This window comes from Scomber japonicus, chromosome 22 (genome assembly GCF_027409825.1).
Source record: "Scomber japonicus isolate fScoJap1 chromosome 22, fScoJap1.pri, whole genome shotgun sequence".
Taxonomy (NCBI): domain Eukaryota; kingdom Metazoa; phylum Chordata; class Actinopteri; order Scombriformes; family Scombridae; genus Scomber; species Scomber japonicus.
This window is the reverse complement of record NC_070599.1, coordinates 15,253,053-15,325,141: the sequence shown is the minus strand read 5'-3', so window position 1 is coordinate 15,325,141 and position 72,089 is coordinate 15,253,053. Positions and strand designations below refer to the sequence as shown.

General features: G+C 38.8%; 5 non-coding genes across 5 annotated transcripts; all 5 read left to right on the top strand.

Annotated features, from left to right (window-relative positions):
- The first annotated feature begins 52,757 nt into the window (after positions 1-52,757).
- On the top strand, positions 52,758-52,831 carry trnan-guu (transfer RNA asparagine (anticodon GUU)). Its single transcript has one exon. It is a non-coding gene; the product is annotated as a tRNA-Asn (tRNA).
- A 654-nt stretch (positions 52,832-53,485) lies between these two features.
- On the top strand, positions 53,486-53,559 carry trnan-guu (transfer RNA asparagine (anticodon GUU)). Its single transcript has one exon. It is a non-coding gene; the product is annotated as a tRNA-Asn (tRNA).
- A 290-nt stretch (positions 53,560-53,849) lies between these two features.
- On the top strand, positions 53,850-53,923 carry trnan-guu (transfer RNA asparagine (anticodon GUU)). The gene has a single exon. It is a non-coding gene; the product is annotated as a tRNA-Asn (tRNA).
- A 1,004-nt stretch (positions 53,924-54,927) lies between these two features.
- On the top strand, positions 54,928-55,001 carry trnan-guu (transfer RNA asparagine (anticodon GUU)). The gene has a single exon. It is a non-coding gene; the product is annotated as a tRNA-Asn (tRNA).
- Positions 55,002-55,291: 290 nt separating this feature from the next.
- On the top strand, positions 55,292-55,365 carry trnan-guu (transfer RNA asparagine (anticodon GUU)). Its single transcript has one exon. It is a non-coding gene; the product is annotated as a tRNA-Asn (tRNA).
- Positions 55,366-72,089: the final 16,724 nt, after the last annotated feature.

The following is a 72,089-nucleotide window of genomic DNA, read 5'->3' as shown; positions in this document are numbered from 1 at the left end:
CCTTTCTGATTGGCTTTAAACTTGAAAACTTTCATCTAAATAGCTGCTTGGATGACCACTGTTAAGACTGGCCACATTAGACAGAAGGATGAGGACATTTGCCTCCACTTTTGCCTCCACTCCCCCCCCACCCCCCCACCCCAACCAACCAATCCCTCCCATGCTGGTGCAAACCTACAGCTCGCATTTGCACATAGATAGCATACATATTACCCTCATCACCAGGCATTTATATTCAGTTTTTCTGCTTTACTTTGGGAATACACAGCCTCCCTCAACTCATTTGGAGTGACACCGAATCAGCAAGCATTCACAGCCATATATTTACAGTAGAACAACTCAAAATGGACCTATTACACACTTTTTCCTTTTCTGCCTTTTCAGAATAGATCACACGTTGCAGTTTTGTGTGGCTTTTTTTAAACGATGCATGGGTGTCGTGAATGCTTCAGAACAATCTGCTTGTTTGAGGAAAGTGGACAAAAGGACAAAAGGACAAAATTAACAGAGCATAAACAAGTATTAAATGCTGTAGAGCATAAATAAGTACTAAATGTTGTAAATGGCCAATTAAACGGTTATTCCAAAAGTTATTATTAAAGGTGTATTAAACAGTTTATTTGCATGTGACTTTGCTAAAATACTGTAGGCTACAGCCAGCTACTGCTACTTGATTGCTTTCCCATCACCTTTCTTTGTGTTTTACCTGTTATTAGAACTATAATGATTTTGGGTTTGGTATACAATATTCACAGTATGCTTTACACCGTGCACTGACTGACTGATCTTACATGTTGTTGCAATTGAACCATGTGAGTTAAAGGTCATACAATCCCGGGTGTGCAGGTGGTCGAGTGGTTAGCGCGCATGCCATATACAGTCTGAGCCGACCCCGGTTCGAATCCTGATCGGAGGTCCTTTGCTGCATGTCACCCCCCCCTCTCTCTCTCCCTTGTTTCCTGTCGGTCTACTGATGAATAAAGGTGTCTATGCCAACAAAATCTTAAAAAAAAGAAGAAAAAAAAGTCATATAATCCCTGTGATATAAACCACACCTACCTTAATTCAACTGTGCTATTTTTGTTTTGTATATTTAGATTTCCTTAAGTTGCACAGGAGAGTTTGAAAAGCTTTTGCATGTAAGTGACTGTAAGTGCAACTGTGTCTGTGATTAAGTTACAGCATGGTGGCACACTCAGACAATAAACTAAAAGTGTGTGTGTGTGTGTGTGTGTGTGTGTGTGTGTGTGTGTGTGTGTGTGTGTGTGTGTGTGTGCGTGTGTGTGTGTCTGTGCGTGTGTGTGTTACAACAGCAATAACATTCAAATTGCAGATTGGAGGCAATAAAGAAAAAACATAATCTTGATATCCTGGGGTTTCATGCATTTAAAGCACATGCTTACACCACCCCTGACCTCTCATCAAGCCTGCGCTGCACCATCATTACAATCCGTCTAATCCAGTGTCTCATTTGACTGCAGGCCACGAACCAAAGATAATTAATTTCAGTTAGCATAAAGTATGTTTCATGACATATGCGTCTGAATAAAAAGCACATGCAGGAATGCGGGGAAATTTGCACTGGATTTTGTTCATTAACTGCTTGCCTCTGTACAGTTATATTACACCAGCATATGAGCTGCTTTTCATTTGCATTTTTTGATTGTATCCTCAGGAGGGAGAAAGCCTTTGATATGGTTTTGATTATAATTTGCTGAGTGTACACTAAACAATTCATGATTTACAGAAGCTGCTCCTCTTTCAGCCATCTCTATGCATCCAAAAACCGCTGTGGTTGTTTGTTTGATATACATTTATTTATTTGATCAAATGCTTTCTTTTTTATTACAGAGCAATTTCATTTACAGTAAATCCTGCCATTTCAACATATTATTCAAAGAGTAATGTTTCCTTCCTGCTCGCTCACCAGGCAGTGATGAATTTCACTGATTGTTACTGCCATTGTCATTTGTTTTGTTTTGTTTGTTTTTTTTGTTTTTTTCCAATTCTAATAAAGACTTAATATAAGCTTTGAGGGCATGATCCAGAACCTGTATTTGCTGACTTATAGTATGCAGTGTCTAATATGTCTTAAATGACAGGTACCCTCAGGATGGAGCTGACAAAAGAGTTTGAGACCCAACTAGAATCTAGACAAACTATAAAAAATGTGTTTAATATGTTCTGCATGTTGATTATCTTGATTAATTGATACGGTTTTGCTTGAGTATTTCTCATCCTTTAAAGTCAATTTTGTACTGTCAGGAAAGCTGCTTAATGACACAGATTCCAGGTTCAAACAGTTTAGCTGCAGTTTATACAGCCCAGTATACAACAAGGTTAAGGAGGTTACTTAAACACTTAACTTAGTGTTTTAGTTGCCTAGCCATAATCTTAACTATACTTTAACTGTAGTTTGTTACCATGATATTTTTTTCTAACTTCAACTGTACCACAGTCACCATGCAAAAGATGACACAACTTAACCCTTAGTTTTAATTGCCTAATACTGACCTTAACCAAAGTTTAACCACCATTTGTTAACCATAACCTTAATATCACTCTAATTGTAACAAAGTACAACTGTAACATAAAAACAGTAAAAATATTGTCATTGGACATAAACATGTAAGATAATTTGTGATTTTACAGCAACATAATGCAACAATTAAAGGCCACATGCTGAAATAACTTATGCAGAAGCCAGAAATAAAACTCAATTATTGTCTGAAAACTATTACAAACATTTTTAAAAACTTTACAGTGATATTAGGTGACATATGCCTTTATTGCTAACATGTCATGTAATTGTTGCGGCTACATTTTCAATCTATGGACAGTAGTTCCACACTGAGCAATAGTTTGACAAACTAAGTAGATTATGCTATGATTTTCATTACCTGTCAACGTCACCTCAGCCTATCTCCACCTGGTGGCTATTAGGAGGCATGGCAGCAGTTACATTTAACCTGCTGCAACCCCTCTGAACCACTGCTGAAATGTTCCTATAGCTTTGTGACTTGGTCCATGTTATCACAAAAGCCACACTTTGTGAATTCACCTCCCATCATCCTGGAAAAAAAACATAAACTCACAGGATTGGAAGTACTGTATTGAAAACTGAATGAATAATCAATAACCACAGCACGTTTGTTGCTCCAAGTTCACTTTGAGACGAAAAACAAAATGAATGAAGAACAAATCTACTTCACACAGGGAGAAATAATGAAAACACTCTAGGCTCCCCGTGACACAAGTAACTAAGTTAAAACTCGAAGTGGGTAAACCTAGAGATGCTATTATCTCCTGGGTGTTCAGGTGAGATTGCTTTATCTCCATTTGTCAGGTCAGAATTCCAAGAATTCCTAAATTAAATTTGGTGTCTGTGCAGTGCGATATACTGACTTTATTTTTTGTGAGCACACTTTTATCATGATGGATTTAGCTGCAGGCTGAGTAGCGGTGGGGGAACTGGAATCATGTAAAAGGAATGGGGATTTACTAGCATGATTTGTGCGTTTGTTTAGTTCCTCCCTGGAAAGTAATTAAAGCCTGACATGAGCGCACAGAAAATCTCAACCAATCACTACTGCCTTTGTGATGTGATGTGTGTCACCCGTGCTTACATTCCTAATTACACTTTAGCTGTGTCTCTTTTGGAATATAATAAAAGCAGAACACTTTTGGTGCCACTCAGCCACCGTCTGCAGCAGCCGACGTGCTGGCAGGAACAACCTCGCTGATGGACGTCTTTAATTAGCAAGCCCTGACGCTGGGAGAGTCTTCCTACCATTTCATTCATTCTGAACTGCTGCTGATTGGGTCAACTCTATTTCAGCACTGTCCCAAATCTGCTAAAGGCTCATTTAATGTTCTTGGATTAAAGTCACGCAAAGTATCAGTCTCCACGAGCGTGACAGTGAAAAATGTATGATGAGCTTTACAACATGGAAGAGGGGGAGCTTTTGTTCATCGGGTTCAACATTTCGACTTCATTCTGATTTCATCTGACTTCAAGGATTTCTTCGTCAGAACAATTATTGCTTTTTAACATTCATTTCTTACTCTGAATGGCTTTCAGTTCAAAGAGAATATGTCTTTCCACTTCAGTGCTGCTTCACTTCATTATGTTAGTGTACATACAGACAGCAGGACAGTCCATCCGAAATTTAACTATGAGCAGCAACTCTTTGCACTGCTCACATCCTGCCAGCATTGACAACTCATTAGATTGAGGGATTTTCATAGTAACAGCGCTTAAATTCCTGGGTTTTTCCTGGTCCCCCCTTATCCCCCTCATGCCTGTGAATTTGGCACGGGTAAGGGGGAAGGAAATGGCAAGTTTAGGGGGAAAAAATCTTATTAAACAAATTCTCTAAAGCATTGAGACCAACTGTTGTGGAGTGCGCTGATAACAGCTGGCCATTTTGGAGTGTCACCTCGCTTGGCAGCTGCACCAGCAGGGAGAGGGAGAGAGGGAGAGGGAGAAAATGTTTTAATGGCTCTGGCCCACAGATTTGAACACTGTTATTTTGGCAACTTTTTAATTATCTCCAAATGAATGGATTGATAGGAGCGGTTGTAACGAGACGGAGATAGGGGAACATTCTGTCGTGGCAGTGTTTTCCCCATTTTGGTCCGCTCATATGCAAAGATATTTTAGTAAGATGGCCTCTAGACTAAATTGTTTGAAAGTTTCGAGGGCAACTTTGCTAATGAGAATTTTAATCACACAGTTTTGGGGAATTTTAGTTTCATACGATGGACAAAACTTGAAACTTAAGACGGACATGGAGTTTCATCAGTCAGAAATACTGAGGATGTACCTTAACTTCTCTTGAGAAATAGCAATTAGTTGATGTGATTCAGAAGGTGTATTGCATTTTGAAATACATCTGGATTTTCAATGAAATACAATAATTTCCAATTAAATTCAAAAATACTGACATTCAATTTGTCCAAACTAGAATCAGGGCAGAATGATGTCCTGCAAACGCCACAACAGATTTCATAAGATATCAGGATTGTTATTTCCTCGTGTAGAATAACGGCTAAAAATAATAACTTACAGTCTCTTTCAAGCTGGAAAGCACAAATAATATGTTGTAGACAAAAAGTTTGAAAGCTAAGATTAGGCGTTTTTTCCCTAAGGTCTATTGTACTAGGAAATCCAAGAGTATGTACTTTTGCTACAATTCAAAGAAACATCCAAAACCAAAAAGAAAACATCCAAAGGCTTTTATTACAAGATGTCCAGCAGATATTTCGGTCAGAAAATTGAAACAGAATTCCACTCCAACTTCTAGAAACTGAAGAAATGGAACCAGATACCATCGTAGATAAAAGCAGGGCTAATCAAAGGAAGTCGACTGGCACCAGCAAGGAGTGTGAACGTCTCGCCAGACCCATCTGTTGTATCAGTGATGTTCATTGTATGATCATTACTGAAACAGACATGAAACCGCGTGGGCAACCGGGGTGAGCTTGTTTTCATTGCAAAACATTTGGACTGCAATAAAGCAACTTAACGAAGCCCACTGGGTTTGAACCAAGTGCTATCCAAGACATAGCATTGACATTTTGAGAGATAGCGCTGTTAGCCAGGTCTGTGTGAAGATTCTGTTTTCCGTCATTACCAGTCCACATCTTGCAGGGCTTCTTGTGCTGCTTTTAAACAATGTAACATGGCTGGTTGTTGATTTTGAGCCTCGATCATGTGTGTGTGAATTGGGTAATGGCTGTTTTATATCATAGTACGTACGTATAACTAAACAACAACTTCAGGCATGACTCAAAGAACTGGGCACAATTCCAGTATGATTGGTAAAAGGCAGTTTGAGAGCTAAGTTGGAGAGGAAGTTACAATTGGAGACTAACTGGCTCTGTGATCTTGAAGTCACAGGAAAACAAGTTCATTTTGTTGTTCTGTACTGGCCAGAATGATGAGTCATGTCAACACTGCAAATAGCTGCACTGCTTGAATGCACAAGTTAAATAGGGAACATATCACTTGATATGCCAGACATGCTATCAAATTAACACATACACATATAGGATTGTGCTTCGTATACAAAATATTTTTATATTTTTCTTACTTTTCTCCACAGCACTGTGTTATGTAATATGGGGATGTTTATAACTTTTCTTTCCTTCCCTCCACTCAGGGCCCTGCAGTCTAGTCATGCTCAGTCTTAATATAAAAACTTCTAGTTTTGAGTCTTTTTAGGCCCATTTTTTAAATTATTTTCCCTCATTTTTCTTTTGCTGTTTGCCTTCCTTTTTCTCTATGCATGTAACATTCATATATATTTTCGCTGATGTAGTGAGTGTAGTGTGCTTATTAGAAATATTGGAGTATAAAATGATTTCTTTATTTTTTAACTCTTGCATTTCATTTCTGATATGTGATTTACTCATATGTATATTAAAAAATAGGTTGTTTGAGCCTGACAAAACAATCAGACCATTAGACAACTGTTTTTTTTCAGTTTTCTGCTCTGCCACCTTTATGGTTAAGATTTAGTTACATTTAGAGAATCTAAACTACTTTTAAGGTACTTTTATGGAATTAAAGGAAGAACTATTTGATGAAAGAGAAAGAAAACTGATTCCAACATGAGTCAGTATGCGAGCCGTCTCCGATGCCAAAGTCACATCATGCAACCCAACCTCCTCCCTAAGGCAATTTGCGGCACTATAACAACATTCTGCCTCTGCTTCTGAGATAATTATTGGCATGACCGCAAAAGGTCGCTTGTCAGAAAAATGTAAACAAATGACAGACGCTGTCATATTCCAGGTGAGGACAATCGCCATCCTAGTCAACCCTGCTTGAAGTTTATGAAGACTATTATTAAATGGAAAAAAGACAGTGTGGGTCCTTAATTCACTACATACTGAGCATACACTACTACAGGATCCAACAAAAAGGATAAAATCCGTTTTGCTTATTCCTCCCTTAAGCATTTGCTTGTTTCTATTTATCATGTAACAAAGCTAAAATGTTGCCCTCTTGTTTATCTGTAATCTATGGCCTTTGCTGTTCCAAAAAGCACTTTGTGATGAACCCATTTGTTAAAGCACTCCATGAATACATTTGTCTGGATTTATGAAGCAGAAATGTCACAACTGCAACCAAAATTAATGAGCCAATTCTCTGTCAGCTCAAGTGTCACAGCAAAAACTTTTTCTCACCATAAGTCAAGTGTCTCATGACGTGAAGTAACAGGCCAAAAATGAAAATGTCATTGTGGTATCTCTTCACAGCTGACAGGTCCATCCGTACACCTGAGCGCAGGGCTTTTCAAAGCTCAATATATTCTTGAAAATCTTCTATGTATTGAGATAGCCTGTCTTCTTTGCTAAAGTTTAGAATATGCTGACAACATACTGTCATGGTGAAGTTATAAAACAGACAGAATATATAATTCATTAAAAATACTCAGCAATTATATGTCAAAAGTATGTCTAAGGATTCCATTAACATCTAAAAAAGCCATACAATATTTGAATGTCTTCACCTTTTCAATTTAAATGTATTTTTGATTTTCAAATGCTCGGGTCCTTGGGTTTGACTTCGAAGAAACTCATGAATTTCAAGGTACCAAATCTTTTGTATTTGAATGCATACAAAAGAGACATTCATACAGCCAGGCCATTTGATATTTTAGACCATGTTTGAGTGATGCACTGTTAAACTCTATGGTCATGAATCACCTTATTAGAATGATGCGCCTCGTAGACATGCACAAGTAATTGAGTTTACATAAAATTCAACGTTAATACTCTTTCACTATAAGCCAAAAATGATAAATATTCTACAGTATAATCACAGTGAAAGTGGGCAAAATTAAGATTGTTGCATGAAAAGAGAACTCAAGGTCACAGTAATTTTATATTCATCATATTCATATTCGTCATATTTTCACAGTATATTATCTCAACAGGAATAATGGTTTAGTGGAGAAAAATGTTCAGAATACGCCATCATTCAAAAAAGTTGGGCAGAACAAAGGATATGCAGCACTAAGTTGAAATCTTAAATTTGTATCATATTCTTTTTACTCTTTCTATCCTTCTCATAGACTTTGACAAAATGAGGTGGGGGGAAAGCTGATGAAGTCAATCAAAAGGGTATGTCCCCTGGGGAGCATTCATTTGCTCAGTAAAATGCATGACAATTTGCCTAAGATTATGATAATGTCTTGTGTGCAAAGGTGGCATTTTATTGTAATTGTTGGCACTGCAGGAAGCTCAGGGTGTATCTAATCCATGCCAACCCATTTTCTAAAAAGGCAGGGACACACATGACAACTGTTGAACAGATGATAAATATGATTTGGGGCATAACAACCGATCCTATCAAGTTGGACCGGGTCTGTTCCGGTTTGAGTCAGTTGGTGCTGACAGTCACTGCCACTCATTCTATTTAAACAAGTTTGACATTCGCGACTGACCTACTGGTAAGTTAAAGAAGTAGAAAATGGTGAGTAAGACAGGTTTTGATATGGTGTTTGAGTGCACTTCAAATTAGAAATGGAGCAAAAGCTGATTGAACTGTGGCAAAAGGATTAATGTCTCTACACTATCCAATCGAAACCTTACCACAGCCTAGCATTACCTGAAGTTACCTTCATTTGCAAAAGCCACTCACCTCCAGTTCCCTCAGTCCATATTATCATGCTTCTCTGTCTAGGAGCTCACTTAACTCTTTGCTTTTTTTTATTTAAAATTCCATCTTTTTTTCTGCAAATATTGCTGCATATAAAAATTGCAAGCAGCTGGTTGATTTCCAAGTTTGTTTTGGTATAAGAACACGTAATAACTGTATAATTCTTGCTGTATATGTGGGGTTATCAACCACCAGAACTCCAGAAGTTACTGAACACTCTCTCAGTGTGTTGCCACACTCAAACATAAGGTCAATGCTTCTTCCTACCTGTAAAAGACTAAAAATCTGTGCAAGTTGGTGAAAACAATAATTATGTGTGGTTTAGTCTGCTAGTCTTCAATTTTGTCATAAGTACTTTCATATTGGAGATTCTCCAGTACAGAAATGTCATATGTAAACATGATGTTGATCAAAACTGTGCCTAGTGAAGTTGTCTTGGCATGCCTTAACCATACTGTACATAACCTTAACCCAAATCAAAAGGTGGACGTTGTAGAACAAATCAATCCCAAAACATTGGATATTCAAAAATATTGTCACTAAAAAGTAGTCTATGGTAGAACTGTCACATTTTAACCATGCAAGCAGCATGATTGTATGGATATGTCCTGATGGTGGTGCCAAAATGTATGTCAGAAGAACACTAAAAAAGTAGTATTCATCCAATGGGGGCAATGAATATCCACAACCAACTCCATGGCACAATGTCCAATAGTCTTGTCAATAACTTTCTCTAACAAGTTGGTCGATAACATACGAATCGAGCGACCACCATTACCATCCTTATGCACTGCTCCTGGTGAAGTTAAAACTGCTGCAAACACACTTGGCCATGAAATATTGAATGTGAAAAACAGCTTAATTATGTTTGCTTTTTCACAAATAGTCAAATGGTAATGTGTTCTCCAACCATCCCAAGATGGAAATTATCAATAAAACATAAATAAATCAGTCTTAAGAGAACACTTTCTTTCAGACTGTAAAGCGCATAAAATGTACTGTAATGTCCATGCTGTTAACAGTCAATATGACAATAAATAGTCATTTTCATTTTAACAGTGTGGTTACAACTGATCGACAACAACAGGTTTTTTGAAGCTTACACTTGCTATCCCACGCCCTTTATCCACCCTGCTTACAAATCCATTTCTGCCTGGGACCCACTTCAATCCTGTAGCCTCATGTCCATCACGCTCTCCCCATTCATCCCCTCTTCTAAGACCTTGGCTAAGAACACTTGAGCATCATGTGTCCAGGCTACAAAGGCACTCTCAACTACAAAGTGGAGAAGAGAGTGTAAAAAGTCCAGAGATAAACCACCACACCTTTCATCCCATTTATTCCGACCACATATACACGCTGGGGGGAACACATACAGTGATGCATGCAAGCAGACAGACAAAAGTACAAATCTTTCTTTTGTCTCTTCCTGACAGAGTAATCAGCTAAAAGTCTTTAATCGTTAAAACAACAGAGCCATGGATTCCCTCAGTTACTTCTCTAAGATTAGTCCAATCACTGTACTTTCTGATATTCCACTGGAGGACTAAAATCATTTCATAGTTAAATCACAAAAGCAATTGCACTGTCAGATTACTTCAACTTTACAATGACATTGCTGTGGGTTGTGAAAGGAGACTTTTGATGAATTTCTCAAAGAGCTAATGGTTTGTTTTCCCCAGTGAGACACGCTGCCTTTTTCGTCATCGCAAGGCTCAGTTTGATGTGGTTTCACTCCTACGGTGAGCCACCACAAGTCACACAGAGATTTTCAGAGATTATCACAATACTGTATGTCCAAAGGCACATAATATGTTTGAAACCGAGACACACAGGAGGACTGTATCATTGAAAGGCCCCAGAGTAGAAAATGATAGAAGTCTTTCTTAAAAGGAAAATCCACCCTAAGATAGATTTTACACTGAACCAATCTAGTGATCTTGAATAGTAGGATCAGTATCTACAAACACAGACAGCTGTCTCCATAAGCTGGAGTTCAGAGTATTGAGATTTGACTAGATGATGCCATCAGGTGACACTTTTTTGGAGTTGGATCATTCACTCTGAATTAGGAACTGAATCCACGGACTCACAGAACATGAGTTATATTTTAATGTGAGCTCAGAAAATACATCAGTATCAAAAGTGGGCTACAACTTTCCCCATTATTCTCTGTCTGTGAGGCACCTCCAGGATTTGTCTGTATATCCTTGCTTTATTCTGCCTTTCAGCTGTTCAACATAAAGCCACCCTGTGGGGTTTTCATTTCAATCAAACACAGTTTTGTTTAGTTTATCATCAAATTTTGTTTACCACCATACCCTTAAGAGACTAAAAAACATATTGAATGCCTTTCATACCGTATAATACATTTGCAAAGTCTTTGTTTGGAACACTGTAAGAATATGACCCCTTTCCATTGTTAACATTGCCTTGTTGTTTTCTCCCTGTTCATCAAAACATTTCTCAAAGGCACCACCAGTGTTTTAAGTGTTCACAAATTAAAATAGAGTTTATTTCTAAAAACTTATTTAAACTTCTGACTACCCAGTCCAACAATCTTAGTTTTTTGACAACCAGTTTGTGCTGGCCACTTATGCAGCTGGAATTGATATGGACTAGGCAGTAAGGGATTTGCACACATGCAGTGGCTGTCTCTGAGTCATCTTCTAAGAGGACACAGCTACAAAACAGAAAGATGTGTAAAGGAAGACCACACAAAATGTTACAATAGTCAATAACAAACTTTTCAAACTGAAAGTTTTAAGACTTTATACCTAACCATGGTTCCAGACCTCTGAAGTGCCACCCACATTTCCAATTTGTTCTGCCAAAAGTATGTCTTGTGTCCATTGATGGTGGTTTCTCACACTTGAAGAATTGCATAGGAAAAATGACAACATCGGAATGTACAGTATCAGTGCAGGTTGTTAAAGTCAGCTTGCAGAAATAAGAACCACTAAATGTGTGCATTTGTGGTGACTCTTCTTTGGATTTCTGAATTAGTATTCAAGTTAACCCATAGTTTGATCCATTTCAACTTTCATCAGAAAGAGTAGTAATTGGGGGCATCAAGTCCACAATCCATATGTTAATGTTCACACCAAACAAGTTGTTACCAGTAATGATCTGCTTTTGGTTTATGTTTATGATAAAACTGCCCCTATCTCTAACAATCTCACATATTATTGAATGACAATTTTAACATTATATTGCATTTAATAGCAATATTGAACAATGTTCATGAAAATGCTTTAAACTTAGGGGAAGTGTTAGCTGGTTAGCAAGCCAGCAGTGTTGGTTGTTTAACATTAAGTGAAGAAAGCTCACCAACATGTGAGTTGTTTTTAGACTACTTAGCTCTTGACTTATGTCCATCTCTTGTATTTAAGACACATAGGTTATAGTTAAAACCACTGCTGCCACAGTCACTTTATATAAGGAAATTATGAAGCTGTAAGTAATATACAAATTCATTCAAGTCATACTGTTTATGGTGTGAGCTCAAAATTTAGTTTTTCATGCCACACAGTGCAGTTAAAGTTAGAGTCAGTCATTCTACTGATTACCTGGTTACCTGATACCATTAATACTTGAACAAAGCATCCAAACAAATACACCACTCTCCTAGTTTTCCTTTAGAAGCTCTGCACCCCAAATTCATGGACCTGAATTTCTAAGGCAACGACCAAAAAGAAATGGCAGAATCAACAGCAGTGCATCAGCTGAGTCCTCTCACACTTTATCACAAGTGGACATTTCTTCTCAGTTCATCTTTGTGGCCTCCTCACTTCTCACTCAACCTGCATTCAGCGACCCTAACCACAGAAGCAATCATCTGTCAGCTGCAGCTACTGGGGAGTTAAAAGGACGATGGCCAGCCCAACTCTTGTCACCAGGATGACTGACAGCAAACATGTACTGAAACAAAATAGTTTGCATATTGGTTTTGCAGGGAGAAATTGACAGTGTTTGTATTTACTGATTAATTGATATGGCTCATAAGTTGAAAACACATATACAGCGGAGTATCAGTATGATAAAAACACTGGGGTCTCCATGTGACTGTCTCAGATTCAACGTGGATTGATACAATTAATATAATAAAGGTGTATCTGTTCCTTGAGAGAATATTTTCTATGTTTTTCTCTCTCTCCAGTTGCCCAGCCCTAACCCAACATTCCACAGGTGCTGGAGATGGAAGATTGTCATGTCCTCACACAGACATCTGCTCTAATGACTTCCCCCTGTCCTGCACACAAGGTCAAACCCCCCTGCTGCTGATTGGTCATATTAGTGTTGTGTGGCTTGCTCTAAATCACTGTGTTTAGATGTCCATTTACAGAGCTGGTGTTTATTGTGTGCATGTAGAATGGACTGCATGTGGACCATGAAGAAATAGTTGCTGCATTGGACAAAAGATGTATTGGATTAGAATCACTGACTCTACCTTTAACACCACTGCAATTTGCAACAGTTCTTCACACCTTTCACAGTTGATCATCACTACTAGCTCCTATGTTACTATTTTGAGCTTTCTAGCTGGAAGGAGCTAAGCAGCCTAAAAAGGAAAGGAGGGGACTGTGTGTAGCAGTATACAGAAAAGTGACTCTTTTGTTCATGCACTGTATTATTAAGATTAATTCAAAACACACTGTGAAAATATAACTCAACAATTTCTAAAGCTACACAATTTCAAATATTTAAGGGGGGGCATACCCTCAAAGGTTCTTGCACCAGCCAATTATAATTTACTTTTCTTTTGTGACTATGGTAAAATCACTATCCATATTAACAAATAACCAAATAAATGTACCCTTTTACTTGTATTCTCTGATCAGGGTGACAGAATAATGCATCCGTATGCAATCATGCAACCACGACGAAAAACATACACAGACATAAATGAAAAAAATGAGAAAAATAATTAAATATGAATTCACCTCCTCAGGCATTCCAGTTAAGTCTTTCAGAACACCAGCCGAAAGGATGTACAATATACAGGAATGGAAAAATGCACAGCAGCTATTAAGGAGGGAGTTCTGTAAAATTGCCTTCTAATGATGATCTAAGTGCTCAGCTTTTTTGGGCCCGACCTGAAAAATAGCATGTCGTTCTGTCAGACACTGAAAAATTGATGCACTTTAGGTCCTTTTGTATTTCCTTTGCTCTGTCTCATGTCGGGAGGGCAATGCACCCCCATGCCCGACACCCTCCACTGCCAATGGCTTCCTGTCCCCTCTATTACACATCAACCTCCTCTCCCTCACTTTTCAAAAATGGCTGTGTATAATTTCCTGCCTCTTCGCTGAAAAGTTTGACTAAATGGCAGGTTATTCAGTCACAAGCTATTAACATTGGCACACATTAAAGTTGTTTTGCAATTACCGAGTGAATTAGAAGTGTTCTCTCGCTGCATTATTCCTTCACAAAGTGCAAAGATATAAAAAAAAAAGAAAGAGGGAGGCTGACAGGAAGAAAAGGCAGACAAACACAAAAGGTCCCTGGAAGTCAGTGAATGCAGAAATACAGTAAATCTCACTTGACATGATTCATGGCGTAGTATTTATATATAAAGTACATCAAAAGAAGCATTTGGGGTGGATTTAGCTTACTTAAAGTACTAACAGTTTTCAAAAATACAACAGTGCAGTCCCAAGGGAAATTTACTATACCAGGGCAGAAAAAGAGAACGTGTCTAACAGTGGACCACATGCAAAAAATTTGTCATATATGATATGCTGCAAAGATACAAACATAGCTCCAAAAGTTTACAGAGGCTGAAATGAAAACGGATCAGAGGACCAGAAACACCAACCTACAGTACCTGGAGGTTTGTTCCACACATGTGACTTGGCCCCATTACATATTTGTCTTGTACAGTGCACCTAGAAAATATGTGCATGAGTCAAACAATTTTCTAAGAGACACACACACACACACACACGACTCTCAGTATATAAAACTAAAGGGTTGGAGGATGTCTGCTGTTCGTTAGAGCTGGCAAAGTACAGCCAGCAGAGGCACAGGGAAAAAAGTTTTTGGGCAGGCGTAGTTATACATGATTCATGGCACTGCTTGGAGAGTGGCTTACTGTTGTGTGAAATTTGACATTAAGCATCTTTTATGTTATTCCTGTTTTTTAGTCTGGGGAAACCCAAGGGCAAAGAATATGCAATGTGTAATTTTGTTCTGAGACGGTGGGGTGAATGGAAAAGGGTTCACAACATTGTTTGAACTTATTTGAATGAGTGACAATGTGATGGTGGAATACAAATCAGCTGCTGGTTGAGACTTGCAGAGCTGAAGCTAAAAGGTCGGGTTTTTTGTTGTTTTTTCCCCCCACCATCAGTTTATACAATCTCCAGCAATTCATTCCATTAGTATTGTCTCTTTTCGTACAAATATGTTATATTTACAGATAAGCTTTATCACCTGTGACCAGAGAAGCATTTTAATTTACAATGAATGCATGTGTTTTGACCTCTCTGTAGTGTGCATGTGAGTGACCTGTGGCTTACAGACTGCAATCTTACTGTGCTGACATTTATTGTGCATGTTAGTTTATGTTTGTGTAAGACTTTATAACCTTGGAGATATGCCTTGCACATACTTTATATTATTCTTGTTTTATAAGCATTGAAGGTTAAATCTGAGACTAATGACTTGTGAAGATGGATTTTTCTCGAGACTGACAGATGCCAAAATATTTATTTTCTTGTCCAAGTCTTAAATATTGTCTTTGCAAATGTTTTAGAATTTCATCACTGCATTAATGCCTTTTTCTATGCCTGCATCAGTACTTTTTTTTTCTTTGTGTGATGATGCTGATTTTAAGACAAATCCCTCTGCTGAACTGGACCTTTTAATCTCTCCTCCACTCGCAGAATGTATCTAGAAGGCAGTGAGTCACTGATTAGCTTTTGCTTGAGCAAATCACACATTAAATTCATGGGAATTGCGAGCACAAACACAAACGTAATACGCATATTTGCAAAAAAAAAGTAATACTCTGAAAAATGTTTTATTTTTTAATGTATCTTGCTCATCCCTATCTGCAAAACTGATATTTTAAAGATGCTAACATTTAACCCTTGTGTCGTCCTCCCGGGTCAAATTGACCCCATCTTATTCTTCTTTCCTACCTTCCTTCCTTCCGTCTGTACTCCATCCCCCTTTCTTCCATGCTTCCTCCCTCCTTTCCTTCCTTCTTCCTTCTTTCCTTTCCTCCCTCATTTCCTTCCTTATTCCTTCCTCCCTTCCTCCCTCCCTCCTTCTTTCTTTCTTTCCTCTGTCCTTCTTTCCTACATTTCTTCCTTCCTTCTTCCTTCCTTCCTTCCTCCCTCCTTTCCTTCCTTCTTCCTTCCTCCCTCCTTTCCTTCCTTCTTCCTTCCTCCCTCCTTTCCTTCCTTCTTCCTTCCTCCCTCCTTTCCTTCCTTCTTCCTTCCTCCCTCCTTTCCTTCCTTCTTCCTTCCTCCCTCCTTTCCTTCCTTCTTCCTTCCTCCCTCCTTCTCTTCCTTCTTTCCTTTCCTTTCCTCTCCTCCCTTCCTCCCTCCTTTCCTTCCTTCCTCCCTTCCTTCCTTCCTTGACTCGAAGACAACAGGAGGGTTAAATACTGTGAGCAAGTGGTATCTCATGACCAGAATTAGATGCAGTGATATGAAGTGAATTTTCACTGTAACATGTAGTCAGGTGCATGTCATCAGTGTCACCTATCCTCCTGAGGAGAAGCACATGGTGTGACACTGTCATCACCTCTGATTGCAATGTGCTCAACCTCTTACAAGAGTCTGCTTCGGTCCCCTCTCATTAATGCAATTTAACATGTTGTCTTTTGCATCAGCTTCTCAATTGCCGTTACCATGGTGACATGCATACAAAACATTCCGGTCTAGCTTGTTATTGCTTCATTACAACCACGTTTGAAGTTTCTCTTTCTTTCTTTTTTTTTTTTTTTTTTTTCTTTTTTGCAGGAACCTTGGGTTGGAGATAAGCAGACCACAACTCCATCAAAGGATGTCCTCCCCTGCAAGCAATTACCCCTCCAGGATAAGCCCCTCTTATTCCCTTTACAAGGACAGCCAATTCCAGTTCAACCAAACCAATGGGGCAAGCATACACTTATGACTTCAGTGGGCATTATGATGAGTGAATCGCAGCTTTGTGAGGCACAAAAGTCGGTGAATGTCTATTTTTTTTTTCCAAATGAAATAATCAACAATCATGATGAATTTTTATGGCAGATTTTCATCCAGCCTTATGAGGAAAATAATTGTATATTTCTATGGTTAATAAGTACTTCCAAGTAATGTTAAATGACAATGTTGGTAATATTGTGTGGAAATTACATATTTGTTATTGTTGAGGCTTCAGTGATTACTTTATGCCCATCATATTTCCCTAGAGACCAAGGTTTCCTCTTAAAATAGCCCATTTCATTAAATAAAAAATACAAAAAGTCTAATATAATTATTGACAAACAAATTTCTCATTTGAGATCACCGAACAAACATGTTTGGGGTATTTCTACTGCATCTCTAATGGTTTTGAACAATTAATTGATTATATAAATTGTTGGTCAGTAATGACTTCAGTGTGTTTTTTCAGACTGATCCTTTATGGTTTAGGCAAGTATTATTTTAATCTATATCCTTGTTTGAAAAAAAGGCATTACCACATGGAGGGCTTTGTTCCAGAATCTGGAATGTGACGCTTTTAAAGAAACAATAATATTCAAGAATTGATAGCTGGCTGCCAAAAAGCATGGCACTGACGGCTATAAAACAAGTTTGAGGGATAACTAGAGGCAACAACTTGCTCACTTTGATGGATTACTCATCTCAGGCAAGTGTCAAGTCTCTGTAAACTCATAGTGTCATGAAGTGAATGGACATGCCAGGCGGCCACAAAGGTATCAGTCAATAGTTCAGAAAACAGTCAGTGCTTTTGGCAATTATTTTTGATGGGTTAAAATGTATACGACCACCTATATGACCTTTGACCTTGTTACTTACAGTTAAAAAGAATGTTGTTCTACTGTCGTGGGAAGTTTTGGCTTGCACACATGCTGAAAAGAGCACTGGCAGGTTTGAAGTAGTGTAATCAAAATACAATACATTATATAGTGATGAGAGAGACGTACCCACGCCACTGGGCAATCACTGTCTCTCTGAGCATTAACAGATTAAAGCAAAATAATCACATGTACAGCTTATTGTATATCTGGAGAGAAAAGCCATCCTGATCACTGACTGTGTCCATACTCACAAGAGAGAGAGTGCCTTACAGCTTTACACCTTTCCACAAAAGCCAGATTATAAACAGTTGGTTCCCTAAAGGGACATTTCACAAGCTGTCAAGTCTTTTTTGTTCAAAACAGATATGGTCATACGGATGATCTAACAGTGAAACAAAGAAATAGTTTTAGCTCATATAGGTAGGTGTTTGTTTGTTTGGCTTCAGGACTAGAAAACAAAATACCTCATGTCCACCCAGTCCCTGAAGCCATTTTCACATATGAACTCTGGACATTTGTCCAGAGCAATAAACAAAAAACAAATGTCCGAAGTAAAAAACAAAATACCTCATGTCCACACAGTCTCTAAAGGTATTTTTCATATGTGAAAATGATACAATGCTTTATAGTGGAGCGCTCAGGCTTCCAGTTAAAACAATGCACTTTAGCTGGTTGCATTTATCCAACACCAGCTCAATGTGTAAATGTCTCATTTAAGTTTATGTCCTCATGTTCCACAGTTGTTTGATAAATTGCATGTACCATCTTCCATACTGCCTGCTTTGTTTGCACTTATGGCAATGACCAGTGGTAGGTCACTCACTCTCTAATAATTGTGGGCAAAGAGAAATGTCAGATTAACACATAGAAATTAGGGATTAGTAACAAAAGTCACTGTTCGGTATGATTTCGGTACAGCAGAAAAAAAGAAAAGTAGACAATAATAGGAATGAGAACCACTCCAGACAGCAGTTGTATGCTGATTTATGGTCCCACTGTATATAAAATAGCTGAAACTCTCTCCATCTCCAGCAGCTACAACAGTAATATGCAGCTCACACATTGATGCTTCAGTAGTAATGATCTTATGATGTCGTATATAATAATATGAATAATATATGGAAAAATAGTTTATGTTAAAAGTCCATGTAATTGAGAATTGCAACTGCCTTATTTGAACTGGAATCAGATTCTTCTTTGTGTGTTTGATGTACGTATCATCATTCTCTACCCCTGACTTGGCCATGTCTCCCTTTTGAAAAAAAGATTTCAAGGTTCAGTTAAAAAAAAAGAAAATTATGAAGCAATTTTCATAGTAATTGTTTGGGTCACTGAGCGTATTCTTCATACAACTGAAGGCATCCAACCATGATGTTCATACTGTGATGGTTCAGGATGATTACACAAACTGTTACACCGTTACATTAAGCTGTGTAACTGTGAACTGTCACACAATAACTGACTCCAAAGGTCAGTCACCAAGCCTCAGATAGGAGCAAGGGTCACAGCTCAACTATTTTAAGAAAAGAAAGACAACACAATGGACCAAATTAGTGCACCAAAGGACAAAGTGACATTGGTTGAAAATAAACAACACTGATGACTTCATCCCAAGATAGAAAGATACCAAATGATAACCATTATTAAATTCCCTTCATGCCGCTAAAATCTTATTGAAGTGACCACAGTTTGATAATTGTTATTATCCCATAATAATTGTTCTGAGACATTGTTAACCAGACGTCTTGCCCTGAATAGATAGAATAGCTATAATTGAATGTATTTATTTTCTTGTATTCAGCCACAAATTATGACTCAGGAGACTGTGGAACATTTTCCAATTGTTCAATGTACAAAAAAAGAACAAGTTGCCCCACTTAACATGTCAAAAGGTTGTTGGAGAGACAGACATATGTTTTCTATGAATTTGAAAAAAATAAGTAGAAGTAAAAAGCTGAAGTGACTGTTTGAATAAAAGGCTATTTTTTTTGGACTGTTTGAATTCATCTGGGAGGTATGATGCTAAAACTTCACCAAACACACAGACACTTCTGACATACCATTGGTGTAAGAGAGGAAGGGAGAGTGGAGGACAGCACTTAGAGAAAATAGCACTTTGGTACTTAACATAACTTGACTTTGTAAGCCTTCAGTAGTTATATTGTGATGATAAACCTGCATATTGACAAAGCGTAAACATGCAATTTTACAAAACACAACATAGTTTACTGCTGCTAAACCAAGATGACACCAGGGGGTTATATCTAAACTGACTGCTTTGGGGAACTTAATGATCATGACATTTAATGGAAAAGTCAAAGGTAGAGGTAAACATACACTGGTTTGATTGGCACTTATACATACAAAATTATATGAGTCTAATTCACCCAATCAAGCAGATCCACAGAGTTCAAGCTGGAGTGAGGAACTGTTGTCCCAAACGACAGGCATACCAAGATGGCCAGTAAAAAGGATATGTTGTGATGGTCCACCGACCCAATGAGATTCATCCCAGTATGGCCGATGGCAAGTACACTCCTACCGTAACCTACTGCTGCGGCTGTAAAATGATGGATAAATTGATAGGCTTAATCAGCATTGTATGAAATCATTTGGCAAGGGCTTGAACGTCACTTACAGTTCCTTCATATGTAGAAGTTCTGCACTGCAGGTTTAATGTGATTGGAAACAAACTGATGCAGTATTTCAAGATGACTGCAAAACAATTAAGGCAGTAACAAACAACTAATGACTAAATAGTGGCTAAATATGGCTCATCATGGATGTTCTCATCAGGTTTACCATGTTCACCATCTTACTTTAGCATGTTAGCATATTAATATTGGCTAAGTGTTACAAAACATAGGCTGAGGATCCACTAACTCATTAGTTAATTGTTAGGGTTAGATAGTACAAAACCACTGAGTCAAATTTAAATTATTTTATAGGATACAGTAAATTAAAATTCTGACATGCTTCATTACATAAAGCTAAAGCATGCTCTTTTAAATAATCAAACAAGACACCAGAGTTCATCAAGACACTGTCCTGTGACTGAAATATCAAACTGACTGAAATTCTCTAAAGCAGTATTTATGGATTGAAATATGTGTATTACAGTAATATTTCCTTCCTCTCCTTTTGGCTTAGACATAGTTATACTGTAAATCAGGACTCTGAGGGGAGTCATCCTTTCAAGCCCTGGACTTCTACCTTCACCTACTTAATTATATACCTCATTACTTTTAAACCTTTTAGCTTTATTTTATAGGCAATTCTCCCACTTGATCCCAAGTCTAAAAATAGCCTGAGCAGCTGGGAAACAGTAATTTAGTACCACCTTTGCCATCATCATGACGGTGAAAATATTGTTTTTGATTAAGCTGATTGTTTTAATTCTTGTATAGCACAAGCCTCTGAAAAAAAAAAATTTTTTAAAACACCACGCAAGTAATTTTCTAAACCATCTGAGTCCTTCAGTTTGACATCTTTTTGAAACTCTGGTGTTTTAGTTTTTTGGTGCACAGAACACTCAGTGTAGCTTAGGCCAGTGATGCATTCCCCAAGTATTTCTAACAGCAGGTTGAGTTATTCCAGCAGCACTGAATCGGCCCATTATGTCACAAAATTCCTGTCATTTTGACACCACAAGTAGAGTCTTCTAGATGTATTAAACTGCCACACTGGGTGGGAAAACTGTGCTCTGAAGCCAACTTTTTCAGCTGGTAAAAATGTTCTAAATACTTGAGGGAAATAGAGCAGATTTTTTCTCGATGAACATGGAAGAGTCTCTATCCTGGGCCTCATGCTACATGATGTAGTCGTGCTGTAGAAATACAAAAATTTGGGTATCACAATAGATGCACAGTAGACCCCACATATACTCACTTGGATATTTTGCCTTCCCTTCCATCATACTACAGTGCATGTATTAAAAATGGCAGTTAATCATTTCACCCAATGGTATTATGACACGAGAGACTGCCTGAGACAGATCGGAAAGTCGTAGACTTATGTGCATCTTGATGCATGACAGATGAGACAGAGACACATGCCATGAGAGCCATGTAGAGTAAAAGACCTCTGTAAGACATGCAAATAAATCACTGTTGTCAATTCCCTCTGGAAATGCACTTTCTATGTTTCAGAGTAGACAATTATTGCATTTCACTGTGACACGTGTTTCAAGGACACACTGTATACCTCACTATACAGTAACCATCTGTCAACTCATCATCTCGCTGCCGCCTGTCTTTCTGTGTGATGCTTTCATCGCAGCACTCAAACACAGCCATCTATACATTTGACAGTTACTCTCAATTTATCTGTGTTTTCTCAATCCACACTCCATACTGCAACCATTGCAGTTTATTATTACATTCTCAAATGAAGTGGCACAATGGGTCCTTCACTATTTTGTTCAGCAAAGAGGAGATTCGTATATGCTGTAAGTGAGGATGGATTGCTTGGATAGTGAGTTCATTCCCTTCAAAACAAGCCCCTGAGGTAAACAGCAGTTATCGCTACCTTTAACCTGACCTAAGCAGTTCTGGATTCTACAAGACCCTCTACAGATGGTGGGACATCTGTATACATGGAAGTACTGGACCACTGAGAGGAGGTTGGGTTGTTTGATTTCAGATGGAAACAGGAAGTCCCTTTCCCCCGCCCGTGTTGAAATTCCCTCTCCATCTCGCTGAAATATTTACTGAGTATACACCCATTCATCTGCGGTGATAACAGGGCTGATGGTTTCTTTGTTGGGTGTGCTTGGCGGTTTTCCGGGGGGCGCACAATCAAAGTGAAAATCAAAGCAAGAAACAATTACAGTTGCTTGTGTGTAGGTGAATGGCAGCAATGAAAAGCTCATTGTCAGCTTTGTGTGCCATCTGTGGCATGGGCAAAAGATGTAAAGGCTGGAGAGGATAAAGAGGTGGATAAAGAGGTGGATACAGAGGTGGATACAGAGGTGGAGGGCACAGAGGAGGGCATCTCCTCTCATCCTGCCCTCCCTTGGTCGCCTTTCGCCAGGCCAGAGAAATCAGTAGCATGATATTATCAGCGTGGACCTTTTCCTAATTGTACATGTAGTGGGGGTGGACCATATAAGGGTATATATACTGGACTGAATGAATGATTGGCTGCTTCTCTGTGAACGTCTTCCCGATGCGAGCTCTTGACAGTGGGAAGAAAAGGAAGTCACGTCTCTGAAGTGATCCTGCCCTCAGGCATCATCCTCCCCATCCATCCCACCACCCATGTCTACTCTCACATCCCTGTTTATTCCCTGCCATCACCATAATACCAGTAATTTGTGTGACGCAGAGCTCGAAACCAGTAATTTACAGGAAGTCATCCTGTTGTGTGTATGACTTGAAAAGATTTTTTCCCAATGCCTGTTTTTCATAGAGCCTAATACCACATGAGCAGCCCCGTGAGGATGTCGTGCTCATTACACACTGCCAAATGGAACTGTTGGATGGATAGAAAATAGATTCTTAGTGGCACTGTGTGAAGTTTCACCTTAGGGTGGGAGACAAAAACCATTAGTCTGTAATTGTTATTACCTAAAACATTAGATTTTATTCTTTGGACAATGGCTATTTAGGATAGATCTGATTCAGCTTATTGGGATCAGCTGCACATTCTCAGACTTCATGTACTGTATCTTTCATTAGTCTATAAGGTGTAGCCTACTTTCTCAACTTCAGCTGAACTCATAACATGTTTGTGTCATATTGCTCTGATTTCCTTTGTATCTGGTTTCACTTTTTTACATAGTCACACATATATAATTAATTGAAAGAGCTCTTTAAGACTATACTATATGGTGTGATTAAAAGGCTATTGGGTAACCATATTATAGTATCACATGCATGAAAGCTGGCCCAATGGGAAGTTGTCCCTCCATTCCTGTTATGCCAGGATGCATAATAAAGCATCAGACTGAGCTGAACCTTAAGGGAAATTAACTTTTTAAAATGTGAACATCTACCAGCCACTGACAGATAAATGTTGAAAATCACCAGCAAGTCATTATTTTGTGTCTAAAATCTACCAGTATGTGGCTAGTGGCTGGTGCTGATGCTAATTTCCCCTTCTGTTCATTACATTTGCTCCATCAAATCAGCCCGTCTCACCTCCTGTACCTTCAATAATTCTTCTTCTGGAATAGTGTGTATTTTTCTCACGTTTCTGACATGTTTGACCCATTATTGGGATCACGTAGTGCCACATGTCACAATCAGAAAGCATCTAATAGTTGGATCAAAAGACCAGCTGACATCACATTCCTGAATCATGATCCTTGCCACAACAGGGATGAACTTGAAAAAAAACATATTCCAAGTACTGGCATGATTGTTGGTAATTAATGTATGATGTATAGCTCCTCTGAAACACCTCTCTTCCACGATGCTTATCTTGTTTTGCATGAATGTATTTCATTCTTTTTCCCTTAATTTTCATGTTTGCCTCCTCCTCTCTGGAGCAATTAATCAACTGTGTGCTTTGCTCTTAGTTCTGACTCCTCAGAATCAGTGCTTTATTTATTCACCTTCAGATGGGGCTCACATGCATCTGTATGTTGAGAGGGAATTTTAATTTCCTGTAATTTTCCTGCACGGGCGCGTATGACAGTGAAGTGACGCAAGCAGCAGGAGAACACAGATGTGAATTCTATAGAGTGACAAATGAAGAATGAGTGTGAAATTGACACCCGAGTTTGCTACATTTTATGATGCATATTTCCCCTCAAATGTCAAGTCCCTTACATATCTGGAGGACACAATGTACCCACTGAAGAATTGGAGTGCAAAAGTATTATCAGTTTTTCATTTTGTGGCTGGAATTGGAGTCGTAGTCGATGATATGAGCTACAATTGAAAAGAGTAATAATAGGGAGGTGGAAAGTAGGGAGGCCTACTAGGGAGTTGGAGTGGACTTGTGGCTTCTGTAACCTTGCTGTGCATCACTACTCAAGCTTACTGTCTCTGCCTCAGAATCATCTTGCTCTATTACCCAACTTTTGAGCGTTATGCTCCATGATGACCAATCTTTTTGTTCTCTTTGGGAACGGTTTCCTCTTGAGAAGTAACCCCTTTCCCATATTCAGGATAATATAAAAAATGTTTCAATTTCTCCACCTACTGTATTTCAGCTGTCCAGACATTTTCCCAGAAACCACCAGTAGTTTATTCAAAAGTACTGCAGAAGCACAGTGCTGCTGTAACTAGATTTATAGAATACAGTATAGCACATAAGCTAATTCACTTTTATGTCCTCACAGGTGTATGAGTACACTGTATTTTCCCAATCCAAAGCTTTGTACAACCTAAAGAGCACCATCACAACTTATCTGAGGATTGAAAAATCTCTTTCATATAAAATGATATAAGTCCTAGTGGAGCAGAAAGGCTACAGAATACTGTAACTTAATCAATGTGTGGGCTGGTGTGAAAGAGGTTTTTCAAATCTGCATTGTTTAATCTGGTTAAATAAGCTTTCCTCCTTGATAAGATTAATTTCGACAGGTCTGAACACACTAATCATACTCTGGTGTGGACCAAAAACAACCTTAGAGGAAGTGGGCTTTGTCCTATCACAAACAGTCTGTAGTGTTTCATTTGCAGTGGGAATGTGATCTGACCTTGATGTGATGGAACTACAAGGTGTGATCTGCAAGGTTTCCGGATGTGCACTGATGAGGAAATCAACAGTTGGTAGCAGCTTGTCGGAGAATTAACTAAGGTCCAGCCTCAGCTAGCAATGAAGTAGCTACATTCCCTTTTTGGTATTCGGGCAGATAGGACCTTCTTCCTGTATTTACATTCTGATTAGATGTGTCTAGAAGTGAGATGGTTCACTTAAATCTTTTCTTATGTGAAGGTCATCCATTGATTTAGACTAGAACAAACAAACAAAAGATTTCGAACAATCCTAAAAGACAGTGGTGTGCACAAGGGGGGGGTGGGGGAGCCCTGTTGGGAGCCAAAATGCATGCTAAGGTGCCCTCTTGGGAGTCAAAATGCGTGCTAAGGTGCCCTCTTGGGAGCCAAAACGCGTGCTAAACTGCCCTCTTGGGAGTCAAAACGCGTGCTAAGGTGCCCTCCTGGTTGGCAAAATACACTAAACTGCCCTCTTGGGAGTCAAAACGCGTGCTAAGGTGCCCTCTTGGGAGCCAAAACGCGTGCTAAGGTGCCCTCTTGGGAGTCAAAATGCGTGCTAAGGTGGCCTCTTGGGAGTCAAAATGTGTGCTACGGTGCCCTCCTGGTTGGCAAAACACGCTAAACTGCTCTCTTGGGAGTCAAAACGCGTGCTAAAGTGCCCTCTTCAGTGGCGAGAACGTGCTGTATGTGTCATTTTTTTGCTTTTCGCCCCTGCCCTTCAAAAAGTCTGTGCACGCCACTGCTAAAAGATGTCAATTGAACTAAAACAGTGAGCCATATTGAAACAGAATCCAGTGCAGCGTGTGTGAGGTGTAAAAGCCAGCAACCATCCACAGTATTTTGTCATAGTATATGTGTGATTTTAGTATAATTACAAAAGTTGAACTACAAATGTATCCATTTGCTCTTTGTTTTTTACTTAGAAAGTAATCTAGAAGTTACCATAACAACATAAGTGTCTGGGTTGAAGCTGCAGTTGAGTCTGATGATTTTCTAACATTAAAAAAAGTGGTAAAAGTTAACTCATTGTAAAAAGTATTCTTTGGGGCACAGAAATAACACTAAAAACATGCCTGTGAGTGTGTCAGTTGTGCGTGGATGTGCATGTAAAATATACAGCAGCAGTTATCCTTGTGGTTCTCGGTCTCATGGAGCACACCATGCATGAATACACCCACTCCCATCTCGCCCTTCCTTTCACACCCTCATCCATTATTCACAGACGGTGGACAACACACTCATATCGACTACACAGACCTTTAAAAAAGCACACTGCTTCACTATGCAGATAATACCTGCTTGACTGGTAGAAACACAGTTGCATTAAAATATGTCAATATCCAAAAGCTCACAATCTTTCATGCTCTGTTTTTTCCCCTCCTCTGCCAAGCTCTGCAGGGTAGGGAGGAGGAATAGAGATGTTCCAGTAGCCTTGAGGGAATATTTTCTGCTTCTATCACTTCTGTTGACAACGGTGTATGTAGCTTTTTCTCTCATTTCCCCACCGGGCAAGGTCACCTGCATCATTTGCATTTCATGGAATTGTTTCTGAGGAGAAAATTCTGATTTGTATTAATGTGCATGTACACCCCACTTTGTTCCCTTTTTTGACATGCTCAGAATTTTCAACACCATCCAGGGTTAAAGTCAATAAATTCATTCAGATTACATGAGACATGGATATGGAAAGGCTTAAGCCACGGAAATGATTGTCTTGGGGTGAATGATATTACAAACATATTGCAAATCCACAAGTTGTTGTCCTTGAGGCAAGTTTGTTAGACTTTTCAAAGCATGGTTTGTTGTGGATGTGTGTATGTCTGCTTGCACACACATTGTACATGCTGTCAATGGCTTCAGCAGAAGTTAATTGAAGTTTGTTTCTGTGGTGACATACTCAATTTGAATAATGACCAGTGTTGCAGTACATTTACTGTCAAAATGGAGTGGCTGTGACTCGGAAGGTGGAGTAGGTCGCCCACTAATCAGAAGATTGGTGGTTTGACTCCCTGCTCCTCCAGTCCGCATGTCCTTGAGCAAGATACTGAACTTTGAATTGCTTCAGATGGATGTGCCAACGGTGTATGTGTGGATGTTCATTTCTCCCTGATGAGCATGTTAGCACCCTGTGTGGTGGCCCCTGCCCCTGTGCGTGAATGGGTGAATGCCACTTGTTGTGTAAAAGCACTTTGAGTGGTCAGAAGACTAGAAAAGTGCTATACAAGTACAGTCCATTTACTATTACCAATATAGATGTGTCTTCCTTAGTTGAGAAAAACATGGGACATAAGATTCAATCACAAAACACTATACACACACACACACTTCATGATAAATACACAATGAATTTTATTCAGAGCATTACCTAAAGACACTGGAAAGAGTTTGAAGTTCTTGCATTATCCCTAAAAATCTCACATTTCTTCCCACTTACAGCAATCCTAGCCCAAAACTACACTACCAGCCTCAATTTCATATCCTCAGCTTGAGAGAAACCTTTTCACTCACGATACTATCTCTTCTCTCCATGTTCCTTGCGTCATCAGAAAGTGAGACCATAGCAAACTCTGCCCCGGTCACTGTGCTAGAGCGAATGGATCCCCCTAGCACAATTCACTCTGCATGGCCCTGCTGGCCATGGCATGCTAGTAATCGTCATCCACCGCTAATCTGCAGAGTAGTGGCTGAGACACCAGAGATCAAGCCAAGGGCCATGATGACCTGTGGTTAAGTTGAATCATTTTTACATGGAAGCATTCTCGATGCTTCAGCTACAGGTACTGTAGGTGAACCTGTGCTGCTACAACATACTGTCGCCTCTTTTATTCACAGATACGTAATAAGACTTGTTGCTTTACAAACATCTACAGGCCATTTATTATACAATTTTCATTTTTATTCACACCGAGTATAATAAAAGCCATTATGTTCTGCAAAAAAAAAAAATGACTTGGATAGTTACTATGACAAATAGGACTGATGAGGGTTGTAAACATCCTCAATGAAAACCAAGGTCCTGTCCTCTACATTTATGTTTTAATGCTTGTTTCTCACACAAAGGCACAACTCATTTAAAAGATGTATGAAAGGTCTATAATACCTTCTCAAAAGCCCACTCTGTGGTTGTTTTTTGTACACCGATTACACACCAGAATGTTCTGCAAATAAAAAGGTAAAAAATAACCGTACCTTGGCTAAACTACCCTATTTCCAGTTGCTCTTTCTACTTGCAAGGAGAACTAATTCGACTTCAGCTAAGAAAAATTAATGGAACATCTGTCATGCATAAAACATCTGTATTAAACATGTTTATAAAGTGAATGCAGTTAAAGTTACTTTTATTAGTCGCTGTAGCACAAAAACCCATATGCATCACTCCAAAAACACACACACACATCTCATAATTGTTAACACTATTCACCTGTTTCCACATGTTTCAATATTCAAATCAAGTGTATTGCATTATATGCTAATTCAGCAAAACACATGCTCTAAAATTAACACCACTGCACATTATTCACATATTTATGGTATTGTAATTTTTTGTTCTACTTTTCTACTACTATTGCACGCAGCATTGTATACACACTATACATTATTTATATTATTATTATTATATTTTTATTGTGTTGTCTTTTTACTATTTTTACCATTTCTATTGTTATTTTATTGCTATTGTTGCTGCAATGTTGAGGAATTAATCCCCAAGAATTTTACTCTGAAAAACTTGTATAATGAGATGTAACAATAAAGCAATCATGAATCTATTCCCTTATCTGCTAATCTAAGAGGTGTTAATTACACTGCTATTTTGAATCTTTCTCGCCAGGATGTTCTTGGTAAGCTTATCTGGCCAGTCAGTGTGATGGACAAAGTTCCAAATAAAACCTATTCTGATGAAGATTGATAGTGTGTCTGTAGAGTATGTGTGGTGGAATCAGAAGACTGATGGATGTGACTTGACTACCAGGGCACTGTGTTTATCATTTTCATTACTTTCTCTCTTTATAATTACGTGTGCCAGAATAATGAGAGAGAGATTTTGAAGAATCTTAATGTAATACACATGGAGACATTGACAAATAATTCAGCCCAATGGATCTCCAGTTTTCTCAGTTAATCTGATGATAATCATTGCATCACTTTTAGGGCTAATTATTAGTCATTTCAACTAAGAGTTTTCCTTCAGTAACTTCCTAATCACTGCTTATTGATAGTGAGGAAGTTACTGTACATGAATTATGATTTTAATATGCTTTGATCAGTATGGGCCTTATCAGGTGATAGTACCACAATGGTCGTTTTCCCTTAGTAACACTGAGTAAATATAGTCTATTATTATGTAACAGAAATGTTAAGTGTCCAAAGAACTCTATATTAGTAAGTCTTTCTAACTCATAAGATGTCCCACATTCTGAAGCAAGTTCTTTCTCATAACTAATTTACTTGTAGTTGATACATATTAATTTGACACAACCCACACAGGTTCACTACTCCAAAGTTACCTCCTCTTCACACTTTCATTGTAGCACGCAACTGCTGCAATTAACAGACCCTATTCTTAGGTGATAGGTTACACCTTGAAAAAAATGGAGGTCTATTGAGTTTCACAGGTTCTATTCCCACTCAGTGGTAGAAGAACAAAGTCAGCACAAGTAGAGATATCTCCTTTATTAATGGACCACTTCAGAGATTTTCAAACAAGTTTTTCAAGGCTAAGTACAAATGTACTGCTTAACTTCCTGTATAATTTTCAGCTGACTGAGCTTTTTGCCGCGGAAAGGTTCACACAGATTTTCAATCATATCTCTATGTATTTGTTATTATACTGTATGACATGCTTATATAAATACTGACACTTGTCAATCTTCTGTTTCACAGCGACAGGCTCCATTTAGCTCCCTAAATCCCACATCTGATGACAGGCCAGGCAGCAGCACAGATTTGGGATGGTAAACAGTTAGAGTTACTGATGAGACTAAAAGTCTATATAATCATGACAAACAGTAAATACAATTAAAAATTGACAATCGTATTTACAGTAATAATACAACCTCAAATATAACTGCAAAAAAGATAAAAACCTGCACAGCTCAATATGATCTTGCTCTTTTGTAGCTAAACCTGCATTTTTAATATGTCATCCTTCCAGTTCAACATAACAAGATAATTTTAACTCAACAATGTAACTAACATATTAATGCTTCAAGGGACTCCGGATGTTATGTCCTCTATAACAGCCTTTTTCCAAGGGATAATGTAACACTTCTCAGCAAGGACAGAAGAATCATAGTTACAGGATCAATTAGAGCCATCATCTAAAGGGTTCTCCAATCCACACCATTGATCGTGAGGGCTTCAGTTATTGTGCAAGGCTGAAGCCTTACAGAATTTTTTGAAATGCGGATACCCTCAGCTGGCCCTGTTTAACATGGAGGATAACTACAGTCCAAGGCTTATGCTCAATTGAAATTGCTCAGACTGTCCTCAAAAATATGGCATATATTCTAGCGATGGGACAATTTGCTTATCTCTGGATATGATTCGATACATGATAAAATACCATGTAAAACAACACAAAGTAAAAAAAATATATATTTTTTTAATTTTATACAATCTCAGAAAAATATGATTTTGTATCTGGCATAGTAAATTACTGCAGCTTTTCATAATTGTTGTTATGGCCATGGAAAATATACTTTCTGATCACCTTGAGACTATAGCTTGAGACTCATTATGGTAAAAATAATAAAACCTACAGTGCCAGTTTTGCTTCCAGGCAAGTTATTAGCTAGCTTGCAAGCTACCTAACAAGCTAATTGTAAAGTTAGCTCTTTCAGAGTGGGTATCATGTTGGCCGTTTACTAGAACTTTCATGTTTGAACAGTTAACAAGATTGATAACTTTATGATTTACGTTAGCAAAAGGTACTACAACAAGAAGTTGTATTAGCACTCTTTATTATGTTTGGAATAAAACCTTTTTCATTTATTGCAGCGACCATATTTCCCTGGCTACCAATTAGCATATGACTAATAAGAATTCTGTGGCACTGAGGAAGTAGCTACTGCCAAGTAGTGGGTTACTAAATTGGCTGTGCTTAAATTACCAGAGGAGTTTGAGTTAATGCTAGAAGCACTAACTTACTATTTTTGGTGCACAAAGTTTCCAACTCCTCTCTGTAGGCACCAAAGCAGAGGCGGAAGGCAAACAATGAGCATGTAGCTCTTTTTGATGATTGGATGAGAATGTAACATGATAGCATAGCAAGAGTCGATGAATGAATGAATTGGCTTTTTGAACCATTTGTCTTTTAACACCTGCCCTCCCTTTGGCTATTGTTGGTTTGTCTGACAAGCTAACTCTAACCCTTGAAGATGGATACTACTATAGAAACTACAATCTGACTTTCACTAAATACAATTTTACTGTTATTAGAGTCAAATCACTGCACGAAAGCCATATTTTTGTACTTCTGAGCCAAACTCTCAGACCGAAGCTCTGCTGAAACTGTGAGAGCAACATGACGCATGAAGTAGCCAGATGCTAAGCATGAATTGTTGGATCACAATGTCAGTCATTATTTTGCAAAGAGTCCGTTGCTTTCCCCCCATTTTAATTTCCTCTCTGAAGCTGAAGGGGGGCACAGTGTAATATTATGAGTGAGGTAGCTTTGCATCTAACATTATTTCAGAGATTTTATTAAATATGGTGTCGCATTACGAGTTTTTGAATTGAATATATTTTAGTCTGTGTCCCAAGGAAAACCAGAAGTCCAACAGGTGGTTAATGAAAATGACCCTCTTGCTCTCATGTTATGAAGATGAAATTACCCTACGACAAAATAAAGGCTGTCTTATTTATTAGTTTTGCATATATATAGCTCTCATCCAGAATTTGCTGCTACAATTGAATCCATGGCTTGGTACTTTCATTATATTGTGTTGGTAAACATGAAAAAATGCAGTGTTCTGACAACCAGTTATATTTCCTGTTTCTGATGAAGGCAACATTTGGGCTGCTCTATTGCAATGCATTTAAAAAGGTTGTTTATCTGTGGTTAGCATTAAATTAGAACCTGCATTCAATTTATTTTACATGAAGAGGTTAGCATTGGCTCAGGCTTGACGAAGGCAGAGTTAGCTGCTAATTTTAATTTTTGAGTAGGCTACTTTTTTAATGCTAAAGAGACTACTCAAATGCCTATACCAGTTCAAGTTGAAATTGTTGTTTGTGATATTCTTCTTGTCAAGTAAAGCCTAGAAATGCAACTTAAAAGGATTACAAGATAATTGCACACTGCCTAATCATTGTCTTAGTTGCCTAAATGCCTATAAATGGGTCTTCTATAATGTTTTCTTGGAATGCTCCCACTGTGCTATTGGTTGGGACATGTCCTATAAGAGCCACTACTACTGGGCTGTGAGGAGTCTAATATAGCACAAATGTCTTGCAGATTTTAAGATCTTACGTTCCCGAAAATCGTCTCTAAAGAACGAGGGCACTTTGTATGCATCCTTTTTTGGCGAGGCTTTCACCATGATTGCTTAATTTGCAACATCTGCAAATGGGAAATTTGGCTTATCATGTGGTGGGACGCCAAGGACAACTTAAAAAACTGGCTTCAACTCCCAACTCCTAACCTATGTCATTGAAATATTTATTTGATTGATCTATTACAGATTTGTCCAAGGCCTTTGATTACAACAAGTGAACATGCTGCAGGAGGAGTTTACTCTGACGAAACTTGCAAACAAGCTGTGGAAGGTTTGAAAATCTCCAATGAAATGAATGAGGAGAGGCAAGCAGACTGTTGGAAGAAGAAGATAAACTGTTCTGATAGATGAAAGCAAATTTGGTCATAAAAGAAAGGTGTACCTTGATGTCCAATACATAATTTTGTGTAGAATTGTATATGATGTTGCATAAACATCTGCTAAACAAAACTACTGAATGTAGACATGCATACATATAATCCACAAAAAGCCTCAGTTTCACAGTGTTTGCTGTACAACGGTGTCTATCAAATAGTTTATGTATCATTATAAAGTCTAAGTATATGTAATTGTAAAGCATTGTCAGCAATATACAATGTTTAGGATGTAAGAGCAATTCACTGCTGTTCTTTTTTAACCATTCATTAATTCATTTCAAACATTTATTCATCCTCAAACAATGCAGATAATTAGTTAAAAACAATTGCACACTGACAATGTTTCTTTTAGGGATCTGCAATGTTAAAGTTTTATAGAGAGTAAAAAGAGCCTTTATGGCATGATAGAGAATACCAATACCATGCTCATTCAATGCTATTATCTATGTGATAGTCTAGACTTGTTTTACCCAGAGACTACAGATGAAAATTAACCTTTCTGGCTAACTCTGGCATATTTTCAGCAATGTTATTAATATGCACTGCCTGCTGTCAAATAAAGTAATAAAAATTATATAAATAAATAAATCACACTGTATCTGACTTCTCTTTATTATTGTCCATACTGTCTGGCCACAGGATGCATTAAAATACCCATTTTTATCTCTTATGCTCCACATTATACTTATTCATGAGACAAGGAGAAGGAGTCTATATTTTGTAAAATCACAAAGTGGTTCTTAAAGCCATTTGGAAAGTTGTGTCAGTATAATTATGTGCAAGAAGTAACTGCTGCATTTTGGAGTAAGATACATTGTAGTTCATTTATGCCATAAAGGTAAATGTCGGTTTTCAGAATTCATATTATTCATGTACCCCAGGACAGTTCAATATTTGTAAACCTGTACTACTCCTCCTAGAGCTACAGAGAACTCCTGAATTTGATGACTTTCCTATTTTCCACCATGACTGCAGAATTTTAGGAGTCACTGTCCTCATTTTATTACATTTCAGTACAACTGAGGATGAGCAAGCAATAGGAGTTCCTGGGTGTTCAAAATACTAGACGCCAAGGATGACAGAAGGAGACCTTTTCTTAAGATTGTGCATCACCACTCAGTCAGGCATCTCCCATTATAAAGAAGCACATTTGGCAGGGAAGCTCAATCATTTCAGATGGATGGAGGTCTCACCGGCCATTTTCAGGATGAAGGTTACAAACACCTGACTGTCAACTATCAAGAGTTTTTTGTTGACCCTATTTACAGTTGCACACACAGTTGTCAGGAGAGCAAAGAGTATTGGCAAGTCAACTATCTGGGGACTAAGGGAAACACGTACAAAATATGTTGAAAGATCACTTAGCTGTAACTGAGTGGACTTGCGGGAGTGGAGACCATCACAGAAATGGACCACTCAGGAAAAAAAGTATGAAGCCTGTGTGAAATGAAGTTGCAGATATGGCACATAGCAGGTTGATATTTACACAAGTCAAAACTTTCAACACAGTGAATGCACTGTTTTTCCATTCTTTTAAAGCCATTTTAATCTAAAGTCTCAAATGAGTGAAATGTGGCTTATCCTATGAATTTCCATCAAGGCAGAAGGTAGCCTTGCTGGAAGACTAGTTTAGATTTGTGAAGCAGTTTTTGGTCACTGCATAATACAATGTGTGTTATTTCACAGATATTATATATTGATTTTTCTACAATTATACAATAGTTGTTTTTTTAAATGAAGAAAATTGTGGCATCTTAAGACTTTGGACTGGTAGTGAACCTGTAAAGTTACATTCATTAAATATTGTGGACACTGAATCCTACAAGAGCCTGAAGGTTGATCCTGCAACTGAGACCCTGCTTTCCTTTGCTAAGTAGTGTGAAACCCATATTACCCCTGAGAAAAAGAGTATTATAGAGGCCATGAAACCCAGAACTCCATCCCTTGTTGATATTAAAATGCTACTTTGTTCAGTTGAAATTCTGTTATTTTGCACGTGGAAGCATGAAATATTAAAAATGAAAGTTAAGATACAAAAGAGAAAGTTCATATTGACCTGTGTAATCTTTATGTGTTATCTTTGACTTAAGTACTGTACTTTGTACTGAGCATTGAGAAATGTAGTTGAAGCTACTGAAGAGCACGTTCATATTGACCTGTGTATGTTTTATCTTTATGTAGTCATACAGTAACTTTAGCTGTTATATTGGCACTGTAAGTATGATTTATTGCATGTCATGATTATCTACACTTTTAATGTTAACTCTAACTGTTTAGCATCCCAAATCCCAAGCTCTGATGATACAGGATAGGCACATAACTGATGTTGTAGTGTTGTCTCTGTGCTGCTGCCTGGCCTGTCATCAGATGTGGGATTTAGGGAGCTAAATGGAGCCTGTCTCTGAGAAACAGAAGATTGACAAGTGTCAGTATTTAGATCAGAATGCCATACTGTATGATAACAAATACAAAGAGATATTGTTGCAAATCTGTGTGAATGATAACATGGCAAAAATCTCAGTCAGCTGAAAATTATACAGCAAGTACATAGCCTTGAAAAAGTTAAAAAAAAAAGTTTAATAGATATATTTGAGAATACCTGAAGTGGTCTGTTAATAAAGGAGATATTTCTCCTTGTGCTGACTTTGTTCTACTATCACTGAGTGGGAATAAAAACCTACAAATAGGGTCTGTTAATTGCTGTAGTTTCGTGCCTTAATGGAAGTGTGAAGAGGAGACAACTTTGGAGTAGGAAACCTGCGTGGGTTAATCATTGTCAAACTACTAATGAATTAGCTATGAGCAAGACCTCACTTTAGAATGGAGAATATATTCAAAGTTAGAAATACTTACATTTAGAGTTTTTTGGACACCTACTCACACATATAGTTGTGTTGTGTTTCATTACGTGAAAATAGCTCAAATGTATTAAGTGTCATTAAGGAAGAATGGCACTTAATACATTAGTAACTTCTTATAAAAAGGCCTATACTGACCAAAGCATATATAAAGATCATCATTTTTGTTCAACAACGTCCTTATTTACTGTCAATAAACAGTAATTAAGAGGTTATTGAGGGAAAAGTTTTAGTTAATGGCCTAGTGGTTAATAGTATACTATGGTCATGCAGATTAAAGCATTAGTAAGTGCTTTATAAAGGACAGATATGCCACTTATACACATGCTAATAAGCAACTAGTTAATGGTGAGTACTGTATGTGTACATTGATTTAAAGTCTTACCATTTTAAGACATTGCCTCCAATGAATGTGGCATCTGCAGGGTTTTTAGACTGTCAAGAGTTTTTTTTTTTACCACCAAGCTCTGTTTGTGAAAGCAAGAGACAAGCATTATTAACTCCAAAACTATAATCCCTGACACAGACGCGAGCAAAAATACATCTTAAAAACATCCATAAGCTCATTATCTTTTGAGTGTCAATGAGAAGTGAAAATCACCTGGATGAGCTGCAGGTTCACACCCGGCGATGTAATGTTAGACGCTGATGTACCATGGATATCTATTTTTTGTGCAGCAGACTCCATTTCAGCTCACAAGGTATTCTGTTTTTTATCTTGTTTTTTTTTTTGAAGATTTATCTTTTACTTTTTTTCCTCCATCTCATATCTAACATTAATCGGCCCCTCCGCCACATTTCCTAAAAAAATAAAAAAGTGCTTTGAGTCACTGAAGAAAAGGCTGCTGGATAACTTGTATTTCTCTATCAAGTGAAAATAATAATTGGATGGGAAAACAACAATGAAAATGTAAATATATGTCTAAAGATTCAACACAATGTGTATGTCCTATTTTTGCCTAAAGTTTACTTCAAGTTCAGTTCAAGTGTTTGACAAAAACTCCTGCAAAGTGCTTGGACACCTGACAGTTGGAGGAACACAAGCAATTAACGTATTGTCCAGTGAACTACATAGTCTGGGGTCAGACTGCAATGAAAGCTTTTCAATTTGCACCTCACTTTAAGAGTGTAATGCATGTTCATTCATCACTAAAGGACATTAGTGGATAGTCTCTGCACATGTTGCTCATGAGGCCACAGATTTTAGATGCTTGAACTGTTCTTTTATTTCCTAGCTTACTTTCAACTTGCAGGTTAACTTATGGAAAACAGTACAATTACTGAAGGTGTCTGAATTACTATGACAAGAGGAACTGGATGAAATGTTCTCAAATCAGAGGAGGAATATTTTTTGAAAATGATCAGCATTGCCAAAAGCCAAAAATCTTTTCAAATGTTCTGGCAGCACTTCTCAGATTCTCAGATTAAATTAATTCATGTTTTTATTTTTTTTGTTGTTTTTTTAATTATCAGTGAGTGCTTTAAAAAAACGTACCTTGTTAAAAAATCCTGAAATTACATCTACTCCATCTCCCTCATTAAAAATCAAGAATATAATAATATGCAAATAGAGTTCATTACCAATATTTAACTCAAGTTGCAACTGACACAGCTTGAAGCTGAAGCCAACTCAGAAATACCTTAAAAGTGGAGAAGTACCTTAAAGTGCAATACCTTCAACAGCTGCTAGATGCTGGCTCCAAATAGTCCCTGGCTCCAACTCAAGAGGTATCAACTTTTCTTGTTTTGCTGCTTTTCCCAACAAATCGTAAGGGTCTTAATTGCAAAATTTGGTCCCTCTAATAAGTGTACCAATGGTCATTTTGAAGATTACAGTATTTCTCCATTAATCAGACTGAAAGAGTCAAATGTTAATCCAAGAGTGTATCAGTCTGTTTTCGCAGTAAGCTAGCTTTCATTTCGGTTTTGTCCTCAAACCAAAGTGAACTTTTTTTTTTGGAGGGCCCAAATTCCAACAGAAAAGATTGTGCCAACCATAAACAGCAAGTCTGACTCCTATGAGTGACATCACATCTGGCTACATCCATTTATGGTTTAACTACTAGACCTAATATGATGCCTACCTCACTGAAATTCACATTGCATCTGTGCTGGAAGTTTCAAGTTTTTTATTACGTTATTCAAAAAACGGTAAGTGCTTGCTATATGCAGCTACTCATCTAATTGTCTACCATCCATTCACATTGTTTCATTTGCATTAAGTAGCTGCAACACGACAATGGACCTAGATAATGGAGCTCTGATAAGACAAAATAAAAGATTGACCTTTTGCAAGAGCGTTTTTAAATTCATACTTATGATGCATATAGGAGTGATTGAAAAATATTTGTGGCATTCATCAATTTTTCTCATACTTAGAATTTTCTCTTAGGTACCAACGAAATTAACAAGTGGTCCAGGCCTCTAGTACTGTGCATGTCATGAATAGATCATTTCTGCCCTTCTTCAGTATGGAGAAACACTTATTTGACTTACAATCATATGGTCCTCATCTAAATTTATTTGGGGTTTAAATATTAACAAAAGCTAAATGCGTAACCTAATGCAAAGTTATGTACCATATTATCATCATCATGGTTGCCAATTTACTAGGTTTTTTTTTTTTAGACTTTATGATTTTTATTGGCATATTTTGGCACTGCAACTTCTACATTTCAGTAGTTGCTGGGAAACTTCTCTTCTCTCCCTCCGACAGCTGCCTCTGTGACTCTCTGCAGGTGTCTGCCCAGTATCAGCTTGTGTTGCAGCTGTCAGTTTAGCATCATCAGTAGACTATAATATTCTCCTCTATCTCTGTGACTGTCACATCCTTTGACCGCCTCCCACTACGTAGCCTGCCACTTTGCTTTAGAAATATGTTTTTTAGTATCTAACTAACATGTCAAAGCATCTCCTCTTTATTTGTTGTCACTTTGCAGAGCCACTTTGATCACACATCAGCTGGATTCATACGTTCAAATTGTGTCAGGTCTACTACTGACATCGTTTTAATTTATGTTTTTGTCTACTAAATTCTGAAAGGAGGAAGCTATGCTGTGTTTTTTTACTCTTTGGAAACTTTTTTTGTGAATGAAAGTCACAAACGGAGCAGAACTTGGAGCCTTCCTTGTCAGTTTTAGGGATGTGGATCTCGTACAATATGGGGCCCACTGAGTTTTAACACTGCTGGATTACAGATGTGTAGGGGTTACACAAAACAAACCACAGTTACTTCCACATTACACAGCACTGTGGCTACAAAACCACTGAAAAAATATCTAAAAGATATTTCCTCTAATTGAACCCCTTGAGCCAATCACGTTATCATGACAACACTGCTCATTTGAGGTGAAAGGATGTTATATTGCTGTGGCTCCAACACAGCTGCACTCCACCCTACTACGTTTTGCCATCAACTGTCTTTTCTCCAGTCAATGAATCCTTACTGATATGTGCTTTCTCACAATAAAGGGAAGGAGGGAAAAGGTTTGTGTTGCACCAATTGTAAGAACCAGTTGAAGGGAATACGAGATGTTAATTACAACCTTTGCCTAATGTTTGTAAAATACAAGCCGGTGTTCCATTTGTCTGCCAGTTATTAGATAACACAGAGAGGTGCACACATACACGAGACCCGAGCTCACTGTTTGGAATGCTTAATGAGTTAAACATCACATCAGACACAAAAGAATTGTACAATTACTAATTCATGAATTTTGTTGCTCAAGGTGTAAAGTTATTATTTGCTGTGAATACCCTTTGTTTTGTTGTGACAAAACAAAAAAGTGAGGCGCATTCTTGCTAATTTCCAATGGTGCTATATTAGGGTAGATTTTTGTGCAATAGTTGTTAGAATGTCATAGTAGACATTTCTAAATAGGAAAAAGCCACAGAATGCTAATCAGCAGGGCTTTTCTAAAGTGTGCCACCAACAATGTACTGTAGCCATAGTAACACTAGCAAAAGAGGAAGGAACTCAAACTTGCTGTCAATATGAATAATTAATCTTAATTTCTGGTATCTGTCTTGGAAATGTCACATTTTTTCCCACAAATCATGAATGTATAGAAAAATATTTATTGTTTATTGTTAATATGTGCAACTGCAATGCAATCCAATACAGCAGCCCTTTAATAAATCAATTTTTTATGAGGCTCATAATGTTCAGTTTTCTTGACACTCTGTCAAACAGGTGTTAAATCAATTGTTCTCTAATTTGAGACCTTGATAAATACTGGTGTTACACTGGGTCGCAATTGTATTCAGAGGTGTTTCTAATCTCGTGTTTACTTTTGAGAATGTAGGTTGAAAATACTAGAAATTGCCTTCAGGTGTACATATCTAACTACTGACTTGACATGTCTTTAATTAGTTTTTTTAATATTTGGAATAAAGTTTTTGAAAGAAGCTTATCTTTTTTTCTTTTTTTTTTTTTTTTGCATTGTCAACTCTTGCATGGCTGCTTTGTACCGACCATCTTCTGTTTGCAGTATGTCATGCTCAATTTGTGCAACTCCCATGTAGTTAAGTGAGCATGTCACTGCCACTGTCTGTAACATCTTTCCTGAGGGAACACGGACACACACACAATGGACCACAAGCATAGCAAAGAAAAAGCTTAAAAAAAAGGAGACAAAACATACATACAACAAATCCACACAGAAGTGAAATATCAAACATCACAATAACCCCCCCGCCGCATGGACACACACACACACACACTGGTTTACACACGTTTCTGCGGTCCATTTTACATTCGCTGGAAAAAATATAAACTGTTTTACGCTTGGGCACAGCTAATTATAATGCAAATATATGACAGTGCTGGTTGAACGTTTGCCCATAGGTTGACAAGAACAAACGCGATATGGAGATTCTCCCTCATTCTGCTTCACCTAGAAAGCCAAGGGCAAATGAAAATGGTTTAGTGAGGCGGATCGGCCCCAACATAACCCTGGCAGGGAACTTTGGTCTCCTCTTTAATTAATGACTGCCAGTGTTTTGGAATGTAAATATGCAACTAAGCAGACAGACTGTGCAGTGAAGTGAGGAGGCCTGACTACGGGAATATGCATACATTTGACTGTCTATTAAATTTGAATTGTCAGTCATTCTGTGCATGATGTCATCGAGTCTTGATCGAGTGACTCAATAAAAGAAGCAGATTCACTCAGAATTCTTAGTAAACATTGGGTCCTTGATTTCAGACAGTGGCAAAAAAAAGCAAGACTCACATTTATAGCTGGCAACAAGGACAGAGCTGCAAGTTTCACACTGTAGGGAAATGCAACACAGTGGAATCATGAACTTGGCTTTTTATAGGTAATAACTGGCCTACTAGTATTATAGGTAGGGCTGTCAAACGATTATTTTTTTTAATCAAGATTAATCACAGAATTTCCATAGTTAATTACGATTAATCGCGTTTTAAATTGCATGTTTAAAATCCTGTTATTTTACTTTTCAAGGCAGTTTTAAGCCCATAATGTAAAGCATTTCTTACCAGAGTGTCTTAACTGGGAATCAATCACGGCTTTGCTGCGACTCCCACACTCCAAAATGGTACTTTGGTGGAGCTGAGGCTCGCTTGGCTGCACCTGGGTGTTTAGCGTTTAGCTAACTCAAACTCGACGTACTCCGTTTGACACAGGCTGCATTTTACTTTTGACTTGTCAACTGAACCGTCTCGAAGTGTTTTAAAGAAGCCGTTCAAAAGTCCAGTCGCTCTCTTACTTTCCATCACTGCAGTAGGTTTACTGCAGGAGGCCACGTCAAAGCATAGCGCTACAGCTAGAGGAGCCGTCTACGGGTGAGTAGAAGGGACAAATAGGCTTGCAAAATTAAAATGCGATTAAAAAAAATTAATTATGGATTGCATTAATCTAATCGCGATTAACGCGTTAACGCTGACAGCCCTAATTATAGGTAATTAATAATATGCTCTTGGCCTCAGATGTAATGCTTTGTTATAACTGTATGTAGTAACCTCTAGTTCTAGTTTACTTAAGTTTACGTAATTTAAACCTCTAGTGCAGTGCCCTATCTAGAGATACCAGAGCCTGTCCCCGAGACGCCTCACATGCAGGGCTATCAGTAGACTATTAGGAGACTACAATTTTGAGCTGAGCTGAAGTTCATTGGATAAACTATAGTGCCCGCTCAAACATGCCAGAGACATCCTGACCTATGTCTTGAAAACACCTACCAAGTTCCTCCCTATGAGGAACAGGAATAGAAGAGCTTAACTCTCTTAACTTTTTCAGTTCATTCTCTATGGTAGTTCTTATCACCATGGATGTAATCCCCACTCCAATCCAATGGTAGAGTGGCTGTTTCAGTGTTCCCACTCATTGACTCCAAGAAGCAATAGCAATAATGTTTATGAGGTAATTTTATGTATTTCACAAGAACCCTTCATCCAAACAACTTCACACTCGACTCTGCTTATCCTTGGGTCCTTAACAATACACCTGGCAAGTGTGAAGTTGATCAGATGAAGAGTTGTCAAGATGTGTGAAGGACACCTACATATAGTAATATAGGAGATGAGTTCCTTCAAGAGAGAGACATTCACATAAAGTATAGCAGAATGAAAAGACATTTCAAGGTTAGACAAAAGAATGACAAGATGTTCCTGAGAGCTTTAAAGGAATAACAGTATTAACTTAAAAAGAGCATTAAATGGTATATTACATTACTATTGAGTGACCTGAAACTAATAAACCAGTTATGCTAATGACTTTAGTAGGTCAGAATGCATAAAACACCTTGGATTTACACTCTTGATTTTGGAAAGGTTAAAAAAAACACCATCTTTACTTCATTCTCTTGTACAATGCTGTGACGTCTGGAGAAATCAAAAGCTTCACAGTAATAATAGTTAACCACTGTAATGAGATAAATCTCAATCCCTCTCCTCACCTGTGAGATTTTATTGGTCGTCGCATAACATAAAAGCATGAGTCATATCCAGTACATTATTCTGTGGGTTTATGAGTGATGATGACTTTCCTTTGGGGCCTATATGGATTACTGTCCCCAGATAGGAGTTGACTGGGTGCATTAACATAGTTTAAGAAATATAATCTCAACAAGCTGCTGATGAAGACTTTCCCTCTCCTGTTTGGTCAGCAGAAATCAAAATGTGGGCCCTGAATCTAATGTGTCAAAATGAGACTGAATTATGGATCATCAGTACTAAAGGCTTTTAATGCACTGCGGTATGAGCCAAATGAAACGTGATCTTTTCGCTAAGGGACCTCTTACTGTATTTAATAACTTAAAAAAAAAAACATTGTTAGTGGTCCTTTGGAGTCAACTTAATTTTTAAACCAAGTGTGAAATAGCCCAAGGCTGAACATTGCTTTTAAAGTAAAGTCACTAGTGATCATAGTGTTGTTTTCCATGGTAAAACAAAAGTATAGGCTCTAAATGATGACCTTTAGTCAAAATTTGTAGGTTATTTGTTTGTGAGTATGTTCAAGCCACCCAATTTTGCCTCTAGGACAGTTCTGTGCAAAATACAGCTATTTATTATCCCATGTAAATAAGCAGGGTGCGTTCTGCAGAGGCAATAATATTTGCTGAATATCTACAAAAACAACAATAGTCCCTTGTGCCACATCCCTGTGAAACACATTTATTTATAAAATGATGATAATACAGCTGGGAAGACAGCGAGCCAGAAGCCTATATCCTTTGCAGAAAACGACCCTAAGTGGTCAAACAGGCAAACTGATGAAGTCAGTCGCTCTCTTTTAGTTTTAAAAAGGTGCTAAACAGGCTTTGAGAAGGGGGAAATTAAAAAGGGGAGAGAAAGGTGTTTCTACAAGTCAGCAAGTCCTGCAGCTTCAGCCCAGGACTCCAGGGCCTGACATGCACACCACAAGAATCTCACTAATGAGGCAAAATCCCCCCTATTCCAGACAAGCCCCCTAAAATTTTGCAAGCTAGCACTCTAACTGTTTTTTTCTTTTGTTTCTTTTAAAAAAAAGGTATCCCAGCATGGATCCCCCTTGCATATGTTCTCATTTGGCCTTGCAAACAAAGCTAACTGAAAATGAGTTTTTTTATGGTTGACCTTTTTAGAACTATATCATGCTGCTCAAATTCCTTAAATAAGCAGTGCAGCATTGTCCTCACTGCCGTTGTCATTGTATCATAAATTTCAGTGACAGAGAGAGATAGCTATTTGTAAGATGTGCAATGACAGTGAGTGACATTTAGTTATAACCAATCAGTATGTTTCAGTAAAATGTCGCCCTAATGATTAATCTGAGTCAAAAAATGTTTAAAAAAAAAACTTAAAGCAGAAACACACCCCAACAAAAACCTCCAATCTCAAGTAATGAGATGTCAATTGGATCGCTGTGTCTGGTAGCAGGGTAGAAAACATATTCTGGTGTATGTAAAGATGGGTGACATATGAAAGGAAAAATTAACATAAAGTGTCTTAGTAAGGTGTTGGGCCTCAATGTGATGCCAGAGTAGCTTTAATGTGCCTCTCCAAAACTCTCCAACCTCTACAGCAAAGATGAACACAGATTTTCCAAAATATAATCCCTCATTTGGTGTTTTGATGATGGTAGTTGGGGCCATTGCCATACTGGAAGAGACTCCCATCAGGATAGAAATGTTTCATCATGAGATAAAGGTGATCACTCAAACTCAAAACCCTGTAATAGGACAAGTGGACATAAGCCATGTAAGTAAAATGCTAACCCGCAGCATAACGGGCCCATCGAGTCCCCTCACTGTAGGAGTCAAGCATTCAGATCTGTACTGTGTCTTCCTTTCATTTCTCACGTGTCTGTAAACCAGGTTCAGATTGCTGCAACTGTGTGATTAACTCATTACATTGATTATAATAGACCCTTTCTTAGTTGAGATGGTGATGATCAAGACCCCAGCCCCTCTACAAGTGCCAATCCAGTCTGTGTTTTTCCTTCCTATACAATCCTCACTTTTCCCCTATATGTAAATTCAGTCATTTAAGACATAAGTTATGTATAGTCTTTTTTGTATTGATTATTATTGTAGCTTGACTGAGACAATGACATACCATGCAAACAGAATGCCAAAAATGTAAAGTATCTTCTCCTCTATGATGTTTGAAAGCGGTAATATATCTTTTTGTGAAAATCAGTCAAAATATGGTTGAATACTGAGAGATTGGGCCATGAAATCTGAATAACTGGGAAAATGGAGGGAGATGCAAAAATAAGGCCAATTTTTTCAAACAGACTCTGTGTGTGCTAGTAAACTGAACTGAACAGTGTCTATGAACTCATTTCACCACAGTCAAAGCAGGGCAGGACAATTTTATTTCATAAAGCTAAAATCTTATTGGTTTTAGATTTCGCTGAGATGCAGTAGCAGCAGCAGCAGCAGCAACAGTGCATCTAATAATAACAGGGCCTAAAAATACACAGGTAAATCTCTCCTCGGTAACCGCAGGGACCCCGCTTCACCGTCCACTGAGGGAGCTCGCTGACTAATGAAGTTGGGAAGCTTAGAGCAATTAGACACATCAAAGCTCGAATCTGAAAATTAATTAGGCTCTCCTCTCTTTCGGAAGGAGCATCCGCTCATGCAGCAGCTAATTAGCATACCGCCATCAAAACACGCAGGTGCCCGTGTTGTTGCTGCTCGGACCACTTTCAGAAAACGTGTGCTTATCATGTTTTCAGACAATTAGAAGAGAGAAATGATCAAAACAGACAAAACAGGAGCCAATAAGAGAGTGATGGATGAAGTTGACATTTATGGAGATTTCAGTCGTGACAAAACAGGAACAGAGGTATTAGGTTTGATTATTTGAGCCTCCTGTGGTTTGACTAACTTACACAAAATAGGCACTAAAAATTTGAATGTACCATAAGGGTCCTGGTCAGCCTCCAAGTATTAAGTCTGGCTATTTAGAGTCTACGTGGGATTGGATTACTTTCTAGCAGATAATGCATAGTGTGCAATTTTTTCATCATGCCTCACACCCCCGTTTGTTCAACCGCCTATCAAAAGCTTCCTTAAACTTAGGTGTGTCACATCAAAGGGACTCAGGGTCTCGTGTTAACTTTTAATGTCAAAAGAAGCACTGACATTCACTGAACTCGGCCGCCGTTTTCCGAACGTCATTAGCCACCCCAATCCGGTTTTGCCGTGTGAAGTCACATCAAAGCCTGGGCAATCACATGCTCATTCACACTAATGAAGAGCTCCTTCAAACACAAGTGCTCATTATTAACGACACCTGATTTTAAATGCGAGATGTATTATGTAAATTACCCCCCCCCCCTTTTTTTTCCAGTCCTATGCTACACAGTTGTCTAAATTCTGGAAAAAGGATTATTTATGAATTTATTTAAGACCTACTGAAAGAGAGTAGGGACTATATTGAATATCTTGTATATTAAATTGTTCTAGCTCATTTTAGGATGACAAAATAGTTAAGTAATACATAACTTCTCATTGATCTGTTATATGACAGTAATCAGGGCTTCTTAACCTGTTTCCTCATGGTAATATATTAATCATTTCCCTCAGCCACTCTGCTGTGAAAATTAATGTAGCCCAGTATGTTTTCCCTTTAGGCTGCACTTTGATTAATGAGCCTGCTTCATAGTATGCTCCTCTGCTTCAACAAGGAAAAATGCATCCCAATAAAGTTGCAAAAGTTCACAAACTACACACGTCCATCAACTCTGCACAAGTCGATTGTAAGTAGTGGAAGCATACTGCCATCAAACAGCTGTTTGTGAAACACTGGAGACGGAGAGAGAGAGAGGGAGAGAGAGAGAGAGAGAAGGCATTTAAACAGTTGAGATAATCTTTTTGAGGTGATAATGATTCAAACTCAGTAGGCAACAGGAACTGCGACACAACTCAGGTTTTACAAGTCAACACACTGAAGGCCCCCAGGAAAACAAAGTTCAGACGCAGGGTGGGAGATAAATCCTAGCTGTAGACAAAGCCTATATTTCTGTGTCCCTGCAGTTTTGCTCTAATCTGTCTCTCTCAGCCCTGTAAGCTATTAAAGGCCAGACAAAGGCAGTCCAGAGCTAAGCACCCTGTGGGGAGATCTTATTTACAGTGTAACTGCCACTTTGACTGCCTGCCACCTCTGTCTTGCTCCTGTGCTTCCTCGTTTTTCCCTCCGTCTACTTTTTTTTTTTTTTTTTCTCTCCTCTCTTCCTCCTCTCATTCTTTCCCACTTCCATCTGCTTCGGAGGGCTTTTAATCTCAAGCAGCTGAAATTCCATCTTTCAGCTTGGCTTGCCAGTTTGAAAGGCTCAGCGTCTAGCTTCTTGTTTCTGACTTGGCGTTTAATGGAACTATTGTTCAGTTTGAGGCATATCCCATTAGGTGAGGCTGAGAGTGGAGAGAATATAAGTAATAGGAGTCCGCTCTCGCCATTTCTTTCAGACTCACCACCATTAAGAAGGTATTTTCACCCAGCTATACATCTTCACAGCACATAGCAACATGCTGAGATTTGGTGCGACCTGATTGAAATCGCTCAATCTGGTGGTGGGCATCCATTAAAGGTCTCATGTATTTATCAGCTACATCCTGATAAAGTTTTACTTTTTCACCGGCTGGGGGTGGAACTGGCTGCAAGTATTCAGAAATAAGAAATATTTCCGAAGTCCTTTTCTTAAAGATATAGATATGTGGAAGAATTTTTTTCCAACCAAGTCCAGAAGCAGGGGGGGGGGGGTGCGATCAATATTGTGACACTCAGCTTTTCTCCCAACTGTCAGCAAGAAAATATACCCGAGGAAGAATTCATCATTTGCATAGTGTGGTACCTTAAAACAGCCTGACACAAGTAATAAAAATGTATTAGCTTGCATGGACATGGGGGGCTATGTTGTGCTGAGTGTGTTGCCTTCCAGTGCTGAATAAGCTAAGGCTACAAAACTTCCTTCTGGGTTCATGACATGATCCAACCAGGAATTGATCTTATAATTGTGAGACTGACATCTCGTGTGTGGTGTTATTGCCAACGCATCCACCAGCCAGACAGGCATCATCAGCCTGAAAATGTTTTGTTGCTGTTGTGAGCCTCAGGCTACAAATTCTCTATTGGTAAACATTCCCATTCAATTATTACAGAAAAAATAAGCTTGTCATTGCGAGATGTTACGACAGCAGTACTGACAGGTAAGAATGTTTCAGCAATTTTAGGGGAAGAGTACTTTATGTATTTAGCATCAACCCGAGCAGTTCCCACAGGCAACATATTAGCACTGATAATAATCACCACTTAAGCTTAGTCCTCCAACATGCTCATTATCTGTGGATGTAAATAAGTCAATTAGCATTCAGACTATTGACTTGCAGCTATGGTCCAGCTGGAAAATATTCTTTATTTTATTTTATTTATTTTCCATTTTCATTGTTATTACAATAATAACAACTCACAGATATTTCCGTTGTTTATTGGGGCCACTGAACTGACTATTCAGAAGAATTTCTGCTTTAACTTGTCCTGCCTGAATTGTGTTGAATTATTAAAATGTAAGACAATGTAATGACAAGGCCATCAAAAATTCTAGAAATAATTTCCTTTACAAAACTGCAGTAACAAGTACTTAATGACATTACTTAAAATTAAAAGTTAAAAACATAAAATTAACCAGATTATTAAAAAAAAAAAAAAAACGTGTTGAATATTGATTACTCAAACATTTTTTCACAATTGTGACCTAACACTGTAGACAATCTTGACAAGCATGAGCTACAGGCAACATTATACCATAGCAAAATACCTAGGGACAAGTGCAAGCTGTTTACTGATAGGCTTTCGGGGGAAGAGACATGTCAGCAGATCAAACAAAAGCTCAGATGAAGAACCTCAGAAACCAGCTGTGACAGACAGCATCTCTCCAGGCTCAGTCAAAGATGCAGCACATGGCTGCAGGTTAAACTCAACCAAATGACCTGGCCTGAAGACATACTGACAACATATACCTGGAACATAAATCATGGTTGGGCTGCTTTTTAAAAATTTACCTCGTCACTCTTTTACTTCCTGTCAAACCCAGAGACATCCATGTTGGGCAAGGTCAGTCTTTGTTCAAACATCAATCGCTCAAACACTGGCGGCTTATTCTTGTATTTATAACATGAGTCTGCAAAGAGGTCTTGAGAGGATGAGGGCGAGAAACATAGGACAGACCACATGCTGGGTGATGTGCAAAAAAGGTCAATTGCTTAGATCAAGGCACTTGCTGTTTCTTAAGCCAGGTTTTACTCATAAAACCCTCAAAGATAAAACTATTTTCTACCTACAATACAGCTTGTTTGATGCAAACCTCTGATGGTTAAAGCATGGTGACAAGCACTAAACACACTTGAGGCTCAACGAAACACACCAAACACGTGTGAATTATGTACAATATGCACTTTATCCCACCATCCCTGCTTTGTCATAACAATGTAAAGGCAAGAAAAAGTCCTATATTCAATGCCAAAAATATCACAGACTACATTCAATGGAGTGAATAAAGTAGGACAGTGCCACAGTATTAAACCACTTTGAGCTGAAACAAGCACTATAGGTATCGTTAGACCAATGATAACTTGCCAACCGACTATCATGACTGGCTTCCTTTCCAACTACATCAATTTGCATGTGCTTACTGTAAACACTCCAGAATGAAGAGGTTCATTCATTTGCATCCAGGCAAACTTGGTTAATAAGAACTCATCGCAGCTGTAAGACAGTAGCCGTCATAATCACAAATGGTTCAGCTGCCATCTAACTACACACATAGGCCCCATCATAGCACAGCTGCTAAAACAAGACCCGGTCGTGGCACGGCGGCCCAGAAACAACACAGCATCAAAAGCATAGAGTAAATAAGAATAGCACTCACTTGTTGTCGGTCTACCTGAGGAAAAAAGCCATTGCAGAAGTTGTTCATACTGTATATGTAGACATATTAGAGCAGTTTGGCAGGGTAGCATCTTATATACAGACATACCTCCACATGAATAAAGATGTGTGCAGACTGAATGTGAAGCTAATTTTAGAGGAGGCACAATTGTGTACAAAGTTATTGGAAAGACACAAGCAGATATAAAGAGTGGGTAGCCCTCCACGGTGAAAATAGAAGGCATAGATGTGTTAATACCTGCTTAAAATGATTTAACTATGCAATACCAGGAAAATAAAATAAAATTTGAGGTCAGTCTGAGTCGTCTCATACACACACACACACACACACACAGTTTGTTTTGTTAGTCAGATGTTATGTTTGTGTAGTCCATGGCTGTTTGTAGTGACACACACTCTAAAAAACACTCCAATATTCAAATTTATGCTAATAAAGAAAGGCAGAAATTTGCCTCATGCTCAGTTTGAACACACCTTAAGAGGTAAAAAAACAAGCATGACTGAGTCATGGCACGGTGGTCGACAAACAACACAAACTGAAGAAAAATAAGAATGACACTTACCTTTCGTTGGTCTACCTGCGGGGTGGGGGGGGGGGGGGGGGGGATAAAGTGTGTGCTTGGTGTATATATGCAGACAGAAAGAGGAACTGTGAAAAGATAGATAGACTAGAGCAGATATATGCATGCTGAACTCACTGCAGCAGTTTGGCACGGCAGCCTCCTCAATTCAAGACATTCACAACAAACTTATGTCTAGCTGTGACGCGGCAGCCAAGAAATAACACAACCTTAAACAAAAGTGAAGCCTATTGTTTATAGGTTAATCTGAAGAAATGCCAAGACCAAATCTGGATCCAAACAGACACATTTGTAAACAGGTAGATAAAGTACACAGCAGTTTGGCTTGGCACTCACTTTAAGTACAGTACAACTGCACCAACACAAGTTCAAGTCATCACAACAACAAATAAAGGCACGGCGGCCAAGATAATTAAGGTCCACAAAATGCAAACAAAAAGCAATGCTTGCTTTAAAGACCAAAGCAGACTGGTGAGCAGAGGCCCAGTCCTGGCACGGCGGCCATATTAAGGCCTGTTAATGACAGGCAGCCAACATAACACAAACTTGATTCAAAAATGACTTGCACTTACTATTTGTAGCTCTAGTTGTAAAGAAGTCCATGCACCAGCACCAGCCTGTCAGCGCGAAGATGTCTGTTGACTTGTAGAGGGCCACCAGAGACTTGATAAGCAGAGCCGAAATGTCCTCTATGATATTTTGTATCAGTCGTAAAGTAAAAAAAAAAGATCTCCATTCATCACATTGTCAGTGTTTGTCTTTGGTGTTTCTGGTTGAAAGCAGTGAGCAAGAATAGCAGACACAGTCAGTTTGCAACAGTGTTGTAAAATTTTACAATACTCTCCATTGCCCTTCAAATTTATTGCAGAATATTTTCAGTAGGATGGCAAGTTCAGCTATTCAGTGTGTCCTTCATTGCTAAGTTTGTGCACATAAGAATGAGCAGGATTGTGACATAAATTGTTTGGCATGAGGTGACCTTAACTTCCTGGTTACCTCCAGAGTTCAAACCTTCTTCTGCTTTTCTGGAGTACTAACGATAAAAGAGCACACTGCCCCCTACTGTATCGGATGTCATGACATCAATTACAAAATTCCAAATAGGAAGATAAAGACTACTTTATGTTGAAGTTATATTCTAGATATTAAACCGGTTTCATTTAATTATTTTAACATAGCCCTTTTAACCTGTATTTGTTGATCTCTAACTCTAACAAATCTTTGACGGTCCACTCCCTGCCCAATTCTGTCACCCTCTTCTTCAATCTTTCTCCATCTATACTGAACTTCTTACAGTTTACCATTACATGTTCAACATTTTACTTGCAGTTACGCTAATAATTTGATACAGAAGACGTTTAGCAAATTTCAATTTCTCTCAATGCACGCTAGTGTAGCTAAAGGATTTGTTATAAAAACTAGAAACTGTACAATTGGATAGTCACATCCCCGGGTGGGCTTGAACCACCAACCTTTCGGTTAACAGCCGAACGCGCTAACCGATTGCGCCAAATCGGCTAGCGCGTTAAGGGACGTGGACATTCAATTGTAATGTTTCCTGCTATAAATAACAAACCCTTTAGCAACACTATGGCGGCATGAGTGAAACTGAAGTTTGCTAAATGTCTTCTGTATCAAATTATCAGCGCTTTGCATTATTGGCTGAAACGTTGATGTTAAAATTGCAATGCATGTATTGAAAGGTCTTTTCCTTTATTATGCCATGGTTAGAATGCCTTTCATATTTCCTTTATACACAAAATGGTACTACATGTGGGCGGGGATTAAAGATCGAGGCCACACCCCCTGCTAAAATTGAGCGTGCTGTCTCCGTGGCGCAATCGGTTAGCGCGTTCGGCTGTTAACCGAAAGGTTGGTGGTTCAAGCCCACCCAGGGACATGGACATTCAATTGTAATGTTTCCTACTATAAATAACAAACCCTTTAGCTACACTATGGCAGCATGAGTGAAACTGAAGTTTGCTAAATGTCTTCTGTATCAAATTATCAGCGCTTTGCATTATTGGCTGAAACGTTGACGTTAAAATTACGTAGCATGTATTGAAAGGTCTTTTCCTTTATTATGCCATGGTTAGAATGTCTTCCATATTTCCTTTATACACAAAATGGTACTACGTGTGGGCGGGGATTAAAGATCGAGGCCACACCCCCTGCTAAAATTGAGCGTGCTGTCTCTGTGGCGCAATCGGTTAGCGCGTTCGGCTGTTAACCGAAAGGTTGGTGGTTCAAGCCCACCCAGGGACGTCGACATTCAATTGTAATGTTTCCTACTATGAATAACAAACCCTTTAGCTACACTATGGCGGCATGAGTGAAACTGAAGTTTGCTAAATGTCTTCTGTATCAAATTATCAGCGCTTTGCATTATTGGCTGAAACGTTGACGTTAAAATTACGTAGCATGTATTGAAAGGTCTTTTCCTTTATTATGCCATGGTTAGAATGCCTTCCATATTTCCTTTATACCAAAATGGTACTACATATGGGCGGGATTAAAGATCGAGGCCACACCCCCTGCTAAAATTGAGCGTGCTGTCTCTGTGGCGCAATCGGTTAGCACGTTCGGCTGTTAACCGAAAGGTTGGTGTTTCAAGCCCACCCAGGGACGTCGACATTCAATTGTAATGTTTCCTACTATGAATAACAAACCCTTTAGCTACACTATGGCGGCATGAGTTAAACTGAAGTTTGCTAAATGTCTTCTGTATCAAATTATCAGCGCTTTGCATTATTGGCTGAAACGTTGACGTTAAAATTAAGTAGCATGTATTGAAAGGTCTTTTCCTTTATTATGCCATGGTTAGAATGCCTTCCATATTTCCTTTATACACAAAATGGTACTACATGTGGGCGGGAATTAAAGATCGAGGCCACACCCCCTGCTAAAATTGAGCGTGCTGTCTCTGTGGCGCAATCGGTTAGCGCGTTCGGCTGTTAACCGAAAGGTTGGTGGTTCAAGCCCACCCAGGGACGTGGACATTCAATTGTAATGTTTCCTACTATGAATAACAAACCCTTTAGCTACACTATGGCGGCATGAGTGAAACTGAAGTTTGCTAAATGTCTTCTGTATCAAATTATCAGCGCTTTGCATTATTGGCTGAAACGTTGACGTTAAAATTACGTAGCATGTATTGAAAGGTCTTTTCCTTTATTATGCCATGGTTAGAATGCCTTCCATATTTCCTTTATACCAAAATGGTACTACATATGGGCGGGGATTAAAGATCGAGGCCACACCCCCTCCAATAAAGGATCACTGAGTCTCTGTGGCGCAATCGGTTAGCGCGTTCGGCTGTTAACCGAAAGGTTGGTGGTTCAAGCCCACCCAGGGACGTCGACATTCAATTGTAATGTTTCCTACTATGAATAACAAACCCTTTAGCTACACTATGGCGGCATGAGTGAAACTGAAGTTTGCTAAATGTCTTCTGTATCAAATTATCAGCGCTTTGCATTATTGGCTGAAACGTTGACGTTAAAATTACGTAGCATGTATTGAAAGGTCTTTTCCTTTATTATGCCATGGTTAGAATGCCTTCCATATTTCCTTTATACACAAAATGGTACTACGTGTGGGCGGGGATTAAAGATCGAGGCCACACCCCCTGCTAAAATTGAGCGTGCTTTCTCTGTGGCGCAATTGGTTAGCGCGTTCGGCTGTTAAACGAAAGGTTGGTGGTTCAAGCCCACCCAGGGACGTGGACATTCAATTGTAATGTTTCCTACTATGAATAACAAACCCTTTAGCTACACTATGGCGGCATGAGTGAAACTGAAGTTTGCTAAATGTCTTCTGTATCAAATTATCAGCGCTTTGCATTATTGGCTGAAACGTTGACGTTAAAATTACGTAGCATGTATTGAAAGGTCTTTTCCTTTATTATGCCATGGTTAGAATGCCTTCCATATTTCCTTTATACCAAAATGGTACTACATATGGGCGGGGATTAAAGATCGAGGCCACACCCCCTCCAATAAAGGATCACTGAGTCTCTGTGGCGCAATCGGTTAGCGCGTTCGGCTGTTAACCGAAAGGTTGGTGTTTCAAGCCCACCCAGGGACGTCGACATTCAATTGTAATGTTTCCTACTATGAATAACAAACCCTTTAGCTACACTATGGCGGCATGAGTTAAACTGAAGTTTGCTAAATGTCTTCTGTATCAAATTATTGGCTGAAACATTGACGTTAAAATTACGTAGCATGTATTGAAAGGTCTTTTCCTTTATTATGCCATGGTTAGAATGCCTTCCATATTTCCTTTATACACAAAATGGTACTACGTGTGGGCGGGGATTAAAGATCGAGGCCACACCCCCTGCTAAAATTGAGCGTGCTGTCTCTGTGGCGCAATCGGTTAGCGCGTTCGGCTGTTAACCGAAAGGTTGGTGGTTCAAGCCCACCCAGGGACGTGGACATTCAATTGTAATGTTTCCTACTATGAATAACAAACCCTTTAGCTACACTATGGCGGCATGAGTGAAACTGAAGTTTGCTAAATGTCTTCTGTATCAAATTATCAGCGCTTTGCATTATTGGCTGAAACGTTGACGTTAAAATTACGTAGCATGTATTGAAAGGTATTTTCCTTTATTATGCCATGGTTAGAATGCCTTCCATATTTCCTTTATACCAAAATGGTACTACATATGGGCGGGGATTAAAGATCGAGGCCACACCCCCTCCAATAAAGGATCACTGAGTCTCTGTGGCGCAATTGGTTAGCGCGTTCGGCTGTTAACCGAAAGGTTGGTGGTTCAAGCCCACCCAGGGATGTGGACATTCAATTGTAATGTTTCCTACTATGAATAACAAACCCTTTAGCTACACTATGGTGGCATGAGTGAAACTGAAGTTTGCTAAATGTCTTCTGTATCAAATTATCAGCGCTTTGCATTATTGGCTGAAACGTTGACGTTAAAACTACGTAGCATGTATTGAAAGGGCTTTTCCTTTATTATGCCATGGTTAGAATGCCTTCCATATTTCCTTTATACACAAAATGGTACTACGTGTGGGCGGGGATTAAAGATCGAGGCCACACCCTCTGCTAAAATTGAGCGTGCCTGACTGTGTCTGCTATGCTTGCTCACTGCTTTCAACCAGAAACACCAAAGACAAACACTGACAATGTGATGAATGGAGATCTTTTTTTTAACTTTACAACTGATACAAAATATCATAGAGGACATTTCGGCTCTGCTTATCAAGTCTCTGGTGGCCCTCTACAAGTCAACAGACATCTTCACGCTGACAGGCTGGTGCTGGTGCATGGACTTCTTTACAACTAGAGCTACAAATAGTAAGTGCGAGTCATTTTTGAATCAAGTTTGTGTTATGTTGGCTGCCTGTCATTAACAGGCCTTAATATGGCCGCCGTGCCAGGACTGGGCCTCTGATCACCAGTCTGCTTGGGTCTTTAAAGCAAGCATTGCTTTTTGTTTGCATTTTGTGGACCTTAATTATCTTGGCCGCCGTGCCTTTATTTGTTGTTGTGATGACTTGAACTTGTGTTGGTGCAGTTGTACTGTACTTAAAGTGAGTGCCAAGCCAAACTGCTGTGTACTTTATCTACCTGTTTACAAATGTGTTTGTTTGGATCCAGATTTGGTCTTGGCATTTCTTCAGATTAACCTATAAACAAAAGGCTTCATTTTTGTTTAAGGTTGTGTTATTTCTTGGCTGCCGTGTCACAGCTAGACATAAGTTTGTTGTGAATGTCTTGAATTGAGGAGGCTGCCGTGCCAAACTGCTGCAGTGAGTTCAGCATGCATATATCTGCTCTAGTCTATCTATCTTTTCACAGTTCCTCTTTCTGTCTGCATATATACACCAAGCACACACTTTATCCCCCCAGGTAGACCTCTAATAAAGGCCTTTCAATACATGTCATGTAATTTTAACGTCAACATTTCTGCCCAAAAACCAAAACGCTGATAATTTGATACAGAAAATGTTTAGCAAATGTCAATTTCTCTCAATGCGCCATAGTGTAGCTAAAGGATTTGTTATATGTAAAAATGAATGGAGAGAGAAAAAAACAGGTATTTGAAACAGCATAATTAATGGATCTTTTTTTTGATGGATATTTTACAAATATTACTAAATGATAGAAATAATGTATAAAAAACAATATCAAAACACAGAATGGTATGTATCAACATAGTTTCTTCACCTGTCCTCATCTGTTGTATTTTTACAGGCAAGGCACTATAAAAGATGACCACACAAGATTTCTATTAACCACATTTATTTATTTAAATTGTAATGTATTAATGGAATAGTCCTACTGTCTATAGAATATTTTGAAGAATATCCACAATAAAGTAATAGAAAGATTATCGCTGGAGATGTTTCTGTTGAATTTTTTAGGTGTCATTTTTTGAATGATGTGACTTCCGAAACAAAATTCAATTTACCTCCATTGTATTTGATGGACGCCAAAACATTTATCCAAACCAGAACTACCATAATATACTACAAACTATACAAATGGTACAGGTCAGTATGCTTCATCTGTAAAATGAGGGCATTTGGTGGCTCTGTTATGATGTGGGGGGCATTTTGCTGCCATGCTTTGGATCCACTAGTCTGTGATATGAACATTTCTATGCTGATGGGAGTGGTCTCTTCCAGCATGACAACACCCCCAATCCAAAGGGGGGGTTGTAGATAATTTTATGAGTGTGAAAATGAAGTGAACCTATGCTTTGGCCTTCATAGTAACCAGATCTCAATCAATTTAAGCTGTTCTGACAAAATGTGGTGGCCCAACACCTTACTAAGAGACTTAATGTTGGTTTTTCCTTTAATATGTCATCCATCTATATGTGTGATGTGTGATGATTCATGTTGCCATGGAAAATACGTGTATTTCTTCAACATACTCTCTCTCCATTTAGCTTTGAAGTCACATGCCCCCGTCATGGCACCTCTACATGCATACACACTCACACCATCACATGTCCGTACACAGGGGAAAGCTCCTCATTATGGTCCGGGTGACATCTCCCCACTGTGATGTCAGCAGACATTATCGACCTTCTCTATCTCATGGTAAAAACCTCTGTGCATGGCAGTGACACGGGTCAGTGTCAGGAGAGAGGGTGAATATATAAGTGGATGGGATAGATTGAATGATAGAAGGGGTGACTCCAAAGGCTACTAGCTGTCAAGACGCTGTTGCGTGGCTAACATTATAATATCACATGTTTACAATTGCCATACATGCTGTGCAGAACTTCACACTAGGCTTGCTGTAAAATGACTTCAGTTGCGGATTAGTTGTGACCACACTCCTCACATCCCACTGTAGCTCTTACAAGAGTAATTACAGTTTTTTTCAGTGCAACATCCTCTCTTAAGAAGATAAAATTTAACAATCCATCTCATCCCAATCCAGTGCTTGACTTTGGACTGATACAAAAACATAAATCAAAGTGTTTTACAGATGGGAGGGGTTTGGCAAACTTCACATCCAGACTTTTGTTGGTTAATAGGTTGCATTAAGCCCATCAAGTGGTGTGGTGCGTGATAAGCAGTCTCGTGGGCCCAATAGAGGCCTGAAGAAGCTCTTGTAATGAATGGTTGGAGCACTGCTGATGCACGGCAATCATTAACAGCCTGATAATTACTCTGGATACCTCAGTGGATTGTGTATATGTGTGTGTGTGTGCGTGACGCAGATAGAGCCATTACGATGTGTGAGGCCTCAGAGAGAAAAAAAAAGATAAGCGCTAGGTTTGTGTGTATTTTGCTTTGCTGGTTAACATATTGAGTGTGTGTGTGTGTGTGTGTGTGTGTGTGTGTGTGTCTGTGTGTGGCCTAGAAACGTCCTGCTCTGGCTTTGTATTCATATTCATGCTTACAATTGCAAATATGAGCATCTTCTCTGCTGCTTACTGCGGAAGTATTTGAAAGTGTCTCTGGTAATGCTGCTGTTAAAAGAAAACAACACTGGCGTGATTATGGAGGCATGATGGATAGAAGCTGTTTAGGGCTTCTGTAAGGAATGATAAAATGACCCACAAACTCTTCATTTTCCTTTCATCTGACACAAAAAAATGGCATCAAAACAAATATAGTGTCCACACTTTAAAACGCTAAGTCAAATCTAATTTTGACAAAGTTGCAAAACATCAGTATGATAAAGACAAATGTTTGGATCTCCTCATGCGTTGGTGTTTGAATACTGACTTGATTACTCAGGGAGTTCATTATTATTCACTTGCTTTTTTTGTATCACTGACTGAGTGATGTCTCTATGGAAACAAACTCATCACCCAGCATTAGTGACAGCAAAGCATAATTGATGAGTAAGAAAAAAGAAAACACACATTGATGCCCTCATGTAGCTTTCAAACAGTTCTAAATGATACAATAGACACCGTGCTCAGAGAATACAAAACATTAAGCCCCTTAAGTATTCGACTGAAAAACTCCTCTTTATTTATAGCTTTATATTTAGAAAGCAAGTCATTCAATCATGTGTGTTTGTTTTCCTGCTTCAAAGTCAAACTGAAATTCATCCTTGCTTTTTGTGTAATGAAATATGAAAACTTAAATAGGATTAAACCATTTTTCCGAACATATTTCTGGTAGCAGTGTCTAAGCTTTCAAGCCTCTGGGTGGGCGTTTCCTGTCACACCTTGACATATGAAGGCCAGTGTTGCTAGGTGACACATTGTCAACACACGTGGTGGAAGCACGTCATGGCTCTGTATATAAATGTTGATACAAGACTTTTTCCCTCCCTTTTTTATAACAAGCACACATCAATCAAATTACCAGTATCGACACTCGGCTCAACACTCATACTTTAAGTAACTGGGTTGCAGAGGGTTTCTTCCAGTAAGCTGAATTCTTATATGTCAATTTAAGAAATGAGAAACCTGATTTCCTTGATTGGGGTAGCACATTCCAATACCTGATTTCCCAAACTAGATTTCTCCTTAAGAAAAAACAAAAGACTGCAGGAAAGATCATTAAATTGAGTGATGGGTCTTCGAATTTAAAGTAATTCCATCCAACTGAAAGTAAAACTTACATAAATTAGCCTGTGGAAGTCCAAATAAGTTGGTTTCCAAATTGTGAGGAAAAGCTCTGACTGTCTGTCATGTCCTCTCATTCTGCTGTCAATCTGCTCCGACATGGACACACACACAAACACACACACATACAAAGATAAGATCATCAAAAAGCAATGTCCTCTATCTATTAACCCTTGTGTCGTCTTCCCGGGTCAAATTAACCTGTCTCTTTTGACTGTTCCTTCTTTCCTTCCTTCTTCCTCTCCTCCCCTCTTTCTTTGTTCCCTCCTACTTCCATCCTTCCTTGCTTCCTTCCTTCCTCCCTCCCTCCTTACCTTCCTTCCTTCCTTCCCTCCCTCCTTTCCTTCTATCCTAAATTCTTTCCTCTTTTCGTCCTTACTCCTTTCCTTCCTTCCTTCGTCCTTTCCTCCCTCCCTCCTCCTTTCTTTCCTTCCTTCCTTCCTTCCCTCCCTCCTTTCCTTCTCTCCTAAATTCCTTCCTCTTTTCGTCCTTACTCCTTTCCTTTCCTTCCTTCCTTCCTTCCTCCTTTCCTTCCTCCCTTCCTTCTCTCCTAAATTCCTTCCTCTTTTCGTCCTTACTCCTTTCCTTCCTTCCTTCCTTTCTTCCCCCTTTCCTTCCTCCTTTCCTTTTTTCCTAAATTCCTTCCTCTTTTCGTCCTTACTCCTTTCCTTCCTTCCTTCCTCCCTCCCTCCCTCCCTCCTCCTTTCCTTCCTTCCTTCTCTCCTTACTTCCTTCCTCTTTTCCTCCTTACTCCTTTCTTTCCTTCCTTCTGTCCTTCCTTGACCTGAGGACAACTGGAGGGTTAATACAGTTAAAATCAATAAGCAATAGTTATAAAATAGAGTCAGGGCTAAAGGAGTTATCTGGTTACTGATCTGGTTACTGGGTTTGTTAGGGTTTTTTTTGCAGTCCAAAAAGCATAAACAATAGATTGCCATCGTGCACAGTACTCCATTCTCAATCACCTCAAGTTCAAATCAACAATGCTGCGGTGCTTTTGTTTTATCATTTCGAGGCGCCGATGTTTGGCCAATGTCCAGAGTGCTGTTTCAGTGATTGAGAGCCCAAACAGTCCTGGCCTGGCTTGCCTAGTTTAGCCTACTGAGGGGTAATTGAATAGCACGAGGCTGCAATAGCATTGGACTGGAGGAATGCTGAGCTGCTGGGGAATATGGAGAAGGTTTCAGCCAGCAGCAATTAAACAGAGAAATGATGCGTGAAATAGCAGGGAGGAGGGGTTGGGGGGGTGTTAGTGAAGTCAGTGAAAAAGCAAAGAGACTGTAAAACAAGAAATGTCTAAAATTTTAGAGAAACAGTCGAGGTGGAGAAAGAGAGAGATGATTTAAGAGATTTAGGCTGTGTAAAACAAAAGAAAGAGAGAGAGAGAGATGCCAACACATTCAAAGTAAGCTCATTCTGTAGACAGAATATATCACGTGTGACAGCACTTCTAAACATTGTGTCAAAATGTAGGATTTCAGACATTATGTCAAATCTGCTATCCCACAAGACCTTATTGTGAATGGAAAAATCAGCAAATGCCTTTCCTAAATGTCTGAAAGAAGCAAAAACTGCTTGAAGAACATTTCAGTTCAAAGACTGTGAAACTTTTAGTTTGTTCCCAATCAATATTTCCTCAAAAGCTGATCTGCCTGGCTGTTGAGTTCTGTAGTTTTGTTGACCAGGGAATCCTCCTAGAAACATGAAGCGGCTTTCTAAGATGATGTAAAGCATTGTTTGTTTCTGTCTTTGCATCTCCATTTCCTACAAAAACCTTTATTCTTATATGTGGACAAATGAGCTGAAGTGCAGTGAAGCAGGATGTCATGTGGGAGGAAATGATCAGAAGAGATGTTATCACATCCAGGAGGAGACACACAAGAGCATCCTGGATAACATAATTATTTCATTTTCTGACTGACAACTATCTATAGAACTGCAATAACTCTGCTCTGCATGGGTGAATATAGGTAACAGTGTACATGTATTGTCCTTTAAAGGGCTATATCATATGTTAGAACATCAGTGCCAGTACGGTAGCCATTGAGTAATTAAATAAAAGCTATGAAATGCACTGATTTATATTCTAAATGACTAAATTAGAGGAATGTGCCAGTTACCTATAATGTTAAATGCCTAATTAATCAATGTTGAAGTTTCCAAATAGCAACATAAGCAAACAACATCACAACTGTCAATACATTTTGAATTCAATTGGTGCTTGGAATTTACATGTGACAAAAACAAACAAAAAGAATATTATTAATATTTAATGCACACTCCAGTAGCTTTCGTCCAAATGTCAGATTGTCGTGGGTAGAAGTAAAAAGGATGTCTTTGATGTGTATCACCTCACATTGAGACTCTAATCTTACACCACATCACCTCTAGATTTTTAAATGTCACATTGAAATGCAGGTTTGTACAGTAAAACTTGGTAAATAAAGATAACAAAATACATACTTTATTTAATAGGAAGGCAATTTTCTTCTATCAGGAAAAACATCCCTAAGATGGCGCCAAAGCAACAATTGCCATAGCAACTGTTTCTTTCATGAGTCATGTTTAACTAAATCAAATAGCTGATTATAAGTAGTGCTGTTCTTTGTATTCAGAGAAGCATCAGCCTCCTTCAGTGCTATTTTACAGTGTACTGTATGATAGCGTCTACATGAGTACTCTACAAAGAGAATGCTTGAGAGCCGAAGTGGAATTTTATTTAATTTTGCACTGTATTTACAGACATATGGTTTCCTAAAAGGTAATGCTTTTAAAATGTGTAATAAAAGCCGCTTGGTGTACTGTAGATGCCTTGTGATTGAATCTTTTGTATTGTTATAAAACTCAACACATGCACTTATTAAAGGCTTTAATAGCAATTAAGCCTCCATTCAGCTTTTATCCCTCATTATGGATTTTTTTTCTAAAGTAGCTTAACCAAATTTATTGTTAAAGGCTCTTAAACTGGATTATCAGTGCAGGCTCTATTCAAAATGTCATATTTTTATGGATCAGAGTAAGAAAAAGAGTGTACTCACTTTTAGTCTGGTTGAAATATTTGGAGTATTCTATTGCTCAGATTTTGACACTTGAAGGTTGAGTGGTTGTTTTGTCAACTTTCAATTGACTCCAGAGGTGCAAGAAATGCCTGAGAGATGAGGAGCTCTTTTTTAAAAGCAGGAGGAAGTGATTTCTCACCTTTCCTGCATCTTTACACACACGCAAGCTTGTTAAGAGTTCATCTAAGCTCCTATCAGCAGCCACAGCTGGATATCTACTGAGAGTTTTCTCCACACACACACACACACACACACACACATACACACACATAAGGGCGAGGGATTCAGGGATTTGGGGGTTTGATAGAGGAGAAGGTTTTAAAAGGCACAGTGTGGAGAGTCTTGAAGTACACTCAAATGTCAGTGACCAGAGCGATGTTAAGGCCCTAGATGACTTCTGCATGGACTCACTTGTGAACATACTGTTGCTGAGCTGCCACTCGTACATGTGGCCTAATGAGGGGAGCTCTGTGGGCCTACAGTGTGGAGAATCATCCAACAATTGCTCCTCCACTCTCAAAATGTTACACAAGCGAGAGGTAACCTTAGCTTTAAAACTTTACACTTTCCCCACAAAGCTAAACCCCAAAAGGTTCAGTTTGTCTTTCACACACATATCGATCCAGTTTATAGGCATTCTCCAATATATGCCCACTGCATTTGATTGGATTAGGTTTGAATTTTATGTCACAGCTCCCCTTTTGGTGATTGTTTCAAGGAAAAATAAAACATGCAATAAAATAGAATAAAGGCTGAAATGGAGAGGTGTGGGATTACAGCGGATCCATGACCTCTGTAAGCAGGAGCTCTCCAGCTGCGCCACATCCAGCTGCCCTCCTCCTCCTCCTCCTCCATCTAATCCTGCCAGAGGAGTTTAATTTACTGCCCAGAGTTCCCTCACACAATTTCTTTAAAAGTACATTTTATGAGACTGCAATTCCATTTCACAGGGGGCCCTGTACAGTAAATCCTATTTGCGAAGCGTCATATGCGGTCACATTAACATGACAAAAGTGCCAGTCTGCAGTCCTGTGCTTTGCTCTTGCCCATATTATCGCCTGCTGAAGCATTTTATAGGATACCAGAGTGCCAAGTCGTGTCCATCAGGAAAGTTGTAGTGGCTACTGCTGAGGCATTAGTGTCGATGGAATGGGAGATAAAAGCGCCTCAGCTACACAAACAGCAGCAGACACCTAATATGAATCAATAATATTTCAGTTCTCTCTCTCCTGAAAACTATCTACAGCTTAAATGTTGTTTAAGCAAAGTTCAGTGGGATCAAGGCATCAAAGCGCTGAAGAGACTGACGAAAGTGCACATTTATACAGTGCCTTTGAAGTAAGTAAGCTTAAAAAAAAAAAAAAAAAAAGGTGTGCGCTCCAGACAGTTTCCTGCTATTTCCAATCAACATAGATCTATAGAGCTCTGACATATATGGTGGATTCTTCTCCATGTGAAATTTATGGTAAATGCACGTTTTCAAACTTGTAAATCGATAAAATGTTATTCACATCTTAGCTCCTGGAAGGAAATGTGAGGAAATAATTATCTTGGACTCTTCAAACACAGGCTGACTCACAGTAACCAAGTAACAAGATGTCATGTCTCTTCCAAACCTTTTGAAACAACTCTAAATTATAACTCCTAAACAGAATCCAAGCATTCAATATTACAAAAGCTGCTAGTTAAAAAAAAAGAGTTCAACCTTTCTCGATGTAACAAAAAAAAAAAAAAGAGACAAACTTTTAAAAAGAAAGTTTCAAAAGGGATTAACAATATAATCATAACTATTAGGGGAAAAGACATGCACAGCTTTTTTTCCTCTTTTTTTTCCTCTAGGTTCCAGACGGGGAGATGAGGAGTTGTGAGCTGGGGCCATATGGTCCTGTTTCTGCAGCCCATTTCTTGTCATTAATGAGCTGTGATTGATTGGATCTTCAGCACTGCTGGTGTGTGGCACAGGTACTGTATGGAAGCTAAACAAAGAGTTTTAGTGTTACGCAACCTCTGACCTTTTCATCAATGTTGGAATTTTCTATCCCAATCCCCAAATGTAGATGATTATAACAAATTGGTTTAAGATTAACCTTTAAATTAAAAGATAAATACTTGGAGTAAAATGGCCCATAATTTTTGCTATATTCTAATACCAGCTTTTACATTCTGTTAAACATTCATTTTAACTGGACATACATGTCTAGAAGAACTATTTAAATGTGAATATTTAGATTTTTACCCATAATAAGACACACAAGAAGAGACTTTGTATCACATTTTTCTGATTTTGCCACTCAGGAAGGACCATCAGCTCCAACTCTGATGTCTGACTACACATTTGGTCAGTACATTAGATTCTGTGTGTTGACAGCAAACTATCCAATATAATTTGGAGGATATTTCTCTACTGGCCACAAAGAAACACTAGTCGCTTCAACAGGCACCTGATATCCTTGTGACAGTTTCATTATGCATGTCATGGAAAACATGTCACATGTCGTGCATAGAGATATTTGTAAAAGTAATCAATTGGTAATCAACTTGCACACCGATTCACAAGGTTCATATGTTATTCACTGCACTCTTGCATGCAATTTGCACTTATTTGGCGGCTTAGTTAAAAAGAATAAAGAGACAAACACCGCACCTTAAGCCAGCAATCAAAAGTTCAAAAACTGCTGTCGATGCAAGTTTACAATGGTAACCTTCCAACGTGTGACAGTATTTACATAAAGGATTCAGGCTTGGTTGGAATATTAATTATTGATGTGAAGTGTAATGAATGATTTATAACCAAAGCAAATCAGAAGCTGCTGTCTCCCAGTGCCACCTGAGGGATATTATATATTTATAACTCAAGGACATGCTGTCATTGTTTAGGCCTTCCTACTTACTCCTGGGTTACAGTGGAGCAAAGCTTTTGTTTCCCCTTTCCATTGTAGTTCGCCTTCAAAGACAGTTACTATTGGCTGTTCAGCAGAAAGTGTACTCAGGAGACAACTTGTGGCCTTCCTTTTATGTGTGCTCTTGTAGAGTGCACACATACAAACTATAATGTCAACGCTCCTTTCCTGAGGCTGCATGTAACACACACTTTTTTCTTGAACCCTCTTATTCCTCACAGAAATACAATTTGATGTTCATACGTTCACTGATGACCTTTACTACTAAGAAGTGTGGAGTATTCCTTATTTATTTCCATTTTTCTCAACTTTCTCTACACATGCTTTAATGAGAAATTATTCTATTTTATCAGATAGGGCAGTCAAGGGCACATTTGCTAGAGTTAATTTGCAGAGGAGGACAACATTCAAACCCAGCAAGGATTAACAGTCATACCAGCGAATAAAAAGATTCAACAGATAACAACAACACAGAATAAAGTGCCAGTCATAGTCCATTTGTATTAATCTCAATGAGAATGCTGCTGCGCTCGAGTATGCATTCAGCATAGTACCATTAACGCTGCATTTAGAAGCATAGCAATATGCAAAGTGGTTGTGATGAATGTGTTCTATTAACAGAGACAGTAAAACAAGGTAATATGTTGATGTGGGCTGGCTGGAAATACATTTGCTTGCTTCAAAGTGACTCAGTCACCCATGGGAGAAGAGCAAAATGATTGGGCCAAATTGATCGTCGCTCGGAATTAACCCCACTCTGATTGGTACTATTGTAATTGGAGGTCAAGCAGGTTACTGTAATACATGACGTACAATTGATAATTAGGAGCCTTCCAATATGCAGACTAAATTAATTCCTGTGAATGAATTCCCACAATGAGCAGGTTCATAGGTTGTTAATCAGAATAGCCTCTTCCCGGTATGAGGCAAATGGCTGAAGTACACTTTGCACAGATGATTAACTCTAAACATAACTGTGTGTAAATCAAAAGAATACACATTACAAAACTGTCATTCTCTATGTAAAGATTCCCTGCTTGTCTGCTGAAACGTTGGTATTAAATAATTCTGCATGGAATATACCTCCTTTTGTTATTTTTAAGTTTATTTTAGACCCTGTACCCCCATGGCTCACTTTTTTCTACTTTACCTTACTAATCAATACCATAGCAGGCACTCCTTGCTGCAGCTACTTTGTCAAAAATACATCAGAAGAACTTCAATCCGATTTCATGCTGCAGATAGCGCGAGAAGTTTCCCACACAACAGCAGGGTGCAGTAAGGGGAAGATGGTTACCTTGCTGTGGTATGCAGTTGTGTGCTGCTGCTGCTGCTGCCGCCTGCAGCTCCTCATTTAACAGTTTGCTGTGGCTGCTGCTTCTTGCTCCATTACACCCTTACAAAAATTCAATCTGATGCACTGCTGAAAAATGTCAAAAATTGACCTTAGTGACAAATACTTTATATTTCCTGCAACTGCTTCACAATAAAAGCCAGCAAGCGTTTCAGGCACTTTAAAGGTTTTAATGTGGTAGAATAAATGGTAAATGGCTGCATTTATGTAGCACTTTACGATGTTTATGCTGTTCACTCACCCGTTCACACACACTCACACATTGATGATGGTAAGCTACCACGCAGGGTGCTGGCCCTATCATCAGGGGCAAATTTGGGGATCAGCATCTTGCTCAAGGACAATTCAACATGGGGACAGGCAGGGATCAAACCACTGATCTTCCAATTAGTGGACTATCTGCTCTACCTCCTGAGCCACAGCCTATAAGCAACAACAGTAGAAAAGCTTGGGTTTGCATTAGCAGTAACTTAATATAGTTCTGATACTGCATTAAGTGAGTGATATCAATGAGATAAAGGGGGTGCCTGGTTTGAATGCCCTAGTAGGAATGATGGACCCCGCCACTACAAATTAAAGCAGCAGAGAGGTTATTTAATGGCTAGACCCAGAAAACTAAGCTTGATTTTATGAAAATGTAATGACAAGGATTATAACTTAAAGTCTAGGAATATTTCAAGAAGTAGCATGGCCCCATACAATCACATTTAAAATGATCTCGACCTCTGCCATTTTAACAAAAGGACACTGTCCTATCATAAATATATTGGTTAAACTATGCCATACTGTATGTTGAAAAGATGCCCGCTTCACTTTGGCTATTCCACAAAGGCCCACTCATGCACTGCAGCCTGTGTATTATCCTCCTACTCCCTCACACCCACACATACAGCAGCCTATTGTTGAGTGCCATATTTTTTTTTTAAGGGTCCAGTTCTTAGGAAAGTTCAAGAAGAAAATCAACAGCTTTAGAGAGGAGTGGCATCGCTCCATCTCCGCTATGATGCTTGTTTTGTGTATTTTTACCGCTTACATCTGTTACATTACTGTACATTGAAGGTTTGTGCAACATCCATGTGCTGCAGCAAGTTGTTCGTCTTCAGTATATTACACACCAGATGGCCTTAGCTTCTGGTGAGAAGAAAGCATGGAGACGACGTGTTAAGAAATCAACCCATCAATCTCTCACAAGGCTTCTCTCCCATTCAAAATTTAATAATATTCCTCCCTCACATAGTTACAGAGTCAACTGTAATATTGCATGGTTTTCAGCATACAGTGGAGTTCAAAGGCTTTGCATATTCGTGAGAATTATGCAAGCTAGTCCCTCTCATGGCTAAGCCTCTGTCTCATGATGGTGCTCGAACCTATTCTAAAGGATCCTGTCTGAAGTGGGGGCCATTTGAAGTGGCTTTGGCAGCTGCTACAGCGAGGTACTCATTGCAGGAGATAGGCGGACCCATTGTTGAAGAGCTGGCCAACTGTTCTTGCTCCGTTTGTTTGGACATGCCGCGGACATGATTTGGCCCTTCACTCAGCTTCTCATTTCAGTCAGCTAACAGCATTTGTGTCTGTGGCAAAATGACAAGCCATTAAAATGGATATGACAAAGAGATGTGTGAAGTGTGCATGAAGAAAGTTTTAGGGGAAGAGTAATTGATGTGACCATGGTAACATCAAACTTCATGTATATACCACTTGTGAAAATAAATTGATCAAATGGGATTTATAATGGGGAGAGTTATGAATACAGCCAAACTGTTGGATATTTATGAGCATAGTACTTTGTAATTTCATGGTGGGAATCAACGTCTACATAAACATACTGTTTCAGTCCAGATATAAGACTTTTTTTTTACAGAAAATTACATTTGAATAAGTAGGGGGCATATTATATTTGAAGAGTAGACATTTATATATTCAGTACATATTCTTTATAAATAGTGAGAGCGATGTAACACTGATCCTCACAGGGGGCTTATAGCTTTCATGTTGCTAGGCTAGCAAATTTTAAAGTTTGTTTATAACCCTAAATGTGTTAAAGGATAGGCTCATACTTTTTAAAGTCAGAGTCAGAAGTCAGGGGCCTATATTAACAATCATACATAACTGAAAGATATGACTTGAATTGGCTATTTTGGATGATTGAAGTTTCATATGAGTTTCAGATAAAGTTTTAAATACTTTTTTTGCACAGAAGAAGGGCTGTGGATTTTGTTCCTTATCAAATACATGGAAAGAGCTTCATGAAGAAGTTTCTTCATGGTCAGTTCAAACAGGAGGAGTGAAGAAAAACATGTCAGTGTTCATTTGGGTATCTCACCATGGTTTAAGGACAGAACAGGAAAAATTGGAGAAAAAAAAAGTATAACCTATGTGAGATTTGGTGGCTTGTGTAATGAGAATAAGTTCCTGACAAGCAGAAAACAAATGGTAATCACCTCCCAAAGTCTTTCAATTCTGGTGACATCTTTCATGCTCCGACAAGTGCACAAATTTAGATCCACATCGAAAACGCACATTTATATAATCTGATTATAACAACGTCTGTGCTCAATTCAAGATTAATGGTTGATTCTTACTCCTGTCTTGTCATCCACAACTCCTTTCAGACAGTAGCATGCGTCATTGCCTCCTTTCCGCCTCGCCTGCAGTTTCATTTTTAATCTTAAAATGCAGTTTTAATTGCGATATGATGTGGTGCAGTAGGCTGTAATTTTTTTGGTTAAATTGAATTTGGCAAGTCAATAAACAAATCCCAGACTGTCTCAGGATAGTCATGTCAGCAGGATTATTATGAGGAATTGTCAATTGATGCAATCATAGGAATGGTTTTGGCTGCAATGTCATTATTGTCACATGTAAATAACAAAATAAACACATTTGCATTGTAATGTGTCCAATACCTTTGATAATGTTCAACTGAAGTACCATTAGGCTTAGTATTGGCCTTCCTTTTGAAAACATTGTTTGGATTATCATGGTTTACAGAGCCTCTGTCTGCCCTCTTTCCCTGGCATATGTTATCTGCAGTCGCAGCTGCATGGCACCAAATACAGAATATCCCCCATCTGCTGATCCAGTCATGCACTCCTTTATTTCCATCCCTCTCATTCTCCAAAGCCCACCTGACGGACCCAGCAGAGGGGCTAACCTGCTATGAACATGGCTGCTCCACAGCTTTGGCAAGAAACAAACCCTTTCCATTCCTGGAAGGGTCTGCGCTGCACTGATGTGCCATGCAATCTGCGTGGACTGGCTGATGGTTGCACTTAGTTCCACTCCTTTTTGCCAGCATGAACAGCCCCTACTGGAACTGCTTTAGATTATGTGCCAGTGTTTCCCACTTTCCTTTCAATGGCCATGAGGCTACTGTGCCAAAATTGCTGGTGCCTTTCTATGCCAATTAGTTGCTCTATTGTTAAAGTTGACTCTGTTGGAAGACAATGACACTTTCAAAGTATGTTACTAGCTAGTTATTTCAAATATTTGTTTCTTTACATTGGTGGCCGAGTCCTCTCAGCTATAGTGTGAATACATGCTGAGAGTGGGAGACAAAGACAGATGGACAGACAGCAGCAGGAGACTCATTATCAATCAGAATCCTATAAAAGCCTCACACAAATATGCCATATCTTGTGCCATTTCAGAGATTGTTCTGAATATTTTTGCATTCATGCACTCATCATTATGCCATAATTGTCTGAATATGCAAAACCCCCTTTATTTACTAATTGGAGAGGGATTTTGACACAATATCACTGATTAGCAGAGCTGCTGACGTTTTACTTTTTGAAAATCATAATGTGCAATTATGCCGTATTGAAAAATTATAGTAGCTGTAAATATACACTCATCTTTGGGTAACACTCAAGTCATAAAACACGTCTGATTTATTTGTTTGCTTCTGCATATGTTAAAAATAGAGCACAAAGGCAATTGTCCCATTTCAAAGATTTCTTAAAAATGAACTGTACAGCAAAATGTTCACATTTAACCAAGATAAAAGAGCTGCTATGCCTGTTTGATTTAGTAACTTTGTTTCCCAGAAATAAATGCACAGCGTAGACAAAAAAAACTTACCACACATAAAACTAAGGAAACACAGGGGACATGTGGGGAAGAGGAAGTCATTGTGTTTTTGCCTGATTAATCAAGCCTGTATTCAGATTATGTAACCAGCAAGACACTGTTCTATTAGCATTGTTTAAAAGGAAATAATGTACTCAGGGAAGAAGTGGGCACCAGGGTCAGAGGGGGGAAAAGACAAAAAGGAGTGAGTGAGGAAGATGAGCAAAAAAATTAAAGGAAGAAGGTCCTGCATGTCTGCAGAGAAGCCAGAGCCTTTGGGGACCCAGTGTGTACAAGGCAGCAATTATACTTGATGAAGTGCATCCCTCCGCAGCCCCCTTCAGCAGTCATTTCCCACTAGTGCGCACCATGCCAGAGCCACATACATCTTCCTGTTGCAAGAGATCTCATTAACGACCAGTAGATGGGACGTCACTTATCTTTATCAAACATATGCATAAGTGCCACTGTATGATTCTCTTCTTTCACTCTCTTCTCTCTCTCTCTCCCTCTCTCCCTTGCAGACTTAAGACACATTGTCTTACAGGCAAATCAGTTTCATTTAGCAGCATAAAGGCAGATGGGAGGTTAGTTCACTGAAATGGAACAACTTTCTTCATTACTAAGCAAATGGCAGGGTTTTCTATTTCTCTGGTGAAGACGGGTGGTGGGGGGATCAATGACACTGTAATGGGCATAATTAGCACTATAAAGTCGAAGCGAGAGCCATGAGAATATGGAAATGAATGCTGATTTCAGTGCCGTAAATTACTCCTTGAAGCACATTCCTATTACATATCCCAACAAACCTGTTAAGTAGGTTAAGTGTCCTTTATTCTGGAGACTGGGTTTTAGGAAGAGATGGATAAATAATTCAGAATTGTGAATAGACCTTGATTGATAAACTTGAAACTGTGCTAAATAATAGGGGGCCCACTGTGAGGTCGAGTCAGTTACACCCACACACAGAATGTCTGACAGACTGCACAAGCAGGTGAAAGATGATGAGACTGTATCAGACCAATGGCCAAATCAAATGAAACTTCTTTTTTTTCCTCTTACCTCG